This window comes from Vigna unguiculata, chromosome 11, assembly GCF_004118075.2.
Source record: "Vigna unguiculata cultivar IT97K-499-35 chromosome 11, ASM411807v1, whole genome shotgun sequence".
In the NCBI taxonomy this organism is placed as follows: domain Eukaryota; kingdom Viridiplantae; phylum Streptophyta; class Magnoliopsida; order Fabales; family Fabaceae; genus Vigna; species Vigna unguiculata.
The window spans coordinates 963847-1035935 of record NC_040289.1 but is presented as its reverse complement, the minus strand read 5'-3'; the positions used below and the strand labels follow the sequence as shown (position 1 = coordinate 1035935).

General features: G+C 29.5%; 1 protein-coding gene, 5 long non-coding RNA genes and 1 other non-coding gene across 7 annotated transcripts; 4 read left to right on the top strand and 3 right to left on the bottom strand.

The window, feature by feature from the left end:
• The first annotated feature begins 17934 nt into the window (after window positions 1-17934).
• LOC114170679 lies at window positions 17935-22228 on the top strand. The gene is made up of 3 exons (XR_003601120.1): window positions 17935-18005; window positions 18163-18256; window positions 21841-22228. It is a non-coding gene; the product is annotated as an uncharacterized LOC114170679 (long non-coding RNA).
• Window positions 22229-22497: 269 nt separating this feature from the next.
• LOC114168293 lies at window positions 22498-23237 on the top strand. Its single transcript, XR_003600656.1, has 3 exons — window positions 22498-22686; window positions 22811-22891; window positions 22977-23237. It is a non-coding gene; the product is annotated as an uncharacterized LOC114168293 (long non-coding RNA).
• Window positions 23238-37706: 14469 nt separating this feature from the next.
• LOC114168174 lies at window positions 37707-38603 on the bottom strand. The gene is made up of 2 exons (XR_003600626.1): window positions 38218-38603; window positions 37707-38140 (listed from the first exon to the last, which is right to left on the bottom strand). It is a non-coding gene; the product is annotated as an uncharacterized LOC114168174 (long non-coding RNA).
• Window positions 38604-38815: 212 nt separating this feature from the next.
• On the top strand, window positions 38816-38896 carry TRNAL-AAG. The gene has a single exon. It is a non-coding gene; the product is annotated as a tRNA-Leu (tRNA).
• Window positions 38897-52968: 14072 nt separating this feature from the next.
• On the top strand, window positions 52969-54397 carry LOC114169383. The gene is made up of 6 exons (XM_028054524.1): window positions 52969-53106; window positions 53208-53476; window positions 53551-53718; window positions 53968-54043; window positions 54121-54216; window positions 54335-54397. The coding sequence occupies exons 1-6, from the start codon at window positions 52969-52971 to the stop codon at window positions 54395-54397; spliced, it is 810 nt and encodes a 269-aa protein (XP_027910325.1).
• Window positions 54398-56447: 2050 nt separating this feature from the next.
• LOC114168122 lies at window positions 56448-57899 on the bottom strand. Its single transcript, XR_003600620.1, has 3 exons — window positions 57818-57899; window positions 57177-57303; window positions 56448-56692 (listed from the first exon to the last, which is right to left on the bottom strand). It is a non-coding gene; the product is annotated as an uncharacterized LOC114168122 (long non-coding RNA).
• A 5830-nt stretch (window positions 57900-63729) lies between these two features.
• On the bottom strand, window positions 63730-65450 carry LOC114168305. Its single transcript, XR_003600659.1, has 3 exons — window positions 65375-65450; window positions 65170-65284; window positions 63730-64157 (listed from the first exon to the last, which is right to left on the bottom strand). It is a non-coding gene; the product is annotated as an uncharacterized LOC114168305 (long non-coding RNA).
• Window positions 65451-72089: the final 6639 nt, after the last annotated feature.

The following is a 72089-nucleotide window of genomic DNA, read 5'->3' as shown; positions in this document are numbered from 1 at the left end:
AAAAAATTAACAAAACATGAGTACTTAATAAAAAAGTAATTAATAAAGTAATATGTTAAAAAGCCATTTTTAATAAAAAATATTAGTATAACATTTATACAAATAATAAATTTGGTCTAAAATTGAGAGAAACATTATAAATATTAGTACTTAATTTTGTAAAAATATTTATACTTAATTATTTTTAATCTTATAAAAAATGGATTACAAAAATATTTTAATTATTAAAAAAAAATTGGGACAAAATTGAATCAGATACACATACTTAGGTACTAAATTGAAACAAAAAGACATATATGGGGACTAAATCGAGATCAACACAATGACATCTGATAGTGGCACTGACACGTGGTATTAAAATGCCACGTGGCACTAACAATGCCACGTGTCACACACAGGGACTTGACATGTGGCATTTTTACATTTTTTTTTAAAAATTTAAAAAAAAATTAAAAATTAAAAAAAACAATTAAAAATTTTTAAAAAAAATCAAAAAAACCACAAATTGACACGTGGCACGTTGACTAAGGGCGTTAGTCAACTCTGTCTGGAAAGGACCTAATTGAAATAATTTTTAAAAGTTGGGATGCAATTGACACTTTTTTAAAACGGGTACCTATTTGACACACTAGCCTCAAAAATTAAACCTTATATAATCATGTAATTGCATTCTTCTCCATAGATCAAGTTTTTTTTCTCTATGAACTTTATAAGTACCGGAAAAAGTAAATATCTCTATTTTCTCGGATTGTTACAAGTTTGGCATTGAATCAAAGTTTATAAATAACTATAATTTTGTCAGATTTAAAAACAAAAAAATAGTCAATAAGGGTTTATCTAAACTTATAGAGGAGAAAATAAACTGTAAATATACCAGAGAACTCAGTACCTGATTTTTACCGAATCATCCAAAATCACATAAATAAAATATCAAATAAATTTATTACATTTGCAACAAACAAGTAGATAGGCTGAGAATAAAGTCAATTTTAATTTTCATCCACCATCAAAATGAGAAGAATTCATCTTAAAATTAAATATATATATATATATATATATATATATATGAATTTTTAAATGAATGTATATATATTTATTCCATCTCTATCTCATTTTAAATTATTAAAATACTTTTAATTTAATTAATATTATTTTAATATAACTTTTGCACTTATTACAAGTTTAACAGTCCAACAGAAACAAAAATGGGATCCATGGCCCCTCAATGATTAAGTCTGCATGTATGACAAATGTTACAAGCTCTCTCACACTCACAACAAGGTTTTATTTTATTAAGAGAATAAATAAATATATTTGATTTTTTGAATATTTAAAGGATTAAGCTTCATGTTATTTTATTTTATTAAATAATAATATAATCTAATTCTCCTTTTTTTTTACTGTTAGAAATATTTTATTAACTTTAGTCTTTTTTATTTCATCAATAATTTGAAACAATATTAAAAATTATAATATATTTTTACCTTTTTAATAACGTATTTAATATTTTTATTAGATTAGTTTGATGATTTTTATGATTTAAGAATGAACTACTTGACATTTGAAATACTATCCTTGACTCAATAATTAACAAATTAAAGATCTCATAAATTTTGTTTTAGGAAAATCTATGAACCTAAGTTTTTGTCTCATTTTTTATTTCATAAAATCATACTAGACATATTCTAATACTTTGTCTTATGCTCTTAGATTAACAAAGTTTTACAAGCCATACAAACAAAGAGTTTCGCTTGACATGTTCTAGATAAACCTTGGAGAAGACAAATTACATTAGAGGAAATAATTATTGCATAAATTAGTGATGAGTAGAAAATAAGACATGCAATAAATGCATATAAAGATTTTGTGTTTAAGTTTATCTTAACTTAGTATTCATGAGAGGTTGCACCAAAGCTCATTAATTAAAGAAGACAAAGTCTTAATCTTTTGACAAAACTATATATCACAAGACTAATTAAAGTGTTCACAAACAAAGTGGCAAGACAACAAAACTTAGGTTCTTTCTTACAATATTTGTTTACTTGAATGAGAACAAAACCAAAAAATTCTTTTACCATTAACTAACGACATGTCTTTTTTTTTTTATCAGCAATAAAAAATTATATAAAATAAAGAAGCACTTGGGGTGCTCTAATCATTTTATGCATAAAAAAGCAAAGATCAAAACTGTAGAAAACTAAAAGATAATGTAACACTTATAACCTACCATAAAGAGGATATATCATTCTATCATAACTATTCTACAAGTAAAACAAAGTAGATTTTTAAAGACAATAGAGACAAATATATGTTGAGGATTCTACAAGCTTAAGGAAAATAGTCACCGTCTCACCCAACTTTGTGACAAAGTTTCTCTTTTATTTTCTATGCATGATCCATAAGCCCACACTTTGTGATCCATAATATTGAGTCACATAATGGTAATTTAAAAATATTTAAAGTGAAATTACAACAATTTTAAAAATGTATAAATTATTCACATTTTAACAACGGTTGCTCATAACTATCTACATTTTTTAACACATTGCTTAAAACAAATAGGCAACATTTTTGTTATGTTCTCTAGGTTAATAAAACTCACTAGATAACCAACAACAAAAAACTATGGCTTATTCCAATTTTGGGTAATAATTTTTCAATTGTTGCCATCTAAGTATTGCCTAATTTATAGGTGTGAAGAACATTTATAGTGTATAGTATAATTGAGAAGGAAATAATAGAAAGAAAGTGTCACAAATTCCATTGTTTTACCCACATTTTTTACGGACAACATTTAAAAAATATTGTTTAAATAATCAAATATTTATAAAATGTGGTCTTAGTAATTTTGAACCTCATATATATATATGGTATTTTTTTATGTTTATGCAATATTAATGTAAACTATTTTGGTATAATCTAAAATAAAAAATAATGTAATTTTAGAAGAAGATATGAAGAAGACATAACTTTATTTTGTATTTAATTTCATGAGGTGTTACAAACTCATCTTTATTATGTTCTTTATTATTGAGTTTTTATTTTATTCAGGCATATATAACCTCGTTATCATTTATATTTTCTTTAGCATTTAGTTTTATTTAATGAGGTGTTGTTAACCTCCTTTCTATTTATTCTTTATTTATTTTATTTGGTGAGGTACCATAACCTCATTTTTATTTATATTTATGTTAATCGGTAAAATGTTTTTAACCTCATTTGTTATTTATTTATCTTTATTATTTTAATTTATTTTATTCAGTAAGACGTCAATAATATCATTGAGATTTATATTTATTATAATATTTATTTTATTGAATGAGTTCTTAACCTCGGTTTTCTATTGTCTTTATTATTTAAGATTTATTTTATTTAGTGAGATGTTTATAACCTCATTCTTATTTATATCTATTTGCATTTTTATTATAGCTAGTGTAACCTCATTTGTTTCTATTATTTGTCCTTATTTTTTTTAATTTATACACTTTATAATTTATTATGTTTAAACTTCTGTTGTGCTTTAATATTAATCTTTGTCATGTAATCTAATAAGTAGATTTTCTCTACTATATGTGTTGTTACACAATTAAATTAATATTAAGTTTAATAAATATTAATAACATTATTTACATTAACTTAACCTAACCATTAAGTAGGTTTATCCATTTAATTTTGTTAAATTTGTTATTATAATATTTGTTTAGCCCAACCTACTAACCAAATGTATTTATCTCTATCATTTAACCGACTCTATTTTTAACACCTAATTACCAACATTTTGTTGGGCCCAGAATATCTATCGTAGAGATTTATGAACTATTTTGAAAAAAAAGTAGTCATTTCAATAAAGTTGGTGCACAAGGACCATACTGCACTCATCTAAATCGATTTTAATCATTAGCTTTGATACTGCTTGTTAATTTTATATAGGAAGTTTCACTACGGAGACATACTAATGAGACCTGAGTTCAACTACATAAGACATTGACATCACTTTCAACCAAAAACCTTAAGACAATGGATTTATGAGTCTTCATCTTATATAATACTCTACTTTCTCATTTTTGGCCAATGTGAGACTTAAACCCGCACTTGGATTCTTACCCCACACACACATAATATTTGATCAAATTAAGTCCTTTTATTGCACATATAGTCTAGACAATAATGAATATATTATAGTAATAATAAAGGAAGGTTTAAAATTTTCGTCCCTAAGTTATAGTATTATATTGTTAATAAATAAAATATTAAACTTATGTGTATCCAATAGGGCTATATAAACAGATAGATAGGTGTGTGATGCAAAAGAGAAATTGACTTCAAATATGCAAAATAAATAATAGCACAAGAAAGACATGAGAGAAGGGAAAATGGTATATAATTAGTAGTTTATTGATATCTCTTAAAACGCATTGACCTTTCTTTTGTGGTATATCATATTTAATGAATAAAAAATATTCAAGTGTAAATTATTTTGACGGGTTAGAATATGAAGAGCTCTGATCTTATAATTAGATAGAAACAAACTTGGTGTGGTGAATGAAAGTGGAAGAAGATAAATTATAAATACAGAAAATATAGTTTAAGGAGATTGAATATTAATTGTGTGAAAAATTAAGAATTTAGATTTTCTGTTGGTTTTTTTTATTGTTCCTTATTTTTATAATACACTGATTATAACTAATTTTAATTTTTTAAAATATATTAAAATTATATTAAAAATATTAACACATTATATTTTTAATGCTCACTAGAGGACAACATCAAAAGAATAGTAAAAAATCTGGAATCAAAAAATTAATCAAGCTTTTATTTTCAGAAAAAAAAAATCAATCTTAAATTCAAAAGTTTTGATTCAACCTCATTGAAAAATAATTAAGAACTTGGAGGATCAATAAATTGAGTTGGTCCTACCCTTATGAATTGGACATTGTGCATGATGTCATTTATAAATTGGGTTGGTCAAGCCCTTATTAATTACAGAATGGGCGTGATTTCATTTATTTAAGGTTACGAAAGATAAATAAATTTATTTTCATGTATTGATTAAATTTATCTTTGGTGGATATTGTATTGTATGGATTAGATTTTTTTGATATCATTGAAATTTATCTTAAAATTTTTAAAATTTTTATATATATTAATTGATATAAATGTGAATATAAGTAATATTTTATTTTTTAAATTGGATATAGGTTCTGGATATAGTCTTTGCATTTTAAATTATTGAAATATGTTTTATTTTTTATGTCATCTAAAACGTTTCTAACAATTTTTCTTTAGTATTTTAGTTTTATAATTAATTTTTAAAACATACATATGATCATTTTACTAATTTATGTAATTATTTTTATCTTTGTCAAATCTTTATTTAATATATTTTTTATATTTATATAATTATAGTTTTTTTTCTTAATATTTGAATTAGAGAAAAAAATGGAATATTTAACAATATCATTTTTCTCATAAAAATTATTTAATTAATATTTAGAATAGAAGCGAGAATGGACATTTTTCAACCGATGCAACAATTTCATACATATTAAAAAGGATTTTTTTGGTTCAAAGATAATATAAGATAATTAAACTCGTAAGTTCCCTAATCCATTTATGTTTGTTTAATCTACCACAATAATTAACAAATTAGTATGAGCCAGTGATGAATGTTTGACTTTGGTCCAATATTAAGCATAACATTGTTTTTTTATTTTTTTTTCCTTTCATTAGCTGAACTGTTTTGGTTACAATGATTGGGCTCAATTTAGACATGCTCTCATGGCCTAGGAGTTTGTTTTTGGGCTGTCACGTTTAGAGATAAAACTTTTGGAGACTTTTTTTTTTGCAACTGTTTGGGCCCGGTTTTATATTTTGCAATTTCACATTATTATATCTTTATATCAATTGGGTTTCCTTTAAAATCAATGTAGGTCTGGTCCATCAGTAGGTTTTCTTTTTTATTCGCAGGGCCAGTTTCAGTCCAAGCATAATTTACATCAACATGACCCAATTCCTTTATTGACAAAATAAATAAAAATAAAAACAAAGTTAGTTTACATGTTTTTTAAATAATCTTTGGATATCTATAGGTTTTTATTTTCTTAAAAAAAGGCATGATTATTTTTTAAAAAGTAATCAAAATATGTATTTTTAAAGACATGACTACTCAAACGATTGTCTACGTAACTTAGTGCTTAATATCTTGCTTTTTTTAATAAATAATCAAATTATGCTTTTTTAACAACTAACGATACTTAAAAAGTTGAATTTAGCACGTAATCGAGTTTAAAGTTCCGTTTATCCCAATCAAACAAATCTTATTGAAAACAATGACTTTTAAGACAGATAAAGCTCAAGAAAACTACGATTAAGTCATGAGTACATAAAAAGGCACACATCACATGCAATGATACATTGTGTTTTCAGTTACCTTTTATATATAAGTTATAGATATTTGTATATATAGGTTAAAACATTCTAAATGCAATATGAACAACAGAAGATTCTTCAAGTTAATTATAATTATGTGCTACACCAACTTTGTTGACGTTGATTCTTGAAAAAACTAGAATTGTTTGAAACTAGAAAAGGTCAATTTTTCATTATTATTTCAAAAACACAGAGTGTCTGGGACAATAATGCATTGATGCTTTTGTTTAATGCCAATTTTGTCTTGTTAGAGTTAGAACACAATATACAAAGCAGAGAGATATGATAACGTTTTGGCCATTAGAAGTAAGAAGTGAATACACTGAAACAGTTTGGTAAATATAAAATACATTGTTGCCATTTCACTTCTCTCAATCAACATCTAAACCACATGAAGGAGACTGTGCTTTTTTATTTTGTTTTTTATAAGCAAAAAACAAATATATTAATAGAGTAATTGGGTTACCCCAACCCATATACAACAAGATCAACATCATAAAAAAAGAAATACAATATAATAAAACATTCTTTGGCTACAAAAGGAAAATCCAACACAATACAACAAATGTTTATTTTTTGGCCATGGTACTCTTTCATTACAGTATAGCAAGATTCTTGGTTCCTTTGTTTCCGTAGTGTCTTTACCTCCTCGAAAAAATGCAGCACTTGTTTTTCAGCATTAGATGTGTTGCACTGTGTTTGTGACCCGTGATTGTTGGTTTCTCTCAGAATTGTATCCTACAAAAGGGTTAGCTACCAAAATCCACACACATAATATTCCTACTTTCTATTAAGACAATTTACAAAATTTAGAAGTATGCATATACTAATATCGGATTGAACTAAGAATTAATTTACATATTAGAGACTCACTTTGTTAAGTGTGAATTGAATTAATTGCATTGTGATAATTAGTGCATTAATGGACATTCATACATTAATCTATTTGAGAGTGTAATATATCATTATTTCAAGTTTTGTTAATCTCGCAACCTATCCTATTCATGCCTACATGCATTATTGATGTACTATGTTGTTTGATGTATTTTAATTCATAACTACGTGCACAAATTACATATAATAAATAGATATCATGATTAATTAAATCTAATAATGTAGAGTTTTATAATCATTTTAAATCCAAACATGTGACTAATGATTTGTGCTTTTAATTTTGTAAAATATACTATAAAAAGGATGAAAGTTTAAGCATTACAGTTTCATCTTTTCATACAGGACTTTCAAAATTACAAACAGAATTCATTAGTCACATAAATGATGGATTTAATTAATTATTAATTCCTACATGATTAAATTTAACAGATCATGAAATCTAACCAATTTATATATAATAATACATGTAACAATGAATAATAATACATCTAACAACTAAATAAATGGTAATATAAAAATTATTAAATCGATTAAAATGGTTATCAAATTTAACTAATGTATGTAGCCGGAAAGGATAGGTTGCAAGAACAACAAAACATAAAATAACAACATATTACACTCTCAAATTAATTCACACATGTATGAAACTCAATGTACTGACTACACAAGATAACCTTAACCAATTCACAATACTAAAACAAGATGAGTTTCCCATATATACCAACCAATGTTAGAAAATATATATTGGATGAAGAATTGTAAAATAGAAGATATAATTGTTATGGCTACTGCAATCCAATAATATTGAACATTGAGATACATCAAATGCAAGTATTTTATATATGCTGCTGATGAAATGTGCATTTCATCTTTCAAAGCAAAAACATTACATATTATACAAAATCTCATTAGTTTATTAGGTTAGTATCAAGACACTGCAACAGATAATAATGAAATGTTTATTTATATTAGGTTAGTTTAATTTTGTTTAATATCTTTTTACTGAAAGAGGTTTATATACATTTCCTACTTAATATTTGTTGCAGTGAACTAAATGCTAACCTGATGAGTTTTTCTACACTATGTATTGTTCTTACTGTGAAAGATCGAATATTCACTTAATTAGCAGCATATTTTTTTTTAGATATAATATTCATTATATAGGCAATCACATATATTAATCAGATAATTTTAAATTTAATTATGTAAAAAAATTTATAATCACTTGAATCCAAACATATAACTAATGGCTTGTGCTCATAGTTTTATAAAATATATTATGAAAGGATGAAATTTAAGCATTATATTGATTATAATAGATTTTCATCTTTTCACATTCGGATTTCAAATACTACAAAAACAATCCATTACTTAAATATTCAGATTCAATTAATTATCAAACCTTAATTCGTAATAAAATCTAATCATTGAAAAAAAAAAACAGTTGTCTATTAAAAAAAAGCAGAGAGATATGATAACGTTTTGGCCATTAGAAGTAAGAAGTGAATACACTGAAACAGTTTGGTACATATAAAATACATTGTTGCCATTTCACTTCTCTCAATCAACATCTAAACTTAACCACAGAATTCAGGAACCTCATGCCAATCATGAAGGAGACTGTGCTTTTTTTATTTTGTTTTTTATCAGCAAAAACAAATATATTAATAGGGTAATTGGGTTACCCCAACCCGTATACAACAAGATCAACAACATAAAAAAGAAAATACAATATAATAAAATACTCTTTGGTTGTCCTTCTATAAAGGAAAATCCAATACGATAAATGTTCATTTTTTGACTATAGTACTCTTTCATTACAGTATAGCAAGATTCTTAGTTCCTTTTCCAGCATTAGATGTGTTGCACTGTGTTTGTGATCCATGATTGTTGGTTTCTCTCAGAATTGTAACCTACAAAAAGGGTTAGCTACCAAAATCCATACATATAATATTCCTATTTTCTATTAAGACAATTTTCAAAATTTAGAAGTATGCATATATATTAATATCGGATTGAACTAAGCATTAATTTACATATTAGAGACTCACTTTGTTAAGTGTGAACTGAATTAATTGCATTGGGACATTCATACATTAATCTATTTGAGAGTGTAATATATCATTATTTCAAGTTTTGTTAATCTCACAACCTATCCTATTCATGCCTACATGCATTATGTTTATTGATGTATTTTGATTCATAACTACGTGCACAAATTACATATAATAAATGATGTCATGATTAATTAAATCTAACAATGTAGAGTTTTATAATCATTTTAAATCCAAACATGTGACTAATGATTTGTGCTTTTAATTTTGTAAAATATAGTATAAAAGGATGAAAGTTTAAGCATTACAGTTTCATCTTTTCATACAGGATTTTCAAAATTACAAACAGAATTCATTAGTCACATAAATGATGGATTCATATAATTATTAATTCCTACATGATTAAATTTAACAGATCATGAAATCTAACCAATTTATATATAATAATACATGTAACAATGAATAATAATACATCTAACAACTAAATAAATGGTATTAATATAAAAAATTATTAATTTGATTAAAATGGTTATCAAATCTAACTAATGTATGTAGCCGGAAAGGATAGGTTGCAAGAACAACAAAACATAAAATAACAACATATTACACTCTCAAATTAATTGGTACATGCATGAAACTCAATGTACTAAATACACAAAATAAGTTTAACCAATTCACAATACTAAACAAAATGAGTTTTCCATATACAAACTAATGTTAGAAAAATATATTTGGTGAACAATGTGGTGATATTTCTGCATACCATTACATAAATATTTCTGTATACATAAATATAAATAAATAAGAAAGAACAGTGATTTATTAGATTTTTTTTTTTTAACAAATATACAAGACCAAGAATTTGCGGAAAAGATTTATACAGAATCTTGAAAGTTATTTTGAAACAAATAAAGAATGTTGAGAATGTAAAAAAGGTTTACTTACTCAAAATATTCTTACCTTTGCAAAGTCCTGTTGAGAAGGTTGAAACAGATGTATAATATTGGACGAAGAATTGTAAAATAATTGTTATCAAGAAGATATAATTTTTATGCTACTGCAATCCAATAATATTGAACATTGAGATACATGAAATGCAAGTATTTTATATATGCTGCTAATGAAATGTGCATTTGATCTTTCACAGCAAAAGCATTACATATTATACAAAATCTCATTAGTTTATTAGGTTATCATTAAGTCACTGCAACAGATAACAATGAAATGTTTATTTATATTTATTAAATTTTAATTCATTAAATAATTTATTAATATTATTATGACAAATACTTTTTTTTATAAGTTATACTAACTGATATTTGTTTAATTTTGTTTAATATCTTTTACTGAAAAGAGTTTTTCTACTTAAGTTATTTGTTGCAGTGAACTAAATGCTAACCTGATGAGTTTTTCTACACTATGTATTGTTCTTACTGCGAAAGATCGAACATTCACTTAATTAGCAGCATATTAATTTTTATACAATCACATATATTAATCAGATAATTTCAAATTTCAAATTTAATCATGTAAAAAATTTATAATCACTTGAATCCAAACATATAACTAATGGCTTGTGCAATATATTAAGAAAGGACGAAAGTATTATATTGATTATAATAGATTTTTATCCTTTCACACTCGGATTTCAAATACTACAAAAACAATCCATTACTTAGATATTCAGATTCAAATAATTATCAAACCTTACATGTTTAAATTTGATTCATAATAAAATCTAATCATTGAAAAGAAAAATTAAAAAGAAGGGTTGTCTATTAAAAAAAAATGAAACAAATAGACAATATTAGGCAAGAATTTGCAGAAGATTTATGTGCTTTGTGTGCACAATGGTTCAAGATGGTGAATGAAAGAATGTGAGTGAGAGAACACAAATTATTATACATTTTTGCAGCCTCTCAAAAACAAAAAATAGAATAGAAATTGAGAAACAGAAGAACATAATATATAAATTAGATCCATAAAGTTTTTCACACATACATTGGTAAAACAGTGTGTATGAAAGTGTTTACTTACTCAGAAAAAAAAAAAAAAAAAAACATTCACTTGTGCATCTTCAAAGCTCAATAGATGAGAGTGAACAAAAAAAAAAACCCTAAAGGAGGCGCCGAAAAGAGTGTGATCTTTCAGCGATTTAGGTCTAACATATTTATACACAAATATTGGGACCTAGTGGTTGGAAAAATTTATTGTTATTTAATTATTTTTATATAAAAAACACGTGTAAGTTAATCTTTAAAGAATAAAAATAAACTACAGAGTAATAATTTTACCTCAGTTATATTTCATATCGGGTTATATATTAATTTAGCCATTTTAGTTAAATCGTAGAGTAATTACAAAAAATAATGATAAATAGTGTGTTAACATTGTAGGAAAACAAACATTTAGCATCTACTAAATATTATTGACTTTTGAAGATCAGCTCTAAGCAGTGCTAACTAAGCCTAAACTAATTCATTAATAATTTCTAACTTTATTTTTGAGTTAAACAGTTTAGATTAGGCAACCCAATAATAATAGCATTTTATTAAATTTAGTTAATTTTGAGTAGATTAAAAAGATGATAAATAATTTATTTTATATTAATTTAGTCTGTGTAAGTTTATCCACATTAACGAAATTAATTTAAACGAAGGAAATGAAAACGTGATAAAAAATTGTATATGAATAAAAAAAAATACATATCAAATTACAGTTTGAATATAAAAATTTTAATTTCACTAACTTTATTTAAATTTTATTAATAATAAATATGAATACATATTTCAATTTTAATAATTATCACATACCTTTATTAAAAAAAATTACATTTACTTACAATATATATTATTTAATATAATAATTTCATTTACAAATATATTTTCATATTTCAACCCAACTGCACACCACACACGATAATCTTTATCTATCAGTACAATCTATGTTCAACTATAAAAATTAACTAAATAATAATATCTTCGTCCTTCAATAATATTTGGTATTAATCAGTATTTTTTTATCTATACCAATTGTAAATACTTTACATCTTTAAAGTATAATAAACTATTATTACATATTATTTTTACGCTTCTCTTTAATTTCATGTAATTTAGAAGTCGGGATTTGGGATAGTTAATTTTTTTTTTCATTATTCCACTCTTAAGATATTTTATAAGAATAAAATTGCGACCGAAACTTAACATCTTAAAATGGATAATTAATGTTTTAGATGCATGGTGATGGATAACAATCTTATCAAAATGGAATATTATAATTTTTTGTATTCAATTATTTATTTACTTAAAAATATCATATATAACAATTATAATTTTTGAAAGAAATATATAAGTAAGAGAATAATAGAATTGTTTTTTTCTCGACAAAAAAAATATATATTATAAAAGAAACATTAGGAGGGTCAAATGCTTGTACAAATATCTATTATATACACAAAAATATTGATGGAAAGAAAGTTAGTCCTAAGATAAATCCACCACTCATAATAAAGATATGTGTTCTTTCTTCATGTATCCTCGTTATTTCTTCCTACACCAAGGTATCATAAATTTCAAACAATTTTGCTGAAAAAACTTTGGCTTAAGTGATTAGAGAACTTTTGATATTATACAATTCAAAATTTAAAAATTTTGGTGTTATATTACGAATTAGACAATCTCATATTATTTATTTCTAAAATTATTTAATGTACTAATTGTGCAGTTTAAATTATATTTTGAATAATGTATTATGAATTACATCTAAAATGTATTTAAAATAATATATTTTAGACAGTGTAATTCTAGAAAACAATTTTTAATAATAAACTTAAGATTGCTAAATCCAAAATGTTAAACTCTAATTCTTAAACCCTATAATTTCACATGTAATATAAGTTTTTAGGTTACAAAACGAGCATGTAATATGAAATTAAGTGTTTTTATTTTTTTCTCACTTCATATTTATAATTATGTCTTTGAACGGTAATGTTTTGTGAACTTGTAGAAAAGATTTGTTTTTTGTTGTAATAGTTTCTGTTTGTTTTTTTTTTTTGTGGTTACCCTATTTTGTATGACTATGATATCATATTTTTCTATCTCTTTGTACTAGTTATGTATCTTTTGTAAAAAGGGTTAGAGCACGTCAGACAATGAAAAACTTTGTTTGCAATCATTTTCTTTAAACTAGAAGTGTTTTACAATCGGAAAGTATATGAAAATATGATGAATCAGTAGACTAGAAGGAAAAACTAATAAAAAAGGAACTCTTTCAAAAGTATCTCACTTGAATAATGGAGGTGTAAGAAGAATTAACTTAAACAGATTAACATGCACGCATTAATGTACACAAATATCCATTTACTTTGGTAATCAAAGTTTCATTTCAACATGCAAGTGGTTTAAAATGTTAAATAGATTAACGTGAACACATTAATGTTTTTTTTTGTCAGAAGGAAGTGATTTTTTTTGTGGTTTCTAATAATTCACTCTGCCTTCGATGCTTGGATTAAGTTTTGCCAATGCATGTATTTGATCTGACACCGTAGAAGGAATCCAACGATGATGATGCCAATTAACGGTTTTGCTGCCACCAACCCTCGCCATGCATCACGGCTAACCGGAGGACCACCTTAAAATATGTCTCACTATGAATTTGTCGTTTTTTTTTCATAATGTATCTCAATTAAACCAGAGAAAGAAAAAGACTGTGAATCTGTAACTTTTTATGATAGCTGGCTGAATGAAATTTCTTCAGAAATCAGAGAAATTTTCTGAAGGAAGAAAATTACTACTGGACACACTTTTCGTTTACAGTTTCGTTCCTCCTTTTAATTTGTTTTTAATGAACACCAATGCATGTCTTTGGTCTGTAAAAATTTTCAGCTATGTATGGTGCTGCTCTGACATAGTATGAGAGATGCCAATTAACGTTTTTGCTCTGCATTACGCAGAAGGGACCTTAAAAAAAGCAGTTTTTTCAGAAAAAGCAGAGAAATTTTCGTCAACTTTTTTGTCGTTTCAAATAATGCAGTCTGCATTGGAATTCGGTGACTGTCACTACCAATGCATGTCTTTGATCTGAGACAGCATCAGGAGTCCACCGATGATGCTACCAATTATCGTTTTGATCTAAGACAGTATCAGGAATCCACCGATGATTCTACCAATCATCGTTTTGATCTGAGACAGAGACAGTGTAAGGAATCCACCGATGAAGCTGCCAATTAACGTTTGTCAGCTATGCATGCGAAGAGGAGCATTCATAAAAACTTCTTACCTCTGCAATCTGCATGTTTGCCATATGTACAAGGATTCAACGTTCTACCAATCAAAATCTCTTCAGCTGAGAAACACCAAAATTATTACTTCTCTTCCCAAACATTTTCTTTAACAAATATTAGTATAATTATTTCTTCTAGAGTGTAGATAAAAAAGTAAGTAATTAACACAGCACTTGTTACTAACAATGTATCAGAACATTTATTGTTTGCATTATTGAAAATTTAAGTAATTGGAGAGAGATGGAGCTGCATCGTGTGAATAAAGACAGAAGAAAGACTACACCTAAGTATTCTTTCAAGTGTTGGATTCGTAGATTTTTTTTTTTCCACTTAAATAACATATTTTATATTTATTTTTCAACAATATATTGTGCCAATTATTTCCACGTCTAAAATTTCAGTTTCAGAGAGAATCCTGAACACCGATCCAAGCAGATATTAATTGGAAAACCAATCAAATTTCAATTTGTGAGGAATTGAATTTTGAGATGGGTTTTAGTATTTTTCTTTTTGTTCTTTATTTAAAAATATATATATATATATATATATATATATATATATATATATTTAAAATTATATATTTTTAAATAATTAGATAAATAATATTTTTATTGAATTTCCATCTTTAAGAGACCAGCTCAACGCAAATATAAATTCGGACATATGAAGCATGTTTCTAAAAAGTCAACATAACAAGTTTGGGGGCAGATTAGGAAATCAAAATAACTCAAACTAGTCAACATGTGAATAATCCTTAACAGTATGAGCCTAATTTTGTCTAAACATCTTTCATCTGTTTCCAATGTCTTAAAGAACAATGTTGTATTTTTACAAAAGCCTTTGTTACTAAAATATTGTATTCAAAGAGTTTAATAGTACATTCTTGTTAGTGTACTATCGTAAAAAAGATAACATTTTCCTATAATTCTTCATGTCTGAAACTCAGATTAACTGCTTTATGCAAACAACGGTAGTAGATATTGTAACCGTTTGGATTGCTAACTGTTTAGATATGTCTTCTAAAGTAAAGTATATAAGTATATAATTTATGGAAGTAAAGGGTTAGGACTTGTGGAAAAAGTTATAGTATGAGTTTATTATAAGTGTCATAATTTGTTTTGTAGATATTGTAAACTTACTCTATAGTTTAATGATGTATTAGAAGGGAATTAAGACTTACAACTTATCATTTGCAATACATGAAAATTTATTTATGCATATCAAATTTTAAAAAAACATTATAAACACTAAAAAAATATTTTAATAGTAATTTAGATATTTAATTAATTTATAAGTATTAATAAATAAACTCTTCAAGTATCATATTATTTTAATTACGTTAATTGTATTTTTTTTTTCTATCATTACATTATTACGAATATTGAATTTAGTATGAAACATATATTTGACTAAATTGATAATTTTTTATTAAGTCAAATTTTATTTATATTATACTAATTTTATAAAGTTGTTCATATATTTATTACCTATTTAAAGAAACTATGATTTTATATATATTTTCACACTTCAATAAAAAAAATTAAATAATGATAGAATTTTTACGACCACATCCTCGTATTCGGCTATATATATATATATGTTTAACGTAAAATGCTTACACCTCGTTTCCACTCGTCTTTCTTTCCTTTCTATATGTCATCGTATTCTCAAAATTGCTGCCGCCGGACGTTATTTTCTGAGACCGTAAGTTTTAGGGTTTCATAGGATAGGTTTTCACAATTTAGGTTAAATTTATTTCTTAGTAGGTGGTTAGCTATATATATCTGTTTGAAAAATCTGGTTTATGGTTTATGTACTTGTAATGCATATTTGAATATATTTTTACATATTACAGCTATTTATGAATTTTCTTTTTCATTTCCCGGTAAGTGTTTATATTCACGTTTCAAGATATATATCTAATTACACTAATAAAACACTTTGTTTATTCATATGATAAAAGAAAGTAAAATAGTTTATCTATCTCAGAAATGTAATACTTAAATTATTTAGACTTTATACAACAAGAAACTGTGTGACAGAGAGATGTTATTCACAAATAATATTTTCTATTATTTCATCTTCTAAACCATTTGATTTTGCAAACAGGTAAGAAGAGATGCAAGAAATGCTGCTGTAAATCAAATGAACGACTCCATCTCTTTCACAGCAAAAACATTACGGTACCATCAGGTTAGCATATAAAAACTACTGCAACACATAAATGTTGTGTTTCTCTGCATTCATTTGACACTGCTATGTTATTATTATTTTCAGAGGCAGGAAAATATGGCGACAAGTTCGGTGAACTTGGTGGATGTTAGTAAAGCTGGTGGTGGGTGAGTATCTTTGTTTCTTATTGCAAACATCAGCATTCATATATTCATCTTTGTTTCTAATACTAATGCTAATTACTTCTCTATTTTCATTTTTTCAGGAAGCTTGCATGGAATTCAAGTCAAAAGCCAATAGAGTGATTATGTATTTTTATGTATTCTTTTTGTTTTCTGTTTCATTTCAACATGTAATCAGATCATTTTATCACCTTTATTATATTTTCAGTGTGTCTTTTCTTTAATCTCAAGATTTATTATTATGTTCAATGTTAATAATGATATTTCCTTTCATACTCTCTATTTTAAACCTTTCTTTACTATTACTATAATATATTCACTATCGTTTAAAAGTATATGTGTAATAATCAGATTTTGAGCATCGTAAACATTATTCACCTTTCAAACATCATTATCTAATATACAGATAAAAGTAAAATTCATGGTTGGAAAAAGAAAAGGAAAACTTTCTTTACTCTTAACAGTTACTGAATCTATCTTATCAGAAAACTTTGAAATGTGTGCCATATGAATATCCAATGAATTTACTCATACAACGTATTCAAAACATGCATTAATGTAGCATTGAGATGCTGAACTAAGTTACAAAACACAAGTAATGCCAAGTCCACACACTTGGCACAACTTCATGCGAATAGCTTTAATATTTTTTATGCCTAAAATTTGTAAAACAGATTAATATAACTTTTTCTGTAACAATAAAGAATATACTGGTATATATAAAAAAATTTAGAATGTCTCAATCCATAAAATAAAATTCTTCAAACTAAAAACAATTACCACTTAAAAATTAAATCCTTTCCATTTAAGATAATGACATATTTCTATATGATTAGCAAAAAAATAAAAAAAAGGTGATCACACTTCAGACACATTTCATACTATAAAAGCTAACATAACTCTTGAAACAAATCAAACTCTCATTTCCTTTCTCTAAAATTGATGAAGAAAATATTAGAAAGAACGTAAAAGTTTCTTCTTCTCCATTCCAAGGTAAGCACCATGCAGTTCCTATCTTCTCTTCATTTTCTAATCTTTAAGTTTCTTCATCTCTTAGCTTTCATCTTTCAATCCCTTTGCATATTTTTTCTTTTATGAGCAACAAATGTAGAACATAACTTTTTCTTAATCCATTTTATTTCCTAACTAGTTGAAGAAGATCAATCAGGGAAATATGGAAGATTGAAGCTGTAAGATTTTCCAAGAAAAGGAACAAAGGAACAAAGACACATTTGCAAAACAGAGTAAAGAGCTTTTCTTTTAATCTTTAAATTTCTAATTACATTCCATTTCTTTACAAAACTTTTTACAATATAGAATATTCTTTTACTACTATTTGTGAAATTCTATCAGAAGAAACATTTTGATTGCCTAATCAGGAACAAAAGTGCGTTGAAAAAACTTAAAAAATAAACAAGATCACTTTCATAATTATTAACTCAAAATAATAACAAAATGAATGATTATCTTCAATGTTATTTGCTTAATATGTGTCATACACACTTAACGAGGAAAACTAAATATATTAATCAAAACATAAGGTATCTATCATATAAAGTTGTAGTAGTTGTTCATCAAGTAGATTTTCAGGCCTTATTTAAATTTAAGAATTCCCTTTAATGTTAAAATTGTAAAAATGGATGGATTACTGTTTTTCTTAACATAGAGGTAAGTTGTCAGGACGATATTACACGTAAGTCGTCTTGTATCCTACCACTTTCAATTTTTTTTCTTTTTTGAAAAACAAAATCGTCCTGTATCAGGACGATTCATGTAAAAAGTGAAGTCATCAAAATATATAATGACTTCCCTTTTTAACTTTTTTATTTTATTTTACAAATTACACAAAAAAAAAATATAATCGCTAGGAACAACAAAATTTATACTGCAAGGTCTATAAAAAAAATAGAGAAAAAACTTAAAGTGAAGTCATTATTTATCTTGAAAACTTCATTTTTTCATGAACTGAAACCGTCCTTGTACAGGACAACTTTACTTTAAAAAAAATATAAAAACCGGTAGATACAAATGTTATCCTATATCTGGAAAAGTCAAAAATCCACTTTTTAAAAATTTGGATTCAAAATTTAGATTCAAAAAAACCCTGAAATACAGAAAAAAAAAAAGAGATTTTCACCTTTATAACATCACTATCTAAGACAGAAAAAAATGAAAAAAATATAGACTTTCTTTGAATTATAATATTAAAACTCATTGTCTCAAACACTTGCTTCCTGTGCGCTTAAAACTCATTAGTTTGATCGGTGAGCTTATACTTTTCAATTATCTAACGTTGTTGTATGCATAAATGTCAAATTGGATATTCAGATTCAAAAATGAATGCTTCTATCTTAAATACAAATTTACCCTTTTAAACTCTTAATTTAGTGTTAAAAGTTTATTGTTTTCTGAAAACACATTCACAATAAAGAACATCTTCATCAATAATGAAATTCTTCATTGTGTTGTTCATATCTAAATAATTAGTTATAATAATGAATGCAATACTCTAAATAACAATATAATAACATCCTATTGAGCTCAAAGTTCAAAAATAAAATTTTATATAAAAAAAGAAATACTAACTTGTAACATTTTCTACAGCTATATAACTCTTTAGTTTTTACTTAACTTGTCATGTGAGTAATACATGATCAGACATATTAGTTAAGTGTAATTTATTTCTAAACAAATTAACCTCAATGCATTCATGTAGTTTTTAGTTATGCATCTAGGCTATTAACCAGATTGTTTCAAAGCAATAAGTGTTGTTGTATTAATGTAGTTTGAATCCTTTTACGGTTCATTTTGTCAGAATTACATTTGAAATAAAATCAAATAAATTAAATGAAATTCTGACAAACTGAACTCTAAAAAGATAAAACTGCACTAATTCAGTAACCCTTGTTGTTTTCCAACAGTTTTGAGCTAATAGTCTAGTTCAGCATCTCAATGCTACATTGAAACTTTGATTTAATTTGTTTAAAATTAAATTACTAACTAATTAATTAATATATCAGATCATATATTATATGAATGAGAAGTTAGGTAAAAGTTGAATTAATAGTGTAGAAGATCGTGTTTAATAAACACAAAAGGAAGGATTACATGTCAGTATTTCTTTATGGGTGTTGCATTTCTTAATCACATAATTTAAATGTGGATAACATATGAACGAAGATGTTGATTGTGATTGTTTTTTTAGTTTGTTTTCACAATAAACTAAACTTTTAGCATTAAATTAAGATATTAAACAGGTAAACTAAAATTTAGAACATATAACCTTACATGTCATATATATAAAAGCTTTCAACGTTATACCAATCAAACTTAACTTTTAAGAGTAAGAAAGCAAGTGTTTTAGAAACAATTAGTTTTAATATGATTTGAGTTAAATATGTTTTTGGTCCCTTAATTTTCGGTGGAAATTGAAAATAGTCCTTCATTGGAAGTTTAGACTAATTTAGTCCCACAACTTTGAAAATACGTGTATTTAATTCTTTTAACCAAATTCTTTTAAGTTTATTTGACGTTTTAAACGCATTTCATGATATGATTTGAGTTGTTTACATTATTTAACTTATTTTCGCTTCGATGTTAATTTAGAAATGCGTTTAAAACATCAAATAAATTCAACAAAATTTGGTTAAAATGACTAAATTCATCCATTTATTAAATATGAGAGACTAAAATAGTCAAAACTTTCAAGGAGGGACTAATTTCAGTTTTCACTCAAAATTAATGGATAAAAACATATTTAACCCTTATAATTTAAATACAGTTTATTATTACTTTTATCTTTCTTAAATAGTGATGTTTCAAAAAAGGTGGAAATCTATGATGAGTACATGTACTAATTTGATGACACCTATAAATTTTTGCAACGATTTTACTACCCATATTGTTTATCTATATAATAAGATGATTTGTCATCTCTTTAAAATACAAAACCTATTTATAAATTAGATTAGTAGGAGACATATTTTATTAACCTCGTAATATATATATATATATATATATATATAATTTAATTGAGAATGATTAATTTAATTAAAAGAGTTTATTAAATTACAATATTTATTACCAAATTTCATCAATTAATTAATATTTTTAAACATTAATGATTATAAAATGATTAAATATAAAAATTTGATTTTCAATAACATTAATATATTAAATTTTTTATTTTTTAATAAGTTATAAATTAAAGAAGAGAAAAGTTAAAAAATAGATTTGAAATCCACATCCTTTCGGATCAGAATTTTAATGTGCCTTAGACCAACTCAACCATCTCAATTCGGCTAAAAATGTTTTAGTATTCGGTATATATTATAACATATAACATATAAATTATTAGTTTTGTTATATGACGGTTGAAAACTTTGATGATTTTATTATATTAAGTTTGAGTTATAATTAATTTGAATGTTTAGAGTGTTTATAGCGATTATTTTAGTTTTGATATAACTTAAGTATAGAGAGTTTCTTGTTCGAAGTTTAGAATCTTCGGTTAAGTTTCATTTTAAATAGATTGAATTGTTTCTTTAATTTGTTGAAATATTGTCATAAACTTGTTGGGCTTACAAAGAAAAATCTATTATTTGATTACAAAAAATTGTAAAATTAGAAAACCTTTAGACATTTCATACCTTAATGTCACTTTAATTCAATAAATAATCATACACTGTGTATAATACTTGGATGGAGAGTAGGATAGGGTGAAAGGTAGTGATCCCAATACAAAATCTTGCAATATTTTTCATTAGTCCATAGAGTTTAAAATACCTTATCTATGTACTAACCATTATGCAATATTTTGGTGTTGCAGAAGCTCTTTTTCTTACAATTCTATCTTTGGAAACTTCCTGTGACATCTCCAAAGACATGTTGAATGGCACTATAAGAAAAATACAAAGAATCTCACATCAAGGAAAGACATGGAACATCACATCTTGTTTTGGATGTGTAGTGTATACATATATTCTTTATCAAAGGGTTGAAGTCATTATATTTGCTTTCTTATAAAAAAATAAAAATTAAGAATATAAACTGTGTGACACTAGTTCTCAGTCTTCTGCATCATTGATGCATAATGCAGAGTAAAGAGATGCTTTAGTATTCATAAACAATTGCAAAGAGCAGCTTCAATATGTGAAGTTTTCTGAAAATATGAAAGTACAAAAGTTATTAACATTAGCATTACAAACAAACATGAACCAATGAAAAAAAAAACAACAACAAAGTACTCACCCACATATAATAATTAAATTTCCGAGATAGATAAACTATTTTACTTTCTTTTATCAGATGAATAAATATAGTTATATATATATATATATATATATATATATATATATTTTAAAAGAAGTTGTTAAAATAAACATAATGCTTAAATGAAAACAAGAAAAAACTAAATGCTGCTCATATGTATCTGAGGGACCAGGATCAATCACAGATATCACTACCAACTAAGCGTTACTAACAAAGTTTGTTGTAATTTGATGTGAAAATTCTGATGATAAGCCTTCTTTATGAGACAAGTTGGAGCCTGGGTACACTATAAATACATGCAAACTTTACGTAAACATTTAGAATTTGATACGTTATTCATAGAGAAACCTCTCAAGAAAACAGATCTTGCAGATACACATTTTGTTCAAGTTCAATCCTAGAGGTTTGTTATTAATTCCATCTTAGTTGTGTGTATTTACTTCTACTGCTTCAGTCTATGCTTCTCTTGTCTTGCAAATGGAATCATTTACTTCCTCACTGAAAATTAATTTTTGCAAATGTTTCAGATAATGAATTTTTCATCTATAATGGCATTGGTTCACTACAACGGTCACATCACGAAAGACCAAAACATGTGTTCAATATATGTGAGTGAAATTAGTAGCTATGTTCGACTAAATAACTACATGACGCTGGCTTTTCTTAAGCGAACAATTTTAAATTTATTCACAGTTTCCGATGGCAAATCGTACACGGTTGATTTGTGTTACCGTTATCCAGTGACAATGAATGAGTTCAAGATTTGTTATCGTTCCATGAGAATTGAAGATGACAATGATGTACGAAGTGTGATTGCTTATGCAAAAAAATACGAAGCTGATGTGCAGTTTGAAATCATGGCGTTTATTCGAGAATATAATAACGACGCACCAACCAATATGATTTGGGAGCTCATGGAAAAAGAACTAAACGATTCCTTGAATATAGAGTGATCCTGTGAATTTCATATACTTTTTTTTTTCGTTTATTTTCTATTGTATTTTTTGTTCAGTTTCAAGATATGTTCATCATGTTCCTCTGATTTCTTAAATTTCATTCAACCAGCTATCATAAAAAGTTACAGGTTCTGTAACGTGTCAAGATGCTGGCGTGGAAAAAAATAAAGTAGAATCCAAGTTTGTTATAACAGAAGGACACGTGGAAGAAAACCCATATCATACGGGATTGAGAAGAACAAACAGAATCAGGAGAAGAAATGTGTATTTGCGGGACTTTGCGAAATGAGAGGATTCATTGATTGATGGTATGATTATCCTTTCTGATTCCTCTGCTTCACCTTCTTACCCTAAAATCTTTTCTCATTCGGATTTATTCCTTCTGGATTATTCAGGTGTGAAATTCTGGAAGAGTGCATACAGAAAGAATTAAAGTGTTATCGACACTACTATTTTGCCTTGTTGATACATTTTATTTGAATTTGGTTCAGTTTTTATGAGAATTGAACTCTGTTGTTGCTATGTTTGACGTTTGTTTCATAATACGAATATACATTGTTCCATTGGTGCTTCCATTGACGTCAATGGCCGAGAACACACGGCTGAAAGATTTGCAAAATCAAGTTACAACTCAAGGTGAAGAACTGCGTGGATTGATGACTTTGATCGAACTATGGGATCAAGCACAACACGACCGTGATATCGCTCAACAACAGGTGGCGACGCGGTTGCAGAATACCACTCAGGAACGCTTGGAGCAGATGCAGAAAGCCATCAATTTATTGGTTCATAATCATTCTCAGCCCCTTGGTGTTACGAACTCCCCTAGGGATTCCTCGTTGCCTATGAAGAATATCTCCTTAGGGTTTCCACATTTTGATGGAACCACGCCAATCCTGGAATGGATTTTTAAAGCTGAGAAGTTTTTCAGCTACCACAACACTCCGGACGCTGCCCGCGTGGATATTGCAGCTATTCATTTTGAGAAAGACGTCGTTCCTTGGTTTCAAATGCTACAACGCTTGAATGCTATTCGATCTTGGAGTGAGCTTACTACAGCGTTGGAATCTCAGTTTGGTCCGTCTTTTTTCGATTGCCCAGCTCAGGAACTCTTCAAACTGCAACAATCTGGTACGGTGTCCGACTATTATGTGCGCTTCATGGCATTGGCCAACCGTTCGTTTGGACTCTCTACTGAAGCTTTATTATAGTGTTTTATAAGTGGCCTTAATAACGATATTCGCCGCGATGTTATTGTCCAATTTCCTGCGACCATCCTACGAGCAGTCTCCTTAGCCAAGTTATATGAGGAGAAATATGCACCCTCCAGCTCCAACCAACGTTCTACTCCTACTCAAAAATATTCACAGCTTTCCTCAAGTAGTACCATCATGACTTCGGGGAAACAAACTGCATCAACCACTTCCTTGCCGCCCTTGTTGCCTACACCCTCCACACCTCCTTTTCGCCATAATACTGTTAAGAAGATGTCTCCTGCCGAGATGCAACTGCGTCGAGAAAAAGGCTTGTGTTATTTCTGTGACGAGAAGTTCACTTTCAATCATAAATGTCCTAATCGACAATTGTTGTTCTTACAAACAGAAGAGGATGATCTAGCCACTGACTTGCTCGCTTCAAAGGAACCCACAACATCCGTTCCCAATAGTAATACCGCTCCTGCAAGTGATCCTCATTTATCCTTAAATGCCTTAAAGGGGGGCTTTGGCGTTGGCACTATCCGTTTTGAGGCTTTTATTAACCAGTTACCCATTAGAGTTTTAGTGGATGGTGGGAGTTCCGACAACTTTATTCAACCACGTATCGCCAAGTTTTTAAAGTTACCAGTTGAACCAGTTTCCACGTTTCGTGTTATGGTGGGTAATGGGACTTATTTAGCCGTCGAAGGTATGATCCAGGATCTTGTTATTCAAGTGCAGGGAAGTACTTTCGAATTACCAGTTTTTGTTCTACCTATATCAGGAGCTGATTTAATTTTAGGAGCTCGCTGGTTAAAGACTATTGGACCTCACCTGGCCAATTATGAGTCTTTGCAACTACAGTTTTTGCATCACGGGAAATTTATTACCTTACAGGGTGATGTGGATACAATTCCTCCACCTGCACAACTTCATCATATTCGTCGCATGCTTCATACTAATTCTATAGCATAATTTTTTTGTATGGAACTCGTGGGCCCTAGCTTTCCTCCACAGTCCTTGTTGGATTTGCCTCCTGAGATTGCTCCTGAGTTAGCTTCCTTACTACAGGATTATGCTTCAGTTTTTGGTACACCTACTTCCTTGCCTCCTTCCCGAACGCATGACCACACCATTCCCCCTGGTCGAAGGTTCTGCTCCTGTCAAGGTGAAAGCATATCGCTATCCTTATAGTCAAAAAGAGGAAATTGAGCGCTTAGTTCAGAGCATGTTAGTAGAGGGTATCATTCAGCCCAGTCGTAGCCCTTTTTTCTTCTCCAATTCTTTTGGTTAAAAAGAAGGATGGCTCCTGGCGTGTTTGTACCGATTATCGTGCTTTAAATGCCATCACAATTAAAGATACCTTTCCCATACCTACAGTTGACGAATTGATTGATGAGTTATATGGGGCCACATGTTTTTCTAAGTTGGATTTAAGGTCCGGTTACCATCAAATATTGCTCAATCCCAACGATAGATATAAAACTGCTTTTCGGACACATCATGGCCACTATGAATGGCTTGTCATGCCTTTCAGGCTTACTAATGCCCTAGCTACTTTTCAGAATTTGATGCACGAGATCTTTAAAGACATGCTGAGAAAGTTTGTCTTAGTTTTTTTTGATGATATTTTGGTGTATAGTTCCAATTGGAAGGATCATTTGTGCCATTTAGAGACTGTTTTAAAAACATTGCAGCACCATGAGTTGTATGCCCGCTTGGCCAAATGCTCTTTTGGGGTCATGGAGGTTGAATATTTGGGCCATGTGTTGTCTGGTAATGGCGTGGCTATGGATATCCAAAAAGTCTTAGCTGTGAAGGATTGGCCTCAACCCACCAACATTAAGCAACTCCGTAGACTTTTAGGCTTGACTGGATATTACCGCAAATTCATCAAGAATTATGCTACGATCGCTGCTCCTTTAACAGACTTGCTTAAGAAAGACTCCTTTAAGTGATCTGCTACTGCCACCAAGGCATTTGATTTATTAAAAAGTACCTTGACTTCTGCACTGGTGCTCACAATTCCTAATTTCAAGGAACCCTTTATTCTTGAGACGGATGCTTCTGGCATGGGTATTGGAGCTGTTCTTTGTCAAGGGCACCATCCTATTGCTTATTTTTCGAAGTTGTCGGCCAGAATGCAATGCCAATCAGCATACATTCGTGAGTTTTATGCAATTACCGAGGCCATAGCTAAATTTTGGCATTATCTCCTGGGCCATAAATTCATTATCAGAACTGATCAGCAAAGCTTAAAGGTGTTACTGGAACAGAATTTACAAACCCCTGAACAACAACAATGGCTCCCAAAATTTCTTGGCTATGATTTTACAATTCAATACAAGCCTGGCAGAGAGAATGTTCCAGCTGATGCGTTATCTCGCAGTTTGATGATGGCTTGGTCTGAATATAATAATGATTGGTTGAAACAGGTGGGACAGGGAATTCAACAAGATGCTCAATTATTGCAGATTTTTAATCAGTGTTTACAAGGCCAAGTCTACGCTCATCATTATACTGTCAAGGATGGGTTATTGTTTTGGAAAGATCGCTTGGTATTACCTGTAGGCGGTGAGTTTCGATTCAGGTTATGAGGGAGTTTGATACTTCCAAAATAGGAGGTCATGGTGGGGTTGCCAAAACAGTAGCTCGCATCTCTTCTCAGTTCTATTGGCCCCGAATGCAACAAGATATCAGAAATTTTGTGCGCCACTGTCACATTTGCCAACAAGCCAAAATTGATCATGCTTTGCCATCGGGTTTACTACAACCCTTACCAATTCCTCAGCAAATCTGGGAGGATATTGCGATGGATTTCATCATCCATCTACCTCTTTCGCATGGTTATTCCACGATAATGGTGGTTGTCGATCAACTATCTAAGTTCGCTCATTTTATTCCTCTTAAAAGTGAGTTCACTAGCAAAATTGTAGCGGAAACCTTCATCAATTCAGTGGTTAAAATCCATGGGTTTCCTAAGACCATTGTCTCTGATCGAGATAGGGTGTTTATTAGTTCATTTTGGCAACAACTGTTTAAAGCTTAGGGCACCACATTAGCCATGAGTTCTTCGTATCACCCTCAAAGTGATGGTCAAACGGAGAATCTGAATAAGACACTGGAAATGTACTTAGGCTGCTTTGTATTTGATAATCCTAAGACTTGGTATGCTGCATTACCATGGGCAAAATTCTGGTACAACACTTCATTTCATCATAGTATTCACATGACTCCTTTCAAGGCTGTGTTTGGCCGAGACCCTCCTACTGTGATTCCTTATCAACGTGACTCTAGCGATTCTCTGTCATTGCAAGAGTCCTTGTTAACAAGAGATGCACTCATTCAGCACTTGAAGGCCACCCTGTGCAAAGCGCAGAACTATATGAAGATACAAGCTGATAAGAGGAGGAGAAACTTTCAGTTGGCAATTGGAGATTACGCGCTGGTTAAGTTACAACCGTATAGGCAACATTCCGTGCAATTGCGGAAGAATCAGAAACTAGGCATGCGATTTTTTGGGCCTTTCCTAGTGCTACAACGAATTGGTGCGATGGCATATAAATTGCAATTACCAGAGACAGCTCGCATCCATCCTGTCTTCCACATTTCCTTGTTGAAAAAGTTTCATGGAGATTGTCCCCAACAATATTTTCCTCTTCCACTTACGACTACTGAACAGGGTCCCCTTTTGTTGTCTCTTAAGATCCTTCAATCTAGGGTGGTGCTACGTGACTCTAAGCAGGTACTTCAGGTATTAGTCCAGTGGAACTTGGGAGGCCTTGCTGACAGTACATGGGAAGATGTAGAAGATCTTCGATCTGCATATCCTGAGTTCAACCTTGAGGGCAAGGTTGACTTTCAAGGGGAAGGTATTGTAACGTGTCAAGATGCTGGCGTGGAAAAAAATAAAGCAGAATCCAAGTTTGTTATAACAGAAGGACACGTGGAAGAAAACCGATATCATACGGGATTGAGAAGAACAAACAGAATAAGAGAAGAAACGTGTATTTGTGGGACTTTGCGAAATGAGAGGATTCATTGATTGATGGTATGATTATCCTTTCTGATTCCTCTGCTTCACCTTCTTACCCTAAAATCTTTTCTCATTCGGATTTATTCCTTCTGGATTATTCAGGTGTGAAATTCTGGAAGAGTGCATACAGGAAGAATTAAAGTGTTACCGACACTACTATTTTGCCTTGTTGATACATTTTATTTGAATTTGGTTCAGTTTTTGTGAGAATTGAACTCTATTGTTGCTACGATTTGACGTTTGTTTCGTAATACGAATATACACCGTTCCAGATTCATAGTGTTTCTCTTTCTCTCGTTTAATTGAAATACATTATGAAGAAGAAAAAAAACGACAAATTCATAGTGAGACATATTTTAAGGTGGTCCTCCGCTTAGCCGTGATGCATGGCGAGGGTTGGTGGCAGCAAAAGTAGGTCAGAGCAGCATCATCTGTTTGATTTCTTCTACTGTGTCAGATCAAATACATGCATCGGTAACTTCCTTCTGAAGGGAATTATGAAGGGTGGTTTGATAAAAGTATATATTGGCAAATAAGTGATGGAAACAAATTCAGATTTTAGAAGGATAGGTGGAACGGAGATATCCTACCTAAAGAAAAATTCCTTAGGTTATACAAAAAATTTAGCCAAGGTGTTAGATAATAATAAAACATGGTGGGATGATTTTCAATGGATTCCTCAGCGACACGGGAAGAAAATCCTCGATTAAAAATCAATTTTAGAATAAAAATTATAATTAGTCATTATAATTGCTAATTTAGATATTAATTTATAAAATTAAAAATTATTGGTTATTAAAATAGTCATTATTATAAATAAAATATTATAATTAGTCATTAATTAATTAGAAACCAATTAGAAACTAAGTCATTTTGATACTCAAGACCTAGGTAATTAATTTTAAGTGACTCATTTCCTTTGCTAGCTAAAACTATAGTAGCTCATTTTAAAAATTAATTAAGTGACCAATTATACTTTTTAATTCATAATAGTGACTATTTTAGTAACTAATAATTTTTAATTTTGTAAATTGATGTCTAAATTGATCACTTTAGTTACTAATAATTATTGACTACTAAATTGGTTACTATTTACAAGTTTTTTTTGCAATGACCATATATATAGATAAAATTTCATTATGAACCCATTGTAAACCAAAAAATTTGCATTCATGTCCCCACCCCATCAAATAATATATATATATATATATATATATATATATATATATATATATATATATATATATATATATATATATAAATAAGAGTCTACTAATACAAAGGATAAGAGATGAGTCTGCCATCAACCTGAATAGAAGAGCCTAATACCTGTTAGGCACAAAGACTATAAACACATGTTGGACATAAACACCAATCAAAATATAAAAAAAATGTTTAGAATTTTTGTACATTATCCAAGATTATGATTTAAGTTGGGCTTGAGTGAACACTTTCTACTTCATGAGCATCGACCCTTGTGTACTTAGTACATTGAGTTAAATGCATGTTTTAATTAATTTGAGAGTGTAGTTTGGTCTTATTTTATGTTTTGTTGTTCTTGCGGCCTATTCTTTACACCTACTTGCATTAACGAGAGTTGATAATCATTTTAATTAATTTAATATTTTTTTAAATATTATCATGTATTGCATTGTTAGATGCATTATTATTTAAGGTTACATGTATGATTTCATATATCAGTTAGATTTCATGATTAATTAGCTTTAATTATGCAGGGTTTAATAATTAATTGAATCCATTTTGTGTTACTAATGAATTGTATTTGTAATTTTGAAAATCTTATAAGGATAAATACTAATGTAATGAAAAGTTCATAAGTATATTTTACAAAATTAGAAGTACAAATCATTTGTCATCGAACTCAAATGATTATGAAATTCTACATAGTTAGATTTAATTAATCATGATATCAATTTAATTTGTGAATCTAAATACATCAAACATAGTAGATCAATAAACATAATGCATGTAGCCATTAATAGAATAGGTTTCGAGATTAACAAAACTTAAAATAATGAAATATTACACTCAAATCCATTCATGTATGAATGCCCTTTAATGCTCTAATATCACAGTACAATTAATTCAATTAAGACTTAAAAAGGTGATAGTCTCTATAATATTTAAGTTAATGTTAGAATGTAATTTTGGACACCAATTTGATTTAAACATCATCTAAGAGCACATCCTCCTCAAGATTGGATTTGAAATCTGATGCAACACGGTTGTTCTTTCTAGTTTTAAACAATTCTAGTTTTTTCAAAGAATCAACGTTAATTAACAAGATATATGGTTAGAGAAAGGACTAATAAGGCAATTAGCTCAACAATGGTTAAGTGGTGATAAGGTGATGGCGATATCTTGTGATGGCTAAACAAATGTTTTGCAACATACACATAGCTCATTAGAAGGTGTAAAATATTTTGTGATATTAAAATTCTCTCTAGTACAGTCATACATCAGGGTAGACAATAGGGGATGTTGTTGCTATGTATTGGGATGAGGAGAGTTGGAGAGAGCAATTCTTTGTTTTTTGCAGGAATGAAGCAAACATAAGAGTGTTCTTTTTTCTTTGTGTAGAGAGTTAAACAACAAGGAAGTATTGTCTTTCATGTTTGTATGGACCATGGGCAGCAGAACATTCATAATGGAATATATCGAATATACCAGACTATTGTTCGAAACACATACGGGGATGAGATGAAGATGTGGCTAACATGTTTATTGCATCGGAGGAGTGTAGAGCAGTGTGAATGAGGGACTGTTGCAGCTAAATCAAGGAGCTGCTTGGAATGCTGGAGCCTTTAAAATTGAGATGTTGCTAATGGTACGAAGCAAAAGGATTTTGGACTTATGCTGGTCACGCAGGAATATGCCATATGTATACTTAGGGAGACATACATACTACTTTTACTCTAAGTTGGTGAATCACAATGGTGGTTCATGTGGTTTTGTTTTAAGCGGAATCTTTTGTTTTGGTGGAGCTAGGATGCTAAACTAGAACATTAATGTGTATAACAATATTTTTTGTGTAAAGGTTAGAGTACCCCTCAAGTGTTTTTTTTAATTAAATTTATTCTTTACTGATAAAAAAAAAATACAAAGGCAAATGATTTCAGTTTGCGATGATGTAGAGTGAGTGAATGGTGTAGCATATATGTATAAATTGAAGAATCTTCTATTATTCATATTGCATTTAAACCTAATTTTCTTCTTCTCTTGATTTCGATTTCACTACTGTTAACGACAGAAAGTGCTTCATGGTTTTTGGATACAGATGGCAGTCATACAATGTTGGGATTCAAATTAACTAACAATTTTATACATAAAATCCAAAGTGCACAGTGAAATACAACAGCTGTAAATAACTTGAATTTAAAGGAAATTAACTTAAAACATATACCAACTATTAAAAGGTAATAAACATCTTCCACAGGGTTGGCTAATGAGTAAGAGTACACCAGAATAATAACAATGAAGGCTAAGGATTTTTTCTTTTATGGACAAAAACAGATTAAATTAATAAGATAATTGGATTACTCAACCCAAATAAACAACATAAAACCAAAAAACAAAAAATATTAAGATTTATGGTCTCTTTTCTACTGTGCATAAATCTTACATGTCTATACATATAAAACAATTTCAGACACTATTACAGAAAAAATGGATTGAACATCCAAAATCTTTCGGAAGACGATAGTTTGACAAAAATTTGACAAATTTTGACAAATTACCTTTTTTAAGTAAAAAAAATATTACTATTATTACTTTATTTTAATTAAAAAATAAAAAATTAATCTATTTAATTCTATTTATAAAAATTTTGTCAAAAATTTGTTAAATAAAGTTTGACAAAAGATAATTTTCCTGATGGTGATTTCTTTCATGTATCTAACCAGTAGATACTTTCTTCATAATTGGTTTCCAAGATCTGGTACTTAAAAGCTGTGTTCCACCAGCCCTGAAAGCTGCAACATACATATTACACAACGTGCAACCAAATTGCAAACAAATCTACCATACCTCCATTTGAATTGAACCTAGACATATTAATTGTTTTGTATTTTTCTTCTGAAAATTATAAAAAAGGCACATGTTATATTAACATTTTTTCTGTCTCCATGAGTTCTGCCATTATGCAGGTGGCTTTAAAAAGCTCTGGCAATGGTTTCCATGCAATGCCTTTGAATCTTGGCAATCAATTTGGCATTTATGTGTAAAAGTTTTTAAAAGTAGATGATGAATTTCAATTCTTAAAATTTCCCATATGTTTACGGATTAACGTTGTACCAAACAAACTATACCATAAATATTTTATTTCTGTATATATGTCCATGCATCACTGTATGTATATCTTAAAATTTAGCTAAAAAAATATATAACAAAGAGGAAGATACAAAAGATAAAGATAAAAATCATATCCAGGTATTTGTAAAATCCCGTATACATTTAGACATTTGCAAAATCATATTTATTATTGTTCTCATTCTTATTTAAATTTTATACATTTAGACAAATAAATAAATGTAATATAAATTTATAATTTAATAATGTTGGAAATGGAATCATTTGCTTTGGTTGATGTTGATATTCTCTGAGAAAATTACAAGTTCTCTTTTGATATTTGTTCAATATAATTACAGTCAATTGGGCAACCCAATGCTTCTTCTACCATCATTATTCATGTTTCATTTGGATGTTAAAATCAACCACACATTAATCTCATATTATTACCAGGATTACATCTTTATACGAGTTTATAATTAAAAGGAACTGTGTTTAACTCCATTTAAGAGTTTAAAATCTTAAAATTCTTTAATATAAATAATCATTATTTAGCATACTTAACTATGTTTGACAAAATAAAGATGAAGAAGGTAGAATAACATGAAAAAATTAAAAAATATATATTTTTATTCATATATTAATTTATACATATATAACAAAATTTGGGGAGGTCGAAACCCTATCATGTACAACCAAGATTCTCCATCCCACATCACCATTCTACTTGTGATTAAGAAAATAAATAAATAAATTTATAGCATCAAGTCACTAACCATGTTCTTTTATTTAAAATTATAAACATAAATATTCCATTATTCAAAATATTTGGATATTACGCATTGATCGTGACTGGAACAGTTCAAGATAAATGTCTTAATCCATTCTATAGCTAACATGAAGAGTTCAATTTATACAATAATAAACTGATTCATATTTCTTGGATAAATAAAAATGGCGTATCCAAAATTATCATTGTGTTTTCTAAACTTTCAACTTGAAAGTGTTGAAAGTCTGAAATGCACACTAATGAATTTTTTGGCTTCCATTTGTATTCAAGAAGGAAGAATCAATTTCTGCCATTACTGCATAACTTTTGAACCTCGCATATGTTTGTTATAGAATGAACGAGGAGGACATTTATCTTGATCTCTTCCACTCACAATCAATACATAACATTCAAATATTTTGAATAACAAAATATTTATGTTTATAATTTTTAAAGAAAAACATAAAATTGCCTAGTGACTAGCTATTAATTTGTATTTTTTTTTTAATCACATTTAGAATGGATGTGGTATATGCACTGATGCACTGGTTTCGATTTTCTGAGTGAGTTTTTCTGTCATGAAATAAAACTGAAACGATTTAACTATACACCAATTTATAGAAACTTCCGTATACCTAATTTAATTATCAACTACCACATAATAACTTATAGAATAACTTCATACGATCATTCTATTATTAAATTCATTTCAAACAAAAGGAAGAAACATTTACAAAAGCATAGACTAAACCAGTGAGAAGTAAATTCACACAACTAAGTTGGAATAACAAACCTCTAGGATTGAACTTGAACAAAATGTGTATCTGCAAGATCTGTTTTCGTGAGAGGTTTCTCTATGAATAACGATCAAATTCTAAGTGTTTTGATTGTTTTACGTAAAGTTTGCATGTATTTATAGTGCACCCAGGCTCCAACTTGTCTCATAAAGAAGGCTTCTCAGTACAATTTTGTGTCTGTCAGAGTGTGATTGTATGATTATATAAACGTTTAATTAGCCGCTCTCGTTCTGATTTTGAAAAAAATATTTTAATCAGTTCTTTTTCAAACAAAAATTATTTAAGTCGTTAACTTAATTCATAACTTTTACTACTAAATTTTAATAAAAATATCAATATTTAATTTAATAAATCATTTTAAATATCAATATCATTAATGATATTAATAATTTTTTATTAAAAAAAACTTAATTAAGACATTTTCTCAAAATTAAGATTCAATTTAACATTATTTTAAAATAAATATCAAACTAATATATCTAAATAAAAATGAATTCCATCCAACTAATTAAAGTTTACACAAAATACTCATTTTTCACATCAAATTACAACAAACTTTGATTGTAACGCTCCAAAAACATTCAAAATTCGAATTTGTGATTGATCCTGTCCCTCTGATACATCTCAGCACCATTTTCTGTGTTGTGTTGCAGAAGCCTTGGAATGATGAATGTTACCCTTTTGCATGGTTGCCATTTGTACACGCATTCAGATATTTGCATGTGTATTGAATGAGCATGAATCAGTTTCTGTCATTTCTGCATGTCTGTGATTCTTCTTTATCTGTTGAGCCATTAAATTGATTCAGTAATAAAATTAGATCTGACATCTATGACAGATATTGGATGAATAAATTTTGTTGAGATCACCAATGCTCCATTAATATTTTGCAAGTCAACTTCTTCAGAAGAGTTTCACTAAGTAATTGAAGAACCTGTGAATAATAATCTCAAAATAAATGTTACTACTTTCTCCTCTCTTATTTCTAAGCAAAATTTGTTTGTTTTACTTTTATTTTAAAATATTTTCAAATAACAGACAAACAATATAAAGTGATGACATGTATTGCTTAAATCATATTCTCTCTCTCTCTTTTTTTTTTCTCTGTGGTAAAAGTTTGAATGTTTTTTCTTGAGGATTTTCTTTGGTGCATCACAGTTGTAACTGGAATCATTTACAAAACAAGAATTCTTTGAAAGCAGAAAAGGACAAATTTAGTTTTTGATTATTTCCAGAGAAAGGCAGAGAATGCATCTCAGACAGCCATGTATTTGTACTTTGCATGCCAATTTTGTTTTATCTGATCAGAAGAACGCAGAAAACAGTGTTCAGTTATATTTAATTATTTAATTTACAATTTTCTTGCTATTGTTAAAAATACAGAAAAATAAAATACATGTTATGATTCCAACTTTGTGAATCATATTATGAAAGGTTTAATTTGTAACTTTTTATATTAAGATTTCATCCTTTCACAATATATGGTTTCAAAACTAAAACTACAATTCATGCCTGGATGCAATTAATTATTAAATTTTAGGCTGAAACCAACAATGACATTAGCCACATGTAACAATATATATAACCATAAATCATAGTTTGGCTAACAACAATATGCACGAATCAATATGAAAAAAAAAATGGATATCAAATCTCAGCAATATTTATAGGCATAACTCAGGATGAGTTCCAACAACAACAAAATATAATATATTTTCAAATTAACCAACACATGCATGTAAGTTAATATACTAATTACTGAACAAACAATTTTTTCAGTTCACAATAGAGAACAAGATGAGCTTTTCGTGTAAGAGTTTGTGTTACAAAATAAATTTTATGAATAATGCTGATAATGCCACTAATGTTGCTATATCCTCCACAATTGGTGCTTCTCTTCTTACCTGTCTGCAAAATGGAATGGTTTAGAAGATGAAATAATTGATAATATCATTTGTAAATAACATATTTCTGTCTTACTAACTTTTCGTGTTGTATAAAATAGAGATAAGTATATTTTTATTCTATTTACTTATATACAAAATTCGTCCTATACTTATAATTATGTATGAAATTCGTTCTTGAGAATAAACCACGTTAATTGTTAGGTGATGTGTTTAATACCATTAGAACATGTAGTCGCCATGACTGACATGTGTAATTTCAAATAAAATATATTTTTTTGTTTTTATTTTTTCTTTATATATATATATATATATATAATTACTTAATTTTTTTATGATAATTAACCAAACCATCCTAAATAAAAACGAAGATTTCATACACAAAGATTCCAAAGTGAAATTTTTGCTTTACTAATAAAATGATTTTTATTGAATAAAATTCAACTCATTCTATATTAAACTTTATCAAAAAAAAAAAAGTTCTATACATACTTTAAAAAAATCACTATTACATAGTTTATCACCAGCGATATTAAATTAAGTGAATAAATGTTAACTTGAACATAATTAGGTCTCTCATATGACACTCTTTTAGTTTTCACTTTTTTCTAAAAAAAAAAATCACAAACCAAGCCAAGTGACGGAAGGTGATGCGGACATGGATGGAATAAGATTTGTGAGTAAGTAAAAATATATCAATTTTAAGTAGTTTTAAAAATAAACCCTCAATACTAAAGTCATGATATCAAAATTAAAATAATCACTTTACACACTCTAAACATTCAATTTAATTATAACTCAAACTTAATGTAATAAAAATAAAGTTTTCAAACCTTACGTAACAAAATTAATATTTTTGGGTTAATTCTGTTTTTCGTCTCTCAAGTATGGGTAATCTCTGGTTTTAGTCCCCACGTAACGTTTGCTCATATTCAGTCCTCCACATTTTAAATCTAATGAAATTGGTCCTCAATTTTAAACGCCGTTAATTTTAATTGACATGTGTCTAATGGATGGCCAGTAAGGATCCCGTTTTTAGCTGAGAGGAAACTTTTTGCACATTTTAGTTAGTCATTAATAAGGCACGTGTCATTAATGTGATTAATACAACTTAGCTGAGGATTTTGTTAGCATTAAAATGTCATTAAATTCACTAAAACAACTTAGTTGCTGAGTGCGGGTTATGTTAGAAAGTTAACCCTAGGCACGACGAAGAAGACAGTCCATTAAAACTTGTGTATGGATTACTTGTGTTTTGTGTTAATGCAGTAAAACTTTGTGTATGGAGTACTTTAATGAAATCAATTAAATGGATATCCTGTTTACATCAGTTTACAGCAAAGGACCACTGCTAACAATGAATTAAATTACAACAGACTTGTTAAGTAAAAATAATCTCATAAATTACAACAGACTTGTTTCTATGCATGAACTTCTCAATTTAAAACACCACCATGTAAAACACAATTGAACTTCTCATTTCATTCATTACTAACATATTACAAATACAAAACACTTCCCCACCAGAAGTTACCTCAAACATACTTAATCATTAAAGTTCCATACATAACTAATCACTGCTAAATAGAACTTACTAAAAAACTAGTTGCAATTGAACTTGAACAACAACATAAAAACAAAGACAACTGTTAATGTCCACTACAAAAGGAAAAAAACTTGCAGGAATCTCCCAAAATTTTTCTCTTCTTGCAATTTCGCCTTCAACTTCTCATTTTTCCTTATCAACTCCAATATAACTTTCTCCTTCTCCAAAACACACTTCATCTTCTTCAGTTCGTGTTCTACCACTGTCTTGAAAGTCCGGTGCGTTCCCTTCATATTTAGAATCCTCTTCATTAAACCATTCAAAGAAATTGCAATGAGAATTGGACTGCATAAATCAAACAAAACCATTAAGACATCAAACGAAATCAAGTTCGCCCAATAAATAACAAATTTGTCACTTACAACCCATTTTCTACATCTCCAAAATAATCTTCCCTTGTTCTTCACAGTCGTTGTCTTTAGGAGCAGTAATCTTTCCCCACACCCACACAGTTTGGATGTCATATCCGACGACGACGAACAGGTTTGCGAAATTTTCGAACCACTACTCCTCTGCGTACAATAAATCCCTCTGCTCCCACTTTTCATCACCCTACAACGATGTTCAAAGTTCAATTTTGGCTGCCAATGAATTCAATACTATATCCCCCAAAGCAACACGATCTGCTCCAATTTTAGGGTTTCAGAAAGACCCCAAATCCCTCTTTTAAAACTGTCCTAAAATTTCAAGACCACGTGTTGTTCATCAATTCCTCTCAGCTGAAAACGGGATCCTTACGTGGCCATCTGTTAGACACGTGTCAATTAAAATTAACGGAGTTTAAAATTGAGGACCAATTCCATTAGATTTAAAACGTGGAGGAGTGAATATGAGCAAACATTACGTGGGGGACTAAAACCAGAAATTATCCATACTTGAGGGACGAAAAACATAGTTAACCCATCATTTGTTTGTTAACGTGTTGGATTATATATTGGATATTATAAAATTTTGAACAAAGTTGAGATGGCCGAGTTGGTCTAAGGCGTCAGATTAAGGTTCTGGTCCGAAAGGGCGTGGGTTCAAATCCCACTCTCAACAAAAATTTCATTTTTCATTTTTCTCCTCTTTAATTTTTTACTTTTAAAAAAAATTAATACATTAATATATCAATGTGTTATTTAATTCATATGAAATTTTAATGTTATTGAAAATCATATAGTAATAAAATATTACTCGTAATTTAATTTGATTTAATGTTAAGAGTTTAGTATTTTTTTATGAGCAAAGAATAAAATAACATCGAAGATAACCATTCATTTTCTTATTATTTTGAGTTAATAATTCTGAAAGTGATCTTGTTTCTTTTTTAAGTTTTTCAACGTACTTTTGTTCTTGATTAGGCAATCAAAATATTTCTTATGATAGAATTTCACAAACAGTAGTAAAAGAATATTTTGGTGTGGTTGTAAGAAGTTTTCTAAGCCTAAAGTATTTGGGTTTTTTTTTGTGTGTGTGTTTTTCTTGTATGAATATGATAATTAAAGTTATTGGAAACTCAATACAGCTTGTTGTGAAGGTTAATAGATAAAAATTTATGTGTTTTTCTTTACTTATCTTTTTATATGGAATATTGAATTGCGATATGATGATAAAAATATAATGGAAATCGATATGCAAAGCTGGAGATTGTTTCTCTCAAAAGAGTAAATGGGTTTAAAAGAAAGTAACTCATAAATTTGTAAAAATATATATTTGAAAATCTTTGAAAGTTCAATTTCTAAACACTAGTTCATAGTTATGAGTGTCTTATGTGATTAAATAAATGTATAAATAAATTAAAAGTGATAGTTTTCAAAACCAATTATTTATTTTACAGAAGATATTATAAACACTAAAAAATATTTTTATAGAAGTTTAGATAATTAATTAATTTATTAATATTAATAAATAATCTCTTCAAGTTATCTTATTATTTTAATTAAGTTAATTATACTACTTTCTATAATTATAATTATATATATATATATATATATATATATTAACAAATATTCAATTTAGTATGAAACTTTTATTTGATTATATTGTCAATTTTTTATTGAATAAAATGTTATTTATTCTATACTAATTCTATAACGCTGTTTATATATTATGAGGCATATTCTATAAAATTTTGATTTTATATCTATTTTTATATTTTAAGAAATTGAATTAATGGTATTATTTATTAAAAATAATTAAATAATGATAGAATTTTTACAACCACATAATCAACCCTCCTATTCGACTATATAAATCAAACTGAAAACCCTAAAAGTTCACATCGTTGCGGCGCTTCACTCTTTCCTTACTTTCTCATTCGTATATTTTTGCTGTCGCTGGAAGCTCCTCTCTAAAGCCGTAAGTTTTAATATTTTCATATCTCAAATCATTGTGTTTAAAAGAAGTTAAACGATTACATTTAGAATTCTCTTCTTTAATGTTATCCATGCTTTTTTTTTTCCTAAATAACTGTTCTTATTTTTTTTCAGATAATTAAAAGAATGAGTTTATGTGAAACCTTAATTTATGACAGTGGGTATCTGGTTTGGAAAACTTGCTTTTAATTCCATTACATGTATTACTAAAAAAAATTCATGTTTTTTGTCAGTTTTGTTTTGAAGATCTTTTTTTAAAAAATATATACAAAGTTTGATGTGAAAAAAAAAATTGTTAGAAATTATTATCAACCTTTTTTCAAAATATTTTATATAAAACAGGTTTTACAACAAATTTTGTACAAAATACTTGTAAATTTTATAATTTTATAAGAAATAATTATCTAAAAAATATATTTTTAACAAAATGACAGAATTTTTTTTTTTTTACGAATTTTTGTTAATAAATTTGTAAGAAAAATCTCATTTAATATGAAAATTTATGTACTTTGGATTCTAAACATATTTATAGGTATAGAGATTTAATTTTTTTCATTTAAAAGTAAGCATTATGTTTATTTTTAAGAACTTTCAATAATAAAACACTTAATTTATTCATCTGATAAAAGAAGAAAACTTCGGCAGAAAGATCCTATTCACAAATAATACCTCCTTTGTAAATACCATTTGTAAATAACATATTTTTATCCGACTAACAAAATTTTCTTGTTCTATAAAATAACATATTTGTAAATACCATCCTTTCATTTGAAATCTGTCTTCTGCTTTGTCTTTTTCAGAAATACACTCCCCACTAAATAATTAAATTAAAATTGTTAAAGAAAATGTTTGGAAGAAAAATAACAAATTTGATGTGTGTCCATCAGCTTATTAGAAAAATAACATTTTTGTATCTTTCTCTGTTTTTCATACATATTTTTACCTGTCATTTTACGGTGATGTGCATGTCGAAGGTTGGTGGCAGAAAAAAACGTTAATCGGCAGTATCAACGGTGGATTCCTTACTGTGTGAGATCAATGGCATGCATTGCTTTGCATTTAATCCAAACATTGAAGCAGTGATGGAAGAGATGACGATCCAGGTCGGTCCATCCCTGTTTAGGCCCGACTCATATAAGGTTCGCATATAGCAGGCTGGTCCATTCCGCATAATTTATGCGGACTGTAATCATTGACATGTTCCGCACATTATTTGGTCTGTGGGTCCACGGGTTGGTCCCTTTTTTATTTCAATTCTTTTGATAAAATTTTCAATATTTAAAAATTGGGAAATTTTAAAAAGTTCATAAAATTAAGTAATGATTTTGAGAAGTTGAATGATAAATTGATAATTCAACATTTTTATTATATTCATATTATAACATACACAATGTATTCTTTGAATTTTAACACATTAAAAATATATAATATTTATCTTTTTAATTATATAAAAATTTGAAACGTTAATACAAAAGTTCATACACAAAATAACTAATATATACAATACAAATACAAATATTTTTTTTATACGGCTTACGAACCGACTGGTGCAAACTGTGAACCAGCTCGCGTGAACTGCGAGCAGACCGAACCGCTATAAGCCTGCGAGTTTACTATTATGATCTGTCCCACATTTTTTTCGCAGCCTGTCAGCCAGTTACGGTAACACAATGGAAACGCAGATTCTATTATTTTAAACCACAAAAAAAATGAAAAAATAACTCGACGAAAAGTGTGCCCAATCTAGTTGTCTTCCATTTGGTAGTGGCAGATGCTTTAATTGTTGGCTTTTCATTTTCAATTTTCTTTTTCTGATTTCTGAGGAATAGTTACAGACTCGTACACTCTTAATCTTGTACATTGATCGGAAAATAACTTAACTCACCAGTGCAGTAAAGACTTTCTGCCCCGATTAATTTTCGCATTCTGCTTCGGATTTGGAACCGAGGCATATTGGGGCGAAGCCAAAAAGTTTACCTTTTGGCCTCGGTTATCACCCGAAGCCATAGACCCAGTTTTATGCCTCGGGTCAGTTAGGACCGAGGCCATAGGTAATAAATTTTTTTTTTTAATTCACCCTTTTGCTCGCTCATGGCTGCTGCAGACTGCATTCAAACCAAAACACAAACTGCATTCACCCCGCGTGCTTGATCATCCTGCATTCAAACCAAAACACAAACTGTAGGAGAGTAAAACAACCCAAGATCACTCCATCTCCGCGACTTTCTCTCCCTCCATCTCCGCGGGTGCCGCCATTCCAACCTGCGATGCTGCCGCCTGCCTCTCCTTCGCCGCCAAGCTCGGCCTCGGCGTGTGCGCCATCCCGTTGGAAGATTGTGGGAGAGGCTCGTGCTCGCAGAGAGAGAGAGAGGCGCTGAATTATGAAAAATAAATTCAAATAAAAATTCAGAATTTAGCTTATTCCGATGAGTATTGTAAGGTTTCTTCACTGAAAATATAAGAAGGTGGAAAACTTTTCATATAAGAATTTTTATAATTTTGGATCTCTACTTCTAATTTATATATATCATTTTTTTAATAAAATTTCATCTTAGAGCTCATAGCTCAGAACATGGTGATACATAAAGTTGTTGGGTCATACATGGTAAAACCTGAATGACAACTTACAAATAGTTCATCAATTGATACGAAAACAACAATAAACATAGGAATCTATGGTTATAAGTCACAGCAAACATATACCACAAAACAAGATGCAGCAACGAAAAGAAGGCTAAGAATTGGAGGTTTCAACTAACAAGTGTTTCATTTTGTAGCAAAAATAAAACCCCTACATTTTTCTTCCACCCTTTGCTAATTTCTCTCTAATACAATAAGTTAACCTATCGATTAACACATAAAAAGTGATTTCAACACCAACCAACATTACCATCATCCTTCCTATTATCTCCTCACTTTTTGTATACTCTATTCACTTTATATTCTTCTAATATGAAGGTAAAATTTCTATTAATCACTGCTTATAAATATTAAATTGAAAAAAAAATCAATCCATCTTTAAAAGTAATATCAAGATTCTTAATATTAAAATTCTTTCGTTCTTAATGCTTTAATTTTGACTATTGTTATCCACGCCTCTATATTCTAAAAATTCTTCATACAAAGGAACACACAAACCCGCAACCCTCATCCTAGTCCTAAGATTGAACTACTTTGAACTCTAACACATAGCTAAGAAGAACACACAACCAATGCAACAGGATCACAAAACCCTACTTCCCACAGTTTGCCTAAGGTTCGAACTGTTCTGATATAAAAAATGTAACATCTTAATTTTCTTTTTTTTCTAAACAAACATTCTTTTAGTACTTCAAGATATAAACTATATACAAATTTTCAAAATGTTCAACTACTTATCTAAAAATACTCCTATACTAATTCTTCCAATTCCCGTTTCTGCTCCAATGATATTATTGCCATCAGATCCTATCTCTGCTCGCATATTCAAAATACGACCATTGCAAAAGAAAAGAAATAAAATGTACACACAAAAATTTGCAAAGGTGAACTAATTTTTCAAAAGAATAAACTCAAAATTTGAAAGAAATCATATCTTATCACAAAATTGTGCAACTAAAACTATGGAATAGAATAAAATTTGTAAAATCAAGAGTATGTTAATGCATTTTAAAAAAGAAACTTAATATAAAAGCAATAATAACTTATAATAAATATTATCAAAACAAATCTTTACTGGAATCATAGTTTGATAACAATAGTTTCCATCTATTCCTTTGTCTAGTGCTCTTCATGAACCTTACTTTAATAAGAATACTTCTTTCGATAATCCTGGTTCATCCCTCCCTAACTTCCACTTCCATTCTCCTAACAAAGTCATGTTAAACATTCTCAAATCCTTTATACCTAGCCCATGATATTACTTTATGCCTAACAAAGTCTTCAATGGAGTTGTTGTCATGATAATGTTTTTTGCAACATCATTTAGAGAAGAAATGGTATATTGTTTCCATTTGTCTTTTTTTGTTTTGTATATATTACTTTATGTATGGGTTGGGACAACCCAATTGTCCCTATTCAATATATTTTTTTTTTTGCTGATTAAAAAAAAACAACCTAGCCCATGAAAACTCCCTTTGTATTCTTGTAATAATTTTACTCTATCTTGAATGTAGACATATAGTATAATGAAATGTAATATATCACCAATTTTATTAAAGTAACCCTCACTTCTAAAAAAACTCATATTTCCTACCAATTTTATTTTGAATTTTTTTTTAGAAAATACTTATAAATTTTGTTATGAAAAAAAAATATTAGGAAATTGTTGCTAATTTTTTTGCTAAATATTTTGTATAAAACACTTTTCGCAACAAATTTTGTAAGAAATACTTACGAATTTTATAAATTTGTAGGAAATAATTATCCACGAAGAAATTACTGTCAATTTAGATTCTTAGAAAAATTTGAAGGAAAAAGTATTTTCTTGCAAATTTTGTTAACAAATTTGCAAGAAAATTTCCATGTAATATAAGAATTTTTAATATTGTCTCCCTCCCTATGAATGATATATATTCATTTGTATTGCTAGTCTCTTCCTAATTCTTATGATCATATCCCTCCAAAACTCTTTCTTTCTATGATTTGCTCTGATTGGTAAGCCCAAGTATGTAAATGGTATGTTCATAGTTCGTATTTTTTTGCATACACAATTATAAATTCTCATATTGCATGAGATTTTTCTTGCAAATCTGTTAAAAAAATTTGCAAGAAAAGACTTTTTTTTTGCCATTTTTTCTAAGAATTTTAATTGACAGATAATTCCTTCGTAAGTAATTATTTGTTACAAAATTATAAAAATTGCAAGTATTTCCTACAAAATTTGTTGCAAAAAGTGTTTTATACAAAATATTTTACAAGAAAATTGATAGCAATTTCTTGCAAATTTTTTTTTTCATAACAAAATTTGAAAGTATTTTCTATAAAAAAAAATTAAAATAAAATTGGGAAGAAATATAAATTTTTTAAGTAGTGATAATTAATCACACTTGATACATCATTGTCATCTTCAATTGTAATGGAACGATTACAAATCTGTAAATATATGTTTTCTTGATAGAAAATACGACTAACGATGAAAATTAAAGTGTTTTGATTTTGTTATGTAAAGGTTCCATTCATTTATAGTGCACCAAGGAACCATCTCAAAGAGAAAGCTTCTGATCACCAATTTTGTATCTGACTTTTGCTCTCAGAAAATTCAATGGCCATTTTGAATCATTACAAAAAAAATTCTCAATTAGAAACCAATTTTAAAAACAAAAAATAATTAATTACTATAGTGACCAATTTAGATACCAATTTACAAAATAAAAAAATATTAGTTACTAAAAGAGTCACTATTATAAATAAAACATTATAATTGGTTATGATTACTAATTAATTAGAGACCAATTTAGAAATTAAGTCATTTTGATAATCAAAACCTAACTAGTTTTTAGTGATTAATTTTTTTTAATAGCCAAAACCATGATAGCTAATTTTAAAGAGAAGATTAATTCTAATTTTTTATTCAAAATAATGATTATTTTAGTAACCAATAATTTTTAATTTTTTAAATTAGTATATAAATTAGTTAATATAGTTATTAATTGGTCATTAAAATTAATTATTATTTAAAAAAATTATAATAAATTTCAACGTTTGCTTTTAGATGGATGTCAGACTAGGTTTTGTGCTTTCTTGGCATATCGACCGAGAAATAATTGAACTAAACCAGTTAAAATGTAAAACAAAATAAATAAAAAAAATTAATGAAAAATCAAAACAAGAAATAACATTATAAATTTTAAGTTAATTTCCTTTAATTTGAAGTTATTTCCAGCTGTTGCATCTCAGTCCAATCTGGCTTTGCATGGGTGCCATTTGTATCCAGAAAACATGAATCAGTTTCTGTAGCATACTGTCACACTGATCCATGCATTTCCATTAATAGTCCTCAAATCCAAATCAAGAGATGAACCAAAATTAGGTTTAAATGCAATATTAACAACAAAATTTGCATGATTACTACTTTTTTTTAACCCTTCTACATGTCCACTTTGTTTTTAAAAAATAACTACTCTAATTAATATTATTTAAGATTAAATATTTAAATTTTCAGTTTTCTTGTTAGGTTATTACTCAAATCATATCTATAATATTTGTTATTAATAAATTAGTCAAATATAACAAGTCTTGTAAACAAATTTGTAGCAGAGATAATGATAACGTTTTCTCTATTAAAAGTAAGCATGGAATACATCAAAATTGTTTGCTATATACAAAATACATTGTAGACATTTGAGTTCTCTGAATGAACTGTGGAAGCTCAAGCCACCATATGCTGCATCAGATTTTCAGATCCAAGCTTGAAGGAGAATATGCTCTTACATGATCTTAAATAAAATTGGTGTCAAAATTTACATTCTAACATTGATCTTAAATAAAATTGGTGTCAAAATTTACATTCTAACATTATACATACTTGAGACTCACCCTGTTAAATGTAAATTGAATTAACTGCATTGGGATATTAATTAGTTAACATTTACACTCTAAAATTAATTAACATATGCATGTAACTCGAAGTACTATAACTACACAAAATAACTTAATCAATTCACAATATATTAAACCAAATAAGTTTCTCATGTATACGAAGCAATGTTAGAACATAACTTTTGGTGAATAATGCTGATAATGCAACTAACTAATGTTACTAATGTTGCTATCTCCTCCACAGAATGTTGAAATTTTAAAGCAAATAAAGAGTGTTGAGAATGTAAAAAGCTTTACTTAGTGACACTATATACATACTGTTCATTGGAAGCGTGTGTTGTTCCTGATTCTCCATTTGAGTATTAATTTCCCAGGTTCATTTTATCTTTATGATCCTTGATGGGCAACCATGGAGCAAGAATTAATGTATACATTAGATCGGTTCGGGGGAACCGATCTAATGTTCTTTTTTTTAAATTAAAAAAAGTGATGCTTTTAAATATTAGATCGGTTATAATTATAATCGATGTATTGTTCTCTGTACAAACACGCGAAACCCTTTCCTTTCTCTTTTGTCTCACTGTGCATCCGCTCTCCACTGTTCATCTTCTTTTCCATTTTTCTCCACTGTGTATCCGCGAAACCGATTTTCTCACTACATATTTGCTTTCTTCTCCGTTTGCGAACCACGAAACCCTCCACGCCACGAATCACCACCTCCACGCCACTAACCACAACCTCCACACCACAAATCGCCGCTGTCGTTGCACCATGAGCCTCCGCTGTCGCCGCACCACGAACTGTCGTTGTCGTCGCACCACGAAACCCTCTCTGTTTTGCTCTACTATCCTCCACACCATGAACCACAACCTCCACGCCACTAACCACCACCTCCACGCCACAAACCGCCACTGTCGTCGCAGCATGAGCCTCCACTGTCGTCGCACCACGAACCACCTCGACGACATTTTGAAAGACCATGAAGGACCACGATGAAAATCCCTGTGTGTGGAAATTGTCGCACCTTGATGTCACCGTTGTCGCACCTTCGTTGAAGCTGCTTGAGCTACTGTTGTCGTTGCTTGACGTCCTACCTCCATTTTGAAGTTGCTTGAGCTATTGTTGTCGTTCTTACCTCTATTGGAAGATTACCATCACTTGCATTAATAAAGGTCAGTTCCTCCAAACTTCATTCATTACATTGAAATTTTTGGCTGCCTTTTTGGGATTTGAATTTTGGTGAATGTGTTAAATTGGTTCTTGGAATTTTAGTGCACATAAAATTGGTCAGTTCCTCCAAACAATTTACTTTGAAATTCAAAGCATAAGAGTGGATTTTTTGCTTGTGGCTGGTTTTATGAACTTGATTTTTTATCAAGTTCATTCATTTATCTATTTGCAGAAGAGTTAAGAGTACCGATCGAGTCACTAAATATAATAAAAGTATATCGTAATTAGAGTCACTAATGAGAGCACATGTTTGCAGAAGCATTTAACTCTTTATCACGTCAATAATATTTATTTAAACGAACTTCTCATGTCGTGTAGTAATGGATCGAAGTTGGATGAATGCAATTTGAATCAGTGATGTCTATGAGAATGACGTTCAAGAGTTTCTAAAATTTGCTAAACGACACGAGACTACCTTGAATGGAAAATATTTTTGTCCCTGTGTTAATTGTTTGAACGGGAGACGACAAGAAGTTAAGTTGATGCGAGAACATCTTTTATGAGATGGCATCCTGAAGAGTTATACAATGTGGACCTGGCATGGTGAAGTTGTACACCTTCCAACCTTATCTCAAAGTCAAGAGTTTAATCCATATTGTGAGGATCGCATTGAAGATATTGGACAAGAAAATTTTCATATAGCACACGTGTATGATTCATTGAAAGATGATTTAGAAAAGACTTTATATCATGGTTGTACGAGTTTCACTCGTTTGTCAGTGACACTAAGATTATTTAACATTAAAGCCAAAAATGGGCGGACTGATAAAAGTTTATGTGAGTTACTAGAACTGTTGCATCTAATGCTCTCGGAAGGTAATACATTGCCAACCCGTCATTATGAGGCCAAAAAGATACTATGTCTGATGGGTATGGAGTACCAGAAAATTCATGCTTGTCCCAATGACTGTATTTTTTATAGAAAAGAGTTCAAAACATTAACTAAGTTTCCAAGATGTGGAGTATTGCGATACAAAGTTAAGGATGATGATGACAATGAAGATAACATGAAGAAAGGTCCTCCTGCAAAAGTGTTATGGTATCTTCCAATCATACATCGATTTAAGCATTTATTTGCTAATGTTGTTGATGCTAAAAACCTTATGTGGCATGCAAATGGAAGAAAAAGTGATGGATTGTTACGCCATGCAGCTGATTCACCTCAATGGAAGAAAATTGATACCCTCTACCCACAGTTTGGGAGTGATCCAAGAAATTTGAGGTTTGGTCTTGCAACTAATGGAATGAATCCTTATGGTAATTTAAGTAGCAAGCATAGTTCATGGCCAGTTTTGTTGATTATTTATAACTTGCCTTATTGGTTGGTTATGAAGAGAAAATACATGACGTTATCTATGATGATATCTGGACCAAAGAAACCTGGAAATGACATTGATGTTTATCTAACTTCGTTGATAGAAGATTTGAGATTGTTATGGGATGAAGGAGTTGAGGTGTTTGATGCATATGGAAAAGTCCATAATGAAGGAATATGGGAGAACATTCTAAAACTTCCATGATAGGTGCCTTTTTCATGTTCTTGTTTCATTGTTCATTTTGTTTTAAATCAATAATTATCTAACATGTGTTATTTTGTACATGTAACATGGAAGAGTCATCCAAGAAAAAGACTAGAGCAGCTATCCATCTACAAAAGCAAGCTCTGAAGCGATTGAGTAATGCTAAAAAACATGTGGACATAGAACCTAAGATAGCCAGGCTTGTAGGGCCTAATCGTCAGAATTTTGTTACTTATATAGGGGTGTTGGCTCGAACAAAGGTGTCTATTTTGGAACCTGATTGGGATCATGTGTCAGAAGTAGATAAAAATATGATTTGGTAGGATATTTGTGTAAGTTACCTATGAAATTGTGAATATTTACTACTTATTTCTAATGTATGTTAATTAATAATATCCTATATTATTGTGTAGGAAAACTACAACTTGGACACTTTTGATTAGAGATGGCAAACAAACCCGTCCCCGTGGGTATTGTCCGAACCCGTCCCCGTTTTGACGGGGAATCCCCGCATTGACTGGGTATGGGTATGGGGAATCCCCGATTTTTTCAATTGGGTATGGGGATGGGGATGGGGAAGAATATATCCCCGCCATAATACCCGTCCCCGCCATATCCTCATCCTCATTTAAATTATTAAAATATTTACAATTAATTAAGTAACCCTATATATATATATAGGGTTACTTAATTAATTGTAAATATTTTAATAATTTAAATGAGGATGATTTTTATTTTTTATTTCTTCTAAATATTTGGTTTCTCATGAAACTCATTTCGCATCTCCAAAATATTTTTTATTTTATCACAACCTTTATGTAATTATGTTAAAATGATGTATGTCAATTAAAAAAAAATTATGTCTAACATTTGAATATTTCTATTATTTTTTAATATTTTTTTATTGTATATTTTCCTTTCACATGAGAATATTTAATACTCTCAATTTAAGTGTTTAATAGCATAAACATTTCATTTACTAGGTAATATAAAAAAAATTCTTTACTTATTATTATTAATTTTTGTTTCATTTGAAGAACTCTTTTGTTTCGCTAAAACAATTTTTGTTATTTCTCAACCATTGAGTATATATGTTGATATTTGAAAAGTTTTCTTAGATCTCTAAGATGTTTTTCGTCTTATCATACCCTTAATTATACATTTGTTTTTCTTTGTGCAATTCCTTCCAATAATCTCCAAATTATTTATAAGACACACATTTGTTAATTTTTTAATATTTTTATTTTTGTTTATTTTCATCATATAGAATACTATTTCGATAAATTTTATCTAATTATTTTTTATTTTCTAACTCATTACAATCATACTTTAATATTTTCAATATAATTGTATAAATAATTTTTATTTACTACAATATAAAAATTTAATGTAATTGTCATGAATATTTTTTTATCACCATCCAACATATATTGGAGTTTAAAAAATACCAGATCTATGATAAAATTTTATTATGTTTATTATTTGTTCTTTGCGTCATCTTTTTTATCAAACATTGAGTATATATGTTGATATTTGAAAAGTTTTCTTAGATCTCTAAGATATTTTTCATCTTATCATACCTTTAATTATATATTTGTTTTCATTTGTGTGATTCCTTCCAATAGTCTCCAAATTGTTTATAAGACACACATTTGTTAATTTTTTTATATTTTTATTTTTTGTTTATTTTCATCATGTAGAATACTATTTCGATAAATTTTATCTAATTATTTTTTATTTTCTAACTCATTACAATCATACTTTAATTTTTTAATATAATTGTATAAATAATTTTTATTTACTACAATATAAAAATTTAATGTAATTGCCATGAATAGTTTTTTACCACCATCCAACATATATTGTGGTTTAAAAGATACAAGATTTATGTTAAAATTTTATTATTATATTTATTATTTGTTCTTTGCGTTATTTTAATCAAGTGATGTATTATAACTTTTATTAGTGTATAATAAATAGATTCATTATAATTTAAAAAACTGAAGTAAACAAACATTTAAAATATATTTTAATTTTAATTTTTTTTCCTTTTATATTTTTTAAGAATTTTTTTTCCTTTTATATTTTTTTAAAAATATTTTTAAAATTTATCAACTAGGTTTCATTAATGTTTGCAAATCTAATAAATATTTTGGTTCTCATTAAATTTTATTTGGTATTCTAATATAAAATGTAAACAATTATAATTTATTTCAAAGTATTTGATAATATTATGTTTCCTTTACCGTAATTTTTTATTATTTTATAAAAATTAATTAAAATTAATATTAAAGTAGTAAGAAAATAGGTACGGGTACGGGTACAAGATTATACCCGTTACCCGGTGGGGATGGGGATGGGATAAAAGTTTGATACCCGTTGGGTTTGGGTATGGGGATGGAGATGAACTTTTTTTACGGGGATGGGTATGGGATAGTGAAACCCGTCCCCGCCCCGCCCCGTTGCCATCCCTACTTTTGATTTCATACGGAGGAGGATAATATCGTCAATAGGAACAAAATGGAGAGCATTCAAGACGATGTTGTCAAGCTTCTATGTATTTGGGAAATACAAAGAAAAGTCTCCTTGTGAGATGTATGGCATAGACGAGCAAACATGGGAATCATTTGTTCAAAGTCAACTGGATCCCTCTTGGGAGGTATATTTCTTTATTCACACTTCAAATATTAAATATATGTAATGAAATTAACCATTTATATACATTATTGTTTCAATAGGAAAAGCGAAAGAAAGCATAGGCTATACAAAGCAAAAATGAAACACCACACGTGGAAGATATCTTTTGCTTGAACAAAGAATAATGGAAGAAAAGCTAAAACAAAAAATGGATTCAACAGGTTCAAATGAAGGATCGCTCAATCCTCCATCCCCTCCCAGCCGACATGAGAAATGGAAGTGGGCTCGTACTAAACCAGGAGGGCAAATGACATCCGAGAAATCAAAAATTATTGCTGAAAGAATTGTAAGTTAGTAACATTTGTTGCCTTAACAATTTATTATGTGTTGTGCTATGAGTAACAAATTGTTTTTACAGGATTCTCTTGTAGAGCAAAGTACACAAGGAAATTTTGTTCCTCAGGGTCGTCAAGACATATTGACCATTGCTCTAGGTATTGAAGAGCACCCTGGTTGTGTACGTACTGTTAGCTATGGTGTGGGTGTGAGACAATACTTTGGAAGTTATCAGCGCCAAAACACCACACAAATAGGGCCTATCACACCTAAGATGATAGAGCACTTGACTCAGACGATAAAGGCACAAGTTGCTGAAGAATTAAGGAATGAATTTGATCAACGATGGGAGTCCATGTCGCAGCAACATAATGTGGTACAAGAAGACGATGAAGAGGAGGTCACATAGACAAATATCTCAAACAGGTGTAAGTTGTATGTTGGAGAGGCCCCTCCTCCTTTAGTTGCCATTGGGAGATTATATCCAAGGGGATCAACCATGCATATTGTGCAAATGTCGGATGATTTGGCTAGAGTGGTAGTTGAAGATGTTAAAGATGCCACAACTCTAGTTCCAGTGCCTACAGAGGAGGTCAAAATAGTTGGAGAGGCACTAGGAACATTCATCTCATGGCCTAAACATTTAGTTAAGGTTATTTCAAAAAAGAAGTAGGTATATTTTTCTTCTTTACAATGATATACTTCATAATTTAACACAAACTTCGTATTTAACTTTGTTATTATATTTTTTAGGTTCATAGCAGACAAAAGTCCCCAGTTGCATGTGCTTTTAGCCATGAGACCCATTCCCAGCCCCAACCCAAGCAAAGTTTTAGTCCAATTCATGAGTTGGCTGGCATAGTCGAAGATCTTTTTCAAAAACCACTTGTCATTCCTTGGGATAAAACAGTCTTCAATGTTGACAGTAGTGATATACCACTATATGTCCATATGAACGATGTGTACGAAATCATCCAGGGGCATCAGATGCTGAACATTACAGTTATTCAACTATGGATACTGTGAGTACATTTTATGTTATATTGTGAAATCAATAATTGTCTCTAAACTTAATGGCTTAATGGTTTGAATGCAGGTATTTAGACGAATATGTTTCCAAAACAGGGAATGATGATGTCTATGGTTTCCTTAAGCCTCAACATATACAAAAGTCTGGAAATAAACATATGAAATGTCAAACGTACATTCAAAATTGGATGGGGAAATCAAAGAAAAGAATTTACATGGCACCTTATATTCATGCGTAAGTTCATCTTAGTCACTTTAGCTATTAATTAACTAATTCAAATCACTAATTATATTTCTTTTTTAGGTCTCATTGGTAATTGGTGATTATTTGTCAAATGGAGAATATTGTAGTTTGGTTATGCTCATTGCACAAACCCATCCCCTCAGCCATTAGAAATATACTACAAAAGTATGTTGTAGTCCCTTTATAATGTGTTATTTATGTCATGAAATATGTTTATTGACTAGTGACTTAACTTTTTAGTGCTTTGAATGTGTACAATGTGTTGGGTGGTAAATCAACTTCATCTTCACAAAATTTCAAAGTGATTACTGCTAAGGTATAAGTTTCCATATTTTATATTGTATGATTTGTACTTTTTTCATATATTAATTACTATAAATTTGATCTTCTTAGTGTAATATCCAAAAAAGAAGTTTTGAGTGTGGATACTATGTCATGTACTGGATGTGGACCATAGCTCGTGCTGCTCTAAAAGATTCTTGGGATGAGGTAAGGAATCAAAAGACTCCTCTTTGAAACATGTTTTTATGAAATACTTAACTAATATGCATTCATTGCTTTGAACTACAACTTTTTAACAATGTTGAACCATTGGGGATCTGAGAAGGTTGATGAAGTAAGGACTGAATGGGCCAAATACTTCTTGCAACTTAAAAATGTTTATATGTAAAAAGTTTCCTTTGTTGCATTAGTTTTCTTTCACTTAGGAAATATTTTGGTCAAATCCATTGTTGGATTTGAATTGTTGTTTAATTATGTACTCTATAAATTGTTGGAACTGCACTGTATGTATTTATTTGGTTTTGAATACAATAGGTTTTGGTTAGTTGCAATTACAAAAAGCACTTTTTAAAAAAAGAACAAGTATTAGACCATAACCGATCTAATACTTGCTGTTTTTTTTTAACAAGTGCCCAACATGTTAGATCATGTAACACCACAAGCGATAGAAAGGACTTTATCATGATACATTCCATAATGAATAATGCAAGATCGGGTGACAGAAACCGATCTAATATTGATACCTGACATCAGTTTTTTTCGACCAATCTAATAGCTTACAGACATATTACATCGTCTTATATTAGATCGGTTCGGACACCAATTTAATACACGCTTCAGAACCGATCTAATATCCTATTTTTATACTAGTGAATATATTAAATTATGTCAAACTTACGAGGAGAAATATGAATATTAAAAGACAGTGTGTTCTTTACACCATAATAATATCTTTCAATCAGTTTTTTTCTATATTAAAGACTACTAATATTTTTCTTACCCTGTTAGTTTGTTTAGATGAATTAACTTTTCCTAGTTTTAAAGCAAGGTCTTTTCTAAGTGTTTTAGTATTTGTTTTTCCTACGGTCTATATGTGTAGTTTATTTAAACACATATTATATTACATAGACGTTTTTTTTTATCTAAACAAAACAAAATAAATTATTATAGAAATATTTGGAATACACCAACCCATATAATTCATTATGATTCCTTACATTTACTTAGATATAAAAACATATTAGAATTTATTAAAACAATATAATTATCGACCATTCAATTGAAAGTACCCATGAAAAAGTCATATTAAATTTTACAATATGATTGGAGGGTATCAAATCAATAAACTAAATGCAAGTATGAATAGGTGTGGTAGAGAGATCTAAAGAAATTAACCGATAGTTTCTCTTTTTCATCGTAAACAACTATTAGGAATTTAAGTGTAAAAAAGTTAGATGGATCAAGACCTATAAATCTATTATTTTAAAGTTTTAGATCGAAAATGATATTAAATTTTTATCTGATTAAATTCAAATCTCATCAGTGTTGTGTCTCTCCAATAAACCTCCTATTCAAAAAACCCAACGAAGAGTATAAGAATTGATGGTTAAAACCAGCTACGATGGCTGGCTCAACCAAGTTTCTTCAGAAATCAGAGAAGTTTTCTGAAAAAAAGCCAAGAATTAGACTGGGCACGTTTTTAGTCATTTCCAATAATACACCGTCACTGCGTTGGATGCTTTGTTTAAAGTTTTAACCAATGCATGGTGCTGCTCTGATATAGGGCTATGAACCCTAATTAATATTTTTTCTGCTCAGATCATTTATTGTTTCCATTGAATAATTAAAAAGATGGAACTGTATCACGTGTAATAAATACAGAAGAAAGGTTACACGTCAGTAACTTTTTAAAGTGTGGATTCCTAGATTTTTTATTTCACTTAAATAACATATATAATTTTATTTTTTTTCAACAGTATATTGTGTTAATTATTTTCATATAGACATATAATATTAATCATAACGAAAGTTTTTTGTTTAACTCTCCCACAATAAGTAACACACTAGTAAAAAAAAAGTATAAAAGAAAGTATCATTAACTTAAACATATATGTGGAGATTATAAAAAAGCACACCAGAAATTTAATAAAAGAATACATAAAAGTCATAGAATCACTCCATATTTAACATGATTTAGTTGCTTTTTCATATTCTCATAACTTGTTATCTCATTACATCTTTGAAATGAAACGAAAAACAATTTCCTGTGTTTAAATTGAGTCTAGATTTTTTACTGATTTTTTTGTGCTGTTATTTACTGAACATTAAAAATACATTCTGTTAGTTTTTTAAATATTTTTTTTAATATATTTTAAAACGTCAAAATTAATAGTAATCAGTGTATTATAAAGGCACATTAGAGGAACAGCACAAAAAACTCAACAGAAAATCCAAATTCGTCTATCTTATTATTGCGATATATTCATAGATAAATGTCTTGACACCTCAAAAGCCTCAAAATTGTACATTATTTGCATCTTCAATCTTCATGGAACGAGAAATGTTCTATGTATTCATAGTGAACCAAGGAATCGACTTGTCTTCGGAGAGAGCCTTAGATCAAACCACTTGCCAGAAGATCTAATGGCTTTGAATTCAAACGTCTGCGTTTTGGTTTTCCTTCCTGGTATTTGGATTTCCCATCCACCCAAAAATAATTCCATTAAACCAATTCAAAATTAACAAAAAGTAAAAAGGTTTTGGATGGAAAAGCAAAACAAGAAATAATATAATACTCCCTTAAATTCAAATTATTTACAGCTGTGAAGTATTATTACAAGTTATTGCTAACAGTAAAAAAAAAAAGTGTAACCTCAAAAATGTCAAAATGTGACTGTATGATTATAAATTTTCAATTTAAATCACCGAGAAAATAATGAAACTTTCTCATTTTTTCACATCAAATCTCTCCAGACATAAAGAACAAAATTGGTCTGTAATATTGTCCTATTTTGTTTAGTTATTATTAGTAGGATTTACTGATAAGCAAACATCATTAACAAACAGAAAATTTTTCCAATTTTTTTTGAACTAATATAATGTTGCATGCTGTAAAACACAGATAAATCATGAGCAGCATTGTGTTGCAGTAATTTTGAGATGCTAACCTCGTCATATTGTAATGTCTGTCCTGTTAAAGATGAAATAGTGCATTTGATTAATAACATCATCCATTCATTTTTTTTGCCTTCAGATAACATACTTGTTGCAGTTGTTGGATCTCTTTCTTATTACCTGGTTGCAAAAATACATGGTTTAGAAGATGAAATAATAGGAACTATTATTTGTGAATAATGATGTTAATTTACTTGATTTTATGAGGTAAATAAATAAAATGTTTGGTTAGTGTAGTTAGATATATATCTTGAAAGAAGTTGTTAAAGATAAACATAATAATGCTTACTGTTAAATAATAATAAAAAAAAACTTTAAGTGGCTATAATATGTAAAAATATATCCAAAATAATACAAGAACATAAAGAAGAACTAGATCCATATAGTTTAAAGCGAGCTTCAAACAAATACCGGTCTACTATGAGATAATATATTAAGGTTTAATGTGTTTATAAACTTAACAGAATGTCATTCTTTTGATTATCTTGAAAGAAATAAGAACAGTTTTAGTTATTCAGAACAAAAAAATATATAGATAAACATTAAAAAAAATTAAAATATAGATGTTTAACCTTTTTACACACAATAATCTGACATAAAATATGAAAATCTATTGCATTAAAAAACTTAGAACCTCAGAAAGAGAACTTCCGGTGACAGCAAAAATATGAGAATGGAGAAGAAAGGGAGCACCGAGAAAGTTGAAGGTTTCAGCGATTTAGGTTACATTTATATAGCCGAATACGAGGGTCCACCGTCTCAGTTACTTTGTGGTTGTAAAATTATTTAATTATCTTTTATTAAATAAGATCAGTAATTCAATTTTTTAAAGCATGACTTCTCTTAAAAACCGTCATAAAACTTCTTATATGTAATATTTTAAAGAGTGAATTCATATCCATAATTTTGAAATGTAATTGATCTGTATTGATAAGAAAACATTTGTGCACAATCGTTCAACATGGTGAATGAAGAACGTGAAAAAAGCTTACTTACTAAAAAAATATTATCACATTAATCATAATAAATTTAAAATTATTGATATTAAAGTATATGCAGTACGATGATAAGACATGAATTATTTGATGATGAGATATTTTAATTTAATTAAAACAATCTGATAAAGAATTTAAGGACCAGGGTTAATATATATATAGATATAGATATTAACTGTACTTAATATATAGAATTTTTGATGTGCTTTTCTGATACCTTCTTTCAAACAAGACAAAATTGGCATGGAACAAAAGCATCGGTGCATTGCTGTCCCGGACACTGTCTTTTTGAAATAATTAACAAAAATGAATTGTCCTTTCCTAACGTGGCAGCCATGCAATGTTTATGCTGTGTAAAAAATATGTTAAAAAATACAAACAGCTGTAAATAATTTGAATTTAAAGGAAATTAACTTAAAATATATACCACTGTTATTTCTTTGTTTTTATTTTTATCAAAAACTTTTATTTTACTTTTTAACTGGTTTAATGCAATTATTTCTTGGTGGATGGGAATCCCAAATGCCAAGAAAGCACAAAACCTAATTAATCTTACAGCATCGTAAACGCACATTGTAATTGAACACTGTAATTGAACACAGTGTAGAACATGATTTTCTGGATAGTGGGAAAGAAACATTTATTTGGCTAAATTGATAATTTTTTTATTGAGAAATTTTATTATTTATTTTATACTAATTTTATGATGCATGCTCTACAGAAGTATGATAGTTAAATAATCATAGAAAGTTTACAACCGCATCATAATGGAGCAAGTTGGCCTCAAATTCGGCTATATAAATCTTAACATAAAACCATAAAAACTCACACTCATCTTCGCACTTCCTTTTTCATTCACATGCTCTGCGCTGCTGATAACATTATTTCGTATTTTAGTTGTTTTATATTTTTTTACTTCTAATCTCTATTATGAGTGTGTGAAATAAAATAATAGAAAGTAATTCTGGTAGAAGAAAATAAGGTGAAACTCAAGCAAGCATGATTAGACAAGAAAGATTGACTTTTACACAAATAATCATGTCGAGGGGTACCGAGATCAAGTCCAGCACTACAAACATGGAGAAAGGACTTACATATATATATATATATATATATATACTGCCTTGGACCACCCTTGGAAGGCCAAAAGGCGGCCATTGGGCGCTAGGGTCACTCAATGAGCGCGCTGGTGGCTCGCTGGGCAAAAATGACAGACCAGAACTGTAGTATTTGAGTTGCTGGGCGAAAATATCGCTCGTCCAGCGAATTACATGTCTGAAAACATCAATTTTAGGCCTCGCTGGGCGAGAATGAAGCCGCTGGGCGAGAATATCGACTCTAATACGCGAATATGGTTATTTAATCATCTTTCTACGAGAGTATTAGGGGATTCCTCATTTTTCACAAATAGAAACACCTTGGGTGCTTGGGAGACACTTTTGGAGGCTATTAAGGGTGTTGGAAAACTCTCCATTCTCCTTCTTCATCCATGGAGGTTTTACCCCTTTTGGGTTGGAGAGGATGATGGGCTACAAAATTGGAGGCAGAGATGCGAATGGGAGGCACAATTAGAGCATGAAGCAGTATTCAAGAACCTTGGGAGAGGGATTGTTTCTACTTTATGGTTCCAATTTCTTCTCTATTCTTCAATTTTGTAAAACCCTAGGTTCTCCACCATGGAGATCAATTTCTATTTTGTAAACTATTCTAACAATATGTCTTCTAGATCTCCTTGTCTAGGCTAAAACTTGCTCACCTGTTATTCAAGTTATGATATACTTTAATCAAGTAAGTTTGGGCTCACATACTTGTGCATGTAGGTTCAATTCAAATGGAGGTATTGTGGATTTGTTTGCAGTTTGGTTACAGGTTGTGTAATAAGCATGTTGTAGCTTACAAGGGTACTGGAACATAGCTGTTAGGTAGCAGTTTTTAGGAAACAAGCATGAATGAAGCATCTATTGGTTGATACATGAAAGAAATCACTAGGAGTATGGGATCAAAAGCGCATGAGAATTTTATGTTCAATCTTTTTTTCATGTTTTGTAGTAGGGCCTAGTATTTGCTTTGTATGTATAGACATGCAATGTTCTTAACCTTTGTGTTATTTGAGAAAGTCAGGTTTATGCACAGTAGATCTAGTATGGGAGAGGAAACCTTAAAACTTTTTTATTTTCTTTTTGTAATGTGTATACGGGTTGAGATAATCCATCCAATTATCTCATTAATTTAATTTATTTATTTTTGCCGATCAAAAAAAATGTAAAATATTGAATTCTTGTGTAAAATTGTGTTGTTAATTTATATGCTTTTCCAATTCATGTTAGTATTTGATTTTCATGCTTAATGCTTGTTAATCACCCATGGCTTGTTTGTGGTTCTTGAGGTGTTGGAAACATCTTTAGAATCTATATTTGAAATTAAATACCTAATTGATGCTTATATCTAGGAATAGAACTTGGTTCATTAGTAATCTTAGATTCTTGAAACTAATGCATGATTACACTTGTTGAGGATTCAAGGAATTGAAACTTGATGAGTGATCATAGGCTTAAAGGCTCTAGGAATAGGATTTGAGTATTCTTGTGAATTGATTTTAACATGAATATGGAATTGGGATAATTTAGAATGCATGAGAATGAAATGGTTGAAGTCTAATTTTGACAAATTGTAAATACACTATGTTAATTTCTTGTTGCACACCAACTGTTTCATAAAATACAACAAGAATTTCTTAGTATGTTTGTGAACTTTGTGTCTAATTGAGTCGTGAATTGCGAGAGTTGTCATGCGTTACACAAGTCCCTTGTGAGAAAACGATAAAATACTTATTACTTGTTATGTGTGACCAGTGCACTTGCCGTGTTGGTTTTCCACTAACAGTCGCCGGAAGCTCGTTTCTGAAATCGTACGTTTTCACAGAATAGGTTCCATATTTTATCTCAAATTATTGTGTGTAAAGAAGTTAAAATATTATATTTTCATTTTTTTTCTTTAATGTTATCCATACTCTTTCCTCCTTCTTTTTTCCCTCAGAATAATTACCTGTTCTTATTTCTTTCAAGACAATTTGTTAAATTATAACCACATGAAACACGTTAATCTATATTAATATATTATGTCATAGTGGGTTACTGGTATATGTCTGAAAACCTTGCTTCAAACTGTGGATCTAAGTTTATGTACTTGTATATTCTGAATATATTTTTACATATATATACAGTCACTTAAGATTTTTTTTTTTTCATTTAACAGTAAGCATTATGTTTATTTTTAGCAACCTGTATATATATATATATTACTATATATTTATTCATCTCATTAAAGAAAGTAAAATAGCTGATCTATCTCAGAAATTTAATACTTAAAAATTATTAGACATTATGTTAGTTTATACAGCAAGAAAACTGTGGCAGAAAGATCTTATTTACAAATAATATTTCATATTATTCGATCTTCTAATCCATGTTATTTTTTGCAAACAGGTAAGAAGAGATCCAACAAATGCATGCAAAGATGTTATTTCAATGCATCAAAAATCAAGAGCTGCTGCTAATCAAATAAATGATTTCATCTTTCACAGGAAAAAACATTACAACATGACGAGGTTAGCATATACAAAACTACTGCAACACATAAATACTGCTGAGATCTACATGTGTTTTAGATCATACAACACAATGTACAGTCACAGAAATAATTAATTTAATTAGTTAAATGAAATTTTTTAAAAAAATTACTGTTTGTTATATATTTAATTATCAATAAACTCTACTAATAATAATTAAATATTATAGTACAATATTACAGACAAATTTTGTTCTTGCATGTGTGTTGAGAAATTTGATGTGGTTTAAATTATATTAGTGATTTAAATTAAAAAAATTGTAATCATATCATAAAATTTTGACATTTTTGAGGATGTATTTTTTATTTTTACTGTTAGCAGATAACTTGTAATAATATTTTGGCTTTAAATAATTTGAATTTAAGAGAATATTATTTCTTGTTGTTCATTCTCATCCAAAGTCATGTTATATGATATTTCGAAAGCAATATCCTACGTGTTTATTTGTTTTTTTTTCCATGATCTGCATTCGGATATAGAAAACAAAAGAAAAGCATGTAACAAATTCATTTTTGTGGTTTTAGAACTTGAATAACGATGAGGTGAAGTGTACCGTGCACTCCCACTTGAATAACAAATTCATTTTCTGTATTTATAACAATAGCAAGAAAATTGTAAATTAAATAATTAAATATTACTCTGAACACTGTTTTCTGCGTTCTTCTGGTCTGATAAAACAAAATTGGCATGCAAAGAACCAATGCATGGCTGTCTGAGATGCATTCTCTGCCTTTCTCTGGAAATAATTAAAAAGTAAATTTGTCCTTTTCTGGTTTCAAAGAATTATTGTTTTGCACATGATTCCAGTGTACCAAAGAAAATCCTCAAGAAAAAACAAAGAAACTTTTACCACAGAAAAAAAGTAGAGAGAATATGATTTAACATCACAGAAATCTGATTGCATGCAAAAGGGTTAGATTCATCGTTCCAAGGCTTCTGCAATGCAACACAGGTGTATCAGAGGGACCAGGATCAATCACAAATTCCAGATGTATCAGAGCGACCAGGATCAATCACAGATTTGAGTTTTAAATGTTTAGGAGCGTTAGAAACAAAGTTTGTTGTAATTAGATGTGAAAAAATGAGTATTTTTTGTATAATCACACAATCACATTCTGAGTATTTTTTGTATATTACGATCCAATGAATTTACTGATACAACCTGTATTCAAATATGCATTTACTTTACTCACGAAAAGTTCCATTTCAACATGCAACTAGTTTAAAATGTGAAACAGATTACCATGAACGCATTAATGTACACAAATATCCATTTACTTTGGTAATCAAAGTTTCATTTCAACATGCAAGTGGTTTAAAATGTTAAATAGATTAACGTGAGCACATTAATGTAGCATTCAGATGGTGAAGTAAGTTACAAAACCCAAGACTTCGGTAAATTGCGTTATTACTGCTTTAGGAGAAAATTTCTGAAAATAAAAAGCCAAGAATTAAAGCATCTGTCAGAAGGAAGTGAATTACACTGGCTTAAGATAGTCTCATTATGAATTTGTCGTTTTTTTTTCATAATTTATCTCAATTAAAAGAGAGAAAGACTATGAATCTGTAACTTTTTAAGATAGCTGGCTGAATGAAATTTGTTCAGAAATCAGAGAAATTTTCTGAAGGAAGAAAATTACTGCTGGACACAGTTTTCGTTTGAAGTTTCGTTCCTCCTTTTAATTTGTTTTTAATGAACAGCAATGCATGTGTTTAGTCTGTAAAAATTTTCAGGTATATATGGTGCTGCTCTGACATAGTATGAGAAATGCCAATTAACGTTTTTGCTCTGCATTATGCACAAGGGTAAAAGGAGCATGACCTTGAAAATAATGCATGGTGAGAAAAGAAAAGAAAAACTTTCTTTGACTCATAAAACTTTGAAATGTGTGCCATGAATTTACTGATACAACGTATATTCAAACATGCATTTACTTTACTCACGAAAACTTTCATAAGTTACAAAACACGAGACTATGGTATATGGTAAATTGCGATATCACTGTTATAACATAGGTGGCTCAACGAACGAAGTTTGTTGAGAAAAAACAGAGAAATTTTCGGAAAATATAAAGCTAACAATTAAAGCATCTAGAAGTAAGTGAACTACATTGGCCGAACTTTTCGTCAAGTTTTTTGTCGTTTCAAATAATGCAGTCTGCATTGGAATTCGGTGACTGTCACTACCAATGCATGTGTTTGATCTGAGACAGTGTAATTAAGGAATACACCGATGATGCTGCCAATTAACGTTTTTGGTGTATCCTTATGAATCCAGCCATGACTTCTGCTCTGCATTATGCAGCAGAAGCCGAAAAGGAGCATTCATAAAAACTTCTTACCTCTGCAATCTGCATGTTTGCCATATGTACAAGGATTCAACGTTCTACCAATCAAAATCTCTTAAATATCATCAATATTTTATTTCTCTATATTCATGCATCAATCACTGTATTACGTAAAATTCCAGCTAAGAAAGATGTGAAAGATAAACATAAATATCATTTCTAGATGAAAGGATGGGTCAGACTTGAATGTTGTTTTTGTTTACAAAGAATGCACAAACACATTATCGTTCAAGTCTGACCAATCCTTTCATCCGATATGATATTTATCTTTTATCTATTACATATTTTTTAGCTGGAATTTTACTTAATACTTAATACAGTAATATCGCAATTTACCATAGTCTCGTGTTTTGTAACTTATGGAAGTTTTCGAGAATAAAGTAAATGCATGTTTGAATATACGTTGTATCAGTAAATTCATGGCACACATTTTAAAGTTTTATGAGTCAAAGAAAGTTTTTCTTTTCTTTTTGTGCATTTATTTCAATGTCATGCTACTTTTACCCTTGTGCATAATGCAGAGCAAAAAGGTTAATTGCCATTTATCATACTACGTCAGAGCAGCAGCATATATAAATTATTACAGACCAAAGACATGCATTGGTGTTCATTAAAAATAAATTAAAAGGCGGAACGAAACTTTAAACGAAAAGTGTGTCCAGTAGTAATTTTCTTACTTCAGAAAATTTCTCTGATTTCTGAAATTTCATTCAGCCAGCTATCATAAAAAGTTACAGATTCATAGTCTTTCTCTTTCTCTCGTTTTCTTGAATGAAATTATGAAGAAAAAAGAAACGACAAATTGATAACATTAGACAAAAAAATTTGCAATTACAATCCTTTAATAATTTTACACTCAACAATTTTAACCTGAAAGGCACCAGGTGTCAATTTTGTGGTGTAAAATTTCTATTAATTAAAATAATAGCATTTCTAATAACATTCATAATTTTTTTAATACTTTTGATAGATCTTAAAACACAGATAAATCTCAGCAGCATATTTATGTACTAACCTTATGAATTGTAATGTCTCTGCTGTGAAAGATGACATAGTGTTTTTGATTAACAACATCGTCCGTTGATTTTTGATGCATTCGAAATAAGATAGTGTAATGCTTCTGTTCTTACCTGTTTGCAAAATATATATGAACGACTGAATTTGCAAAGAAAAGAAAGAAAGGGTTTTTGGGAGGAAAAAAGAAGAGAAAGTGATCTCACCAAAGCCATTCATGAATCTACACTTGATATATACAAACCATCGTTGGTTCCTCATATTGCACTGCATATATTTATAGTGCACCAGGAACCAACTTGTCCAAGAAATAATATTCCTTTAAATTGAAATTATTTACAGCTGTAAAATGTTATTACAAAGTTATTGCCAATACTAACTCAAACATGTCAGAATGTATGATTATATAAAATACTCATTTTTTTCTCATCAAATTACAACAAACTTTGTTTGTAACGCTCCTAAACATTTAAAACTCGAATCTGTGATTGCATTGCAGAAGCCTTGGAACGATGAATCTTACCCTTTTGCATGCCTGCCATTTGTACACGCATTCAGATTTCTCTCTGTCAATAATAATCACAAAATCAATGTTACTTATTTCTCCTCTCTTATTTCTAAGACCAAATTTTATCTTCAAACGATAACAGATATTGAACTCATTCATGGTGAGTAACGGTAACACAATTGAAGTGTCTATGATTTCTCATCGGAAGCTATCAATGAATTAAAATGGTTAGATCATGAAATTATAATATCATGTACTTATTAACTTCAACTTAGTTACAAATTTCACTCACTTATATTGTTGACATGTGTTCGTCTTTGATAATATAACCGTTGTACTGCACTAATATCAGTATAGATGAAAAACTCACAATCTGATGATAATGAATTTTCATTTATATTGAGAAAAACTTATTGTAGAATGACATATATTATTCTTTACTCATATAATGAATTTTTCATCTGTAATAACAACAGTGCACTACAACGGTCGAATAATCAAACACAAACATATGTCATCAAAATACATTATGAAATTTTAAGGTTTGTTGAAGCCAATAAATACATGATATTATCATTTCTTAAACCAACCATTGTAAATTCATTCATAGCTTCCAACGGAAAATCCTACATGCTTCATTTGTGTTCATGTTATCCACTCATTCATTGTCAAAACAATTTTATTGATTAAATTTAACTATGTCAGAACAAATTTAATTATGCAAAAACATAAAATAAGAACAAACTACACAACTCTCAAATTAATCAACTACACAAAATAACTTAATCAATTCGCAATATCAAACAAAATGAGTTTCCCCATATAAGAAATAACTTTATTGGGTTATTTCAAGGATCTTATTGTTCTTAGGACCTATTCTAATTTATGATTATATGCATGGGTGATATTCAATATTCATTTTAATCTATTTATAAGATTTTCTCGATTTTCATTAATGTATTACGATGTTCGACCTACTTTAATTCATAAGTATATGTAATCACATGTTTTAAATAAATATCATTATTTATTCATTCTTATCATGTAATATTCATATAATCAATCGCATCCAAACATGCGACTTATAAATTATAATTCCAATTTTGTAAATCATATTATGAAAGGATTAATTTTTAACTTTTTTATATCAAGATGTATATCAATATTTCATCCTTTCACAGTATGGTTTCAAAACTAGAACTACAATTCTTGGATGGAATTAATTATCAAATTTTACATTATTAGACTGAAATCAACAATGACATTTAACCACATTTAACGATACATGTAATCACAAATTATAATCTGGTTAACAACACAATGGATAAATCAATATCAAAAGAAATTGTTAAACTGATTAAAATGGTTATCAAATCTAATAAAAAACAAGATGAGTTTCTCGTATAAGAGTTTATGTTAGAAAATAATAAATTTGATGAATACTGTGTGCTGATAATCTCTTCCACGATGGTGCTTCTCTTCTTACCTGTCTGCAAAAATAACATGTTCTAGAAGATGAAATAATTGGAAATAACATTTGCAGATAACATATTTTTATCCGACTAACAAAAATTTCTTGTTGTATAAAATAAGATATTCTCATCTAGAATTCAGTGTTGAATTTCTTAGATAAATTAGCTATTTTAGATATCTTTGATGAATAAAAATAATGTTCTGTTAAAATAATTAAATATACATTTTGAAAACAAGGATGTTAAAAATCAAGATAATGCTTGGTGATGGAAAAGAAAAAAACTTCAAGCTGCTATAATATATAAAACAATTTTCCATAATATACAAAACAAGATCCGTATACTTTAAAGCAAGTTTTTGAAATAGCTACTGTGACATAAATATATAAATATAAATTAATGTTCATGTGTTTATAAACTGAACAAAATGGCATATACCATTCCTTTAATTATCTTAGCATAAATAAGAACAGAGTTATTAAGAAAAAAATATTAAAATTGAAACAAACTGATAACATTAGGAAAAAAAAAATTACAATACAATCGTTTAAAGTTTTTTACACAAAAGAATATGAGAATGAAATATAATAACATATTCCATGCAAACTTACAGAATTAGAAAGTGACTTGGAGCGGTAACAAAGAAAGGGAAGACAGAAGGAAAGGAGGCGCCGAGATGTGAAGTATAAGAGAGTTTTAGGTTAACTTTTATACCCCAAAACGAGGATCCACTCCTTCAATCGTGTGGTCGTAAAGATTGCATTATTATTTAATTACTTTTATTAAATAATACTACTCACTGAATTTCTTAAAATGTGAAAATAGGTATGAAATAATATTTTTTACAATATAGATAAATATAGGAACTGTTTTATAAAATGAATATAAAATATTTAAAAATTAGTCGGTAAAAAATATCAATTTAATAAAATAATTTTTTATACTAAAGTTACTACGATAACTTGAAGCATTATATATTAATATTAATAATTTAAGTATTTAACTAAACTACTATATAAATAATTTTTAGTGCTTAGTTTTTTTGTAAAATAATATTGGTTTTAAAGACCGAGCATAGAAGAGTTTATTATAATTATTGTTACTTAAAGTAATAAATACTAATATTTTATATTTATTTATATTAAATAGGGATAAGCATGTTATATTTAATAATCATTCAAACTAAATAAAAGAATTAAGACAATAAAAAATCAAATCACATAATTTGATAATTAATTTTCAAGGACTTCTTATTTTAATTACTGATGTTCAATCTTGTTCGTCTCATAACCAAATAAATCATATTCCAGAATTATAAAAATATATCTTCTAAGGTATATTTTCTTTTTTCATCTTCTCGTAGGTTTTATACACCGACATTAATTCCATTTTTTATGTGAATTATAACAATTGAATTTTTGAATATTAAATTTTGAATTTTATTTTAACTTTTTGTATAGTAATTACTGTTGTTTTAGATTTTTTAATTAGTAGGCATACCATTCTAAATTTTTGAACGATTTATAAAGTTTTAGAAATATACATGTGTTATAAAATTAATGTGAATTGAAATAGATAAGCTATCATTAATTTATATATATATATATATATATATATATATATATATATATATAATTTAAAGTACATAGTGTAGTATAATGGCTATGAAAAGTTTCAATTTAACAAATTAGTTATGAGAAAAGTTATTAACAATTTTTCCAAATTTATTTGTTTGTTTCAGAATAGTAGAGATAATAATATAAGTAATCGAAGAGAAAAAAAATAGAAAATGAATAAAAAATATTATGTAATTATTAATGATTTAAGTATGAACTTTATAATTATCAATGACCATTATTATAACTAATGATTACAAAGAAATTATTTTAGTCTTAAACCAATAGGGATTTGTAGTTTAAGAAATGATTGGGTTAAGTTAGGATATAGTGTTGAAAGAATATTTAGGTAAAGTCAGTAGTAACTCGTTGAGAGAATAGTTATATTAAGATAAAAGTGATTTGTTGAAAATAAGAATATGCTTTAATGGTTCAATACCACTAAATTTCGATCGTGACCGTCTCATCCGAATTTGATTAATTACGACAAAGTTTCGGTCGGAGCTTAAACAATCAAATATGACTAAATTTGGATTAGAGATGACTCGGTCAAAATGCAACCCTCCAACCCGAGACAATCCAGTCTACCAAGCTCGTTGGCCTGCCGAGCCAGCCCGCGATTCAAAACGGGCAGGCTAGCCCATAGCCCGTTTGAATTAAACTAAAAAAAAAACATGTGCAAGTTGTGTGTGTGTGTGACTAAGTGGACTACTCTCTACTACGAGCCATACAAATAATATAAAACACCCTGGATATCCCCCCTCCGTAGCTAAATATCACCAGCTTCACCTGCATCAACATCATCTGCTCACGTGTACTACGTACACGATCATCGCCAAACACAAGCAGATAGGGTGAGCTTATGAAATCAACATACATCATAACAATAATTAAATAACCAATCATATAACTATAATTTTTACAAAGAACCAATATACCATCTCTTTCTCAATTCTCTAACGTCTAGCCACAACTAGACCATTCGTGTTCTACCTCTTCTAGTGATTACCCCAAGATAATTTGCTGCCAAACCTATCGGCTACAACCGACAGAGCACGTGCGGGAACCAATGCCACGGATCATACACCGTAACGCCAGGTGGAGTTCCCAATTACGAACATAGTCCATAATGTCCCCAAGACTACCAAACTCGTCAGCCAACAACTGAGGAGGGCAATCTATCTGGACCCATCCGTACTGGCTACAACCAGCACACTAACACCGGCAACACTCGCCAACCCGAGCTCAACTCAAGGGTTCCTCGTGTTCATCCGCCATCCTGAGCTCAACTCGAGGGATGTCATTCCGAGCTCAACTCGAGGAATGTACGTGCTTAACCTCTATCCCGAGCTCAACTCAAGGGATACGTTCCGAGCTCAACTCAAGGAACCCAACAATCTTACCTTTGAGGCATCACCAAAAGCCTTGTAGATCACCCTACAAAGTCCCATAACTTAGGACTTACAACAGCCAAATCGCCTAGTGGGGGACACGTACCGTTAGGCGCCTATCTGCTTCCAGACCGCCTGGCGGGGGACACGTATCGCCAGGCGCTGAGTGCCTAAAAAATCACAAAGTTTGGAACCACCGCCCGGTAGGATCGTCCACACCGCCTGGCGGACACTGCATCCAGCAGGTAATGGTGTTACCGCTATCGCTTGGCGAGACTTTCTCCTCCGCCAAGCGCCACCAAGTCCAGGACCCCACTGTTCCATCGCTACCACCTGACGGCCTAACCCCCACTGCCAAGCGCCATATCAATATCACCATTTTCACTGTACTGGTATGAATTTAGGCACCGTTGCTTGCATCCATCACTTGTTACTTACTCACTAAGTCTGAAGGTTAAAATCCCAGTCTATAACAGTGCCCAAGCTTATGCTTATGATCTATCTCATTTGACCCCAACATTTTTTATTCTCCTATTCTACCATTTCCACAAGTTGCAAATCGAGTACACATCTGTAAATCCACTGCAAGCTAGATTTTAAGTTATATTCTGGTTTAACAATTAGCTTCCCAACCCTCACACTTTCATATCAACAGGTCTATTGGTTTACATGGTTTCAAAACTCAACCTTCCTACTAAATCCAGTGTAGATAGTCTATACCAGTAATCTTTACACTCTCAAAATTCTAAATTCCACATCACCCCCACTTATCCCGCTCTCAAGTTATAAAGTCATGCTCCTTACACTATCATCCTTACGTTAATATTTCCAACTCTCTCTAACACCCGATAATTTCCAGCAGTTCTCGCAACGTTTAAATTTCTGGTTTTTCCTGAGATGGCGCTTGGCGGCAAGACTCGTGCCGCCAGGCGGTGCATAATGTTCTGGTAATTTTCCAGAACTCCCGCACCTGCCTTACTCTTTTCTTCTAGTATCTTCCTAATATAGCTCATTCACATTCTTCCAATTAGATAGCAACCCCTAACCAAAATGAATGGACCGTTTCCACAACAAAAATACTCAATTAAATTTCCGCTAACAGATTTCCCAGACCCACAATCCGCACCTTCTTAAACCCTAAACATTCTCTCCACTCTTCCATTAAAATTGATGTTCCACCCATACTATTCTTCGCAGATTTTAACCACAAACCCTCTCTTAATGATCACAGCTAACCTCCCCTCCTATTCAGTTCAGCCCATAGCCCAGAAATACCAAGAATGAGCCAATCTGACCCGCGCCGCCTGGCGGTCCAGTCAACACCGCCAGGCGCTTCATCCGTCAAACCCAGAATGTGGTAAAACTTCAAGTGTCACCTGGCGGCACGGAGTGTGCCCGCCAGGCGGTTCCTCTTCCAGGAACCCAGATTACGTACAATTGCATGCGCCGCCTGGCGGCTATGAACAGCCCGCCAGGCGGTTTCTGAGAATTTTCCAGAAACACAAAAAAATTCAACCAGAAACGAACATAAATCAACAATACACATATATCTAGCAATTCAAATACAATTACAAAAGTTCTAACGTGTAAACTCCCCTAACCTGGATCCTTTCGCTTAAACTTGAAAATTGAGAAGTTCTCCTTTGATCACCAAACCCTCCTGGGCTCCTCTCTATTCAGCCCCTCAACTCTCACTCAAACCTCACAAAATTCCAGATTTTCGTGCTCTCTCTCTGGTATATTTTCCAGCTTGCCAAACCTTCTCTATTAACCTAATTTTGCTTTTTAAATGGTGCTTAAAGCTAGGTGATTAATCCCAAAACGAAAATAGCATTGAAGAGGATGTAATGTCCAATTAATCTCACTTACGGTTGCCTTTCCAGCCTCCTTTGGCTGCCCACTCACTTAGGGTTTGCTCTACCCCTTCATATTCA

Bases quoted from the DNA above. Each gene is read 5' to 3' on its own strand.
- LOC114169383 (XM_028054524.1), top strand. From the start codon at position 52,969: ATGTCGGATGATTTGGCTAGAGTGGTAGTTGAAGATGTTAAAGATGCC. The intron at 53,477-53,550 runs GTGAGTACATTT...GTTTGAATGCAG, and splicing joins GTTATTCAACTATGGATACT to GTATTTAGACGAATATGTTT. The intron at 54,217-54,334 runs GTAAGGAATCAA...GGATCTGAGAAG, and splicing joins TAAAAGATTCTTGGGATGAG to GTTGATGAAGTAAGGACTGA.